The sequence below is a fragment of the Gossypium hirsutum genome, chromosome A03 (assembly GCF_007990345.1).
Source record: "Gossypium hirsutum isolate 1008001.06 chromosome A03, Gossypium_hirsutum_v2.1, whole genome shotgun sequence".
Classification (NCBI taxonomy): domain Eukaryota; kingdom Viridiplantae; phylum Streptophyta; class Magnoliopsida; order Malvales; family Malvaceae; genus Gossypium; species Gossypium hirsutum.
Genome location: NC_053426.1, coordinates 21,812,551 through 21,884,639, shown reverse-complemented (window position 1 = coordinate 21,884,639; position 72,089 = coordinate 21,812,551). Strand labels below are relative to the sequence as shown.

The 72,089-nt window shown below is 35.1% G+C and overlaps 2 protein-coding genes and 1 long non-coding RNA gene across 3 annotated transcripts; 2 read left to right on the top strand and 1 right to left on the bottom strand.

Annotated features, from left to right (window-relative positions):
- The first annotated feature begins 37,186 nt into the window (after positions 1-37,186).
- Positions 37,187-39,454, top strand: LOC121217873 (uncharacterized). Its single transcript, XM_041094393.1, has 3 exons — positions 37,187-37,682; positions 37,785-38,357; positions 38,469-39,454. Exons 1-3 carry the CDS (start codon positions 37,187-37,189, stop codon positions 39,452-39,454), a joined length of 2,055 nt encoding a protein of 684 aa, XP_040950327.1.
- A 6,621-nt stretch (positions 39,455-46,075) lies between these two features.
- On the bottom strand, positions 46,076-46,999 carry LOC107887065 (uncharacterized). The gene is made up of 2 exons (XR_001680987.2): positions 46,854-46,999; positions 46,076-46,426 (listed from the first exon to the last, which is right to left on the bottom strand). It is a non-coding gene; the product is annotated as an uncharacterized lncRNA (long non-coding RNA).
- Positions 47,000-65,863: 18,864 nt separating this feature from the next.
- Positions 65,864-68,750, top strand: LOC107887066 (cilia- and flagella-associated protein 20). Its single transcript, XM_016811196.2, has 5 exons — positions 65,864-66,140; positions 66,248-66,279; positions 66,399-66,640; positions 68,173-68,409; positions 68,510-68,750. The coding sequence occupies exons 1-5, from the start codon at positions 66,088-66,090 to the stop codon at positions 68,516-68,518; spliced, it is 573 nt and encodes a 190-aa protein (XP_016666685.2). The 5' UTR covers positions 65,864-66,087; the 3' UTR covers positions 68,519-68,750.
- The last annotated feature ends 3,339 nt before the right edge of the window (positions 68,751-72,089 follow it).

Sequence of the window (72,089 nt, the reverse complement as noted above, 5' to 3'; positions counted from 1 at the left end):
AAATCTGGTATTGATTGGCCAAACCTAAAATTCTAAAAATTTTATGGATGGAAGATATACGAGTCTATATTCGGGGAAAATTAACGGCAAGTGATTTGAAGTTTTGTAGCTCCAGTTATAAATAATTTAGTGACTACTGCTTAGGAAAACAGCTCGTAGTGAATATGTGATTTTGTTGTAAACATGGATAAAACTTGTTTTAGTTACTCATAAGCTATTGATTAAACCCATACGTGAATTCTAAATCGTGATATTGTAAAACGATACATGAGCGTTAGATGGATCTTTGATATTAAAATTTGTGAAATTGTAAGTTTATGAGTATTTGAATATGAAATGATAGTATGGCGTGAAATTGAATTATTCATTGGGAAATGATTAATGTAGATTCGGCCAAGACAAAGTGTATACATGATAGTATATGTGATATGTGAAGTATATTTGGATAATTGTGATGTGATGAATGTGAAAGTGTATATATGTGATAAGGCCTAATGGCCGATGTGATGAATGTGAAAGTGTATATATGTGATAAGGCCTAAAGGCCGATGTGATGAATGTGAAAGTGTATATATGTGATAAGGCCTAATAGCCGATGTGATGAATGTGAAAGTGTATATATGTGACAGGGCCGAGTGGCCAACGTGATGGATGTGAAAGTGTATAAATGTGATAAGTCCCGAAGGGCAATTGTGTCAGTACTATATCCGGGTTAAAACCCCGCAGGCTTTATGCGAGAGTATTATCCTGATTAATGTCCGTAGGCTTCGTGCTCGTGCTATATCCGAGCTTTAAAGACCCGACGGCTAAATGCTAGGATTCAAGTAAGACTTTGATATTGAGTATCTGCATTAAGTTACCATCAAATAAGTATTATGTATTCAATATGTTCAGGTACGTATTACTTACTCATCGGTGGAGTGATTTCGAGGTGAATTAGCAGTATCAAAGAGGTAGGTAAATGTGATTAATATTATAACTCCAAATGTGAGAATGTGCTTTGGAAATATTTGACCATCTAGGTCATTATTATTCGAAAGTATATATGTGGCAGCCAAGTGTTGTGTTTAATGATATTATAGATCGAGATGAAGCTCTAGATTAACTTCATCGAACAGTTGAAATGAATGACCAATAATAGTGATTGAGAACACTTTGTCTTGCTTAAAACTTACTAAGCATTAAATGCTTACTCCGTTCTTTGAATCTCTGTTTTATAAATTTTGGTTCGTCAGCTATCGGACTCGGGATTATTGAAGTCGAAGTCGCCCACACTATCAAAGCCCTTTTGGTACACTTTTGGTTGAACTCTGAAAATGGCATGTATAGGACTACCCTTTTGTAGTGGGTCATGGACCCTTTGGATTTGTATAATTTTGGATAGCCATGCGAAAATGGCTTATATATGTTTGAGCATAATGTTATAATCATTTGGTATGGATATGGTTATTGAGAGGTGTGGATATGCTTAACAAGGATTGGCCATGGGAATGGTTAATCACTATCATAATTTGTGCTATTTATGCTAAAAGGGCTAGTTGAATCATGGAAACTATGAAATAGGTAAAGTCTACCTTAAAGGTAGATGCTGACAGCAGCAGTGATGTATATTTGGAAAATCTCTAAAAATAGTAGGAATATAATTAAATAGTGAATAAATTATTTACATTAACATTGATGAATCCACTTTCATATGGAAGAAACAAAACGGTCATATGAGTGGTATGTTAAGAGATAATTAGGTTTTCGTGAGACAGGGCCAGAACGGTTTTTGGATTCCCTGTTCCGACTTTGGAAATTCATTATAAATTAACCAGAGATAATTAGGAGTCATGCCATATATTTATAGATTCCTCTCTGAGTCTAGTTTCTATATAAACAAACGGCATCAGTATTGAATCCCTGTACATGGAGATATCCGAATTGTAATGCATGAAGGTCAGTGTAGTCGCACCCTGTAACAGGGGAGACTTTAACTAATAAATGTACTAATTGTCCCGACCAAAAATTCTAGAAAAAAAATATGTAGATGGACATAGGAGTCTAGTTTCGGGGAAAAATCACGAAACTGATTTTCGAGTTGTGAAACTCAAGATATGATTTTTAAGGTAACAGCGACACAGTTAGCCAGCTGTCTGGAAAAATTTAAAATGGACTGCGATAGTAAGCGAATTTAGTCTGTGAACCCCTCGTGTCCGACTCCGGCAACGGTCTCGGGTACGGGGTGTTACATCTTACCTACCATGCAATAAGCATAAATCATACTTATGGATATACCATGGCCGAATACATCACAACACCATACCATTTCAATTTTGGTCATCGTTAAACAAAGAACTTAATGTCTCACTCAAAAATGCTAAAAAGAAAATCCAAGAGTCATCAATCCACCATCACATGTATCATTAACAAGCTTCATATTTAGCATGCAATGGCATTAACTCAAAATCTACCTAGGCCGAATATCATCCCCATGACATAGCAAAGATTTGAACCATGGGCTAATTAGAACTCAAGCTAGCAACTAAAAACATGCATGAATCTCATGGCACAACCTCAAACATACCTTAATCTAGATACAAGTATGGCCAAACCTCCTCCTAATCCTCTTCCAAACCAAACATGAAGCAAGAACTCCTTCCTCCTTCCTTAGAATTTTCGGCCAAAAGAAATGAAAAAGGATGAACAAATTTTTTTTCTTTTCTTCAACTCACGGCAATGGGGGGAACACTCACACACATTCTTTCTTTTTTTCCATTTCTTTATTACCCATACTCCTTATTTTATTTTTCCTAACATACCTCACTAACATAACATGTTTGTGACAAGTTTCCACTCATAGCATGGCCGGCCACTACTAATTAGGGGGGAATTTGACATGCAAGTCCTCCCTTTTTATTACATGCACTATTAGATCCTTATAGATTAGCCTATCACATTTCAAAAGTGTCACACAAATCCTACTAACTGAATTCACATGCAATCGACTAAATCGAAGCTTGAAATTTTCACACATTCATAATTACATATTCTAGACAATAAATATCACATTCAAACATTTCGGTGACTCGGTTTAGCGGTCCCAAAACCACTTCCCGACTAGGGTCAATTTTGGGCTGTCACAGATTTAATGTGTCATTTCTTCTTGTAGAAGTTACAAGTTTTACTTCTATTTGAAGACTTTGATCTACCCTTAGATTTACTGCGAGGATTCCTTTCCTATGTCCTTCCACGATCATCGTCAGTATTCCAATCTTGTCTCCCACGAACAATGAGACCCTCTCCCTGAGAGTCGTGTTTAACCACAAGATACTTCATCTTATCATACAAGGTCAAAGAATCATAAATCTCATCAACTGTGACAGACTCGCGGCTATATCAAATAATGTCTCTAAAGGTTGAATAAGACAGGGGCAACGAACAAAGTAGAATCAACCCTAGATCTTCCTTATCATACTGAACCTCCATAGCCTCCAAGTTTGAGAGAATTTCTTTAAACACTGTTCAGTGTTCGTATACAAACGCACCTTCCTCCAGACGATGAGCATAAAGACGCTGCTTCATATGCAGCTTGCTTGTTAGAGTTTTCGACATACATATTTGTTCTAGCCTCTTCCATAATGCAACGACGGTCTTCTCTTTCATCACATCTTGTAAAATTTCGTTGGACAAATGCAAATGTAATTGTGTTAATGCCTTTCGATCCTTAAGCTTCTTCTCTTCATCTGTTAATGTCGAAGGCATCTTATCTATCCCTAACAGGGCATCCTCCAGATCCATCTACGCAAGAACTGCTTGCATCTTAATCTGCCAAAACACAAATCTGGTGTTGCGATCCAATAGAGAAATTTCATACTTCAAAGACGCCATTACCGTAATCGAGATGAACAACCTAGAAGCTCTGATGCCACTTTGTGAAAATAAAATAAAATAAAATAAAAAACACAGATTTTTACGTGGAAACCCTTTCGGGAAAACACCACGGGCAGAAGAGAAGAAAATTCACTATGTTGAATTCGAATTCGAATAAATACAAGAGGAATAGACTATGTCTATTTATAGGCTTGTAAAGCCATATTCTCGTAAGACTTTAACACCTTATTCTAATTAATATAAAATAGATGGAGTTTAATAAGGTTTAAAAAACCTTATTCTAAAATAAAATAAAAGAAGTGTAGTTCTATATGGATTTTACTTTTATTTTATTTTACCACTGTATTTTATTTAAATAAGGATTCAGGTCATTTAATTTTAACAAAAGGACTAGCAACATATTTTTTATTTTACCAATTTGATAAATTTTGTATTACATTATAGTGATATCTTCTATATTCTAAAATTATTGGCTATTATTGTAATTTAATTTGAGAAGATTTTCACTCCCTTTACTCTATATAAAGCATCCATTTGTTGTTTGGGTAAGTAATACATAAGATTAAGAAAATGAAAATGAAAAAACCATTCAAATATCCACCTTTGATTTGCAAGCCATGATAAGGAAGAAGGTTAAGCATGCTTATATCACCAATGATTCATCAAGGAAAGCCACCTATAAGAAAAGAAAGAAGGAGTTGATGAAAAAGATAAGTGAGATGAATACCCTCTGTGGGACAACGCTTGTGCTATCATGTATAGTCCTTATGAATCCCAACCCAAGGTTTGGCCATGCCCCATATGAATCCAACAAGTGCTCTCCAAGTTCAAGATGATCCTTGGGATGGAACAAAGAAAGAATATAGTGAATTTTATGGAATTCAAAATTAAAAAATTACAAAATTTAAATAAATTTAAATGTACATTAATATGTGAATTTTAAGGAATTGTAAAGATGAATTTTTTATTTTAATATTTTGTACAAACCACTAGCATTGTGATAGATGTAAAACTAATTTACATTTACTTACAACATAAAAATAGTCTTATTTATCACAAATATAAAATTAAATTAAAATAAAGTAACATTTATATAATTAAATCAATATTAAACTTTGTTGTGTATAATTGAACTAAGTCGTTTTTAATAAACTAATTGAATAAATTAAGGGATTAAAGATTAAATACTTAATTTTTACTATATAATTCACTATGTGTTGAATTTGAATTGTAAAAGATGGTTTAGTATTTATCAAAAGTTTATTCTTGAATATAAATATTTTGTTTAATAAGTATAAATTTTAAATTTTAAAAATAAAAATAACTAAACAAGTTAAATTTTAATTAAAAAGTAGAAAAGTAAAATATATTTTTTATAATATTTTTTTATAATAAAGCAGCTAATTTAAATTATTATCATTTTATTTAAAAGATAATATATTGTCAAGAAAACAATAAATTAATTGTTCAGTAAATGTAGTCTTTATAAAGTGATATGTAACTTATATTTTTTTTGTTCATGCTTGCAATTAAATAAATTAGTTAAATGTTTTTCAACTTTTATTATTAAACCCATAAAAAATTAAATTATTTAAAACTTAGTTTTGAATTGAAATTTTTGGAATCAATTTTTTTTTACAATGCAAAAACAAGAAGGAAATATATAAATTAAAGGCAAACAAAAAGATATGTTATCTATAGATATTGTAGATACTCAATTTTGGTTACTAATGTTTTATCTTTTCTTTGAAAAAAATATTATATTTCAAGAATTTTGTGACCAAACATATCTCTTTCGGAGCAACAACTCTTGTTTAGAACAGTTGTTGCTTAGAACAATTGTTGCTCGGGGAATAACTATGTCCAGAATAGCTATGTTCAAAATAGGGATTTAGTTAGAACAATCATCATCCAGTGTTGTTGTTATTTGAGAACAATTACTGTTGAGAATAGCTCAAGTTCAGAACAACTATTATTTTGAATAATGGCATTTCAAGAATACCTATGTTTAGAACAACCATTGTTTGGAACAACTTTTATATAGAACAATTGTGTTTTTCTGGAAGAGATATTATTCAGAACAAATATTACCAAGAAAAGCATTACTACGGAACAACTCTTATTCGTAACAATCTCTATATTAAGAACAACTATGGTGAGAACAACTCAAGTTTAGAGCAAGGAAAAATAATCATTATTCAGAAACAACTCATCCAAGAACAACCATTGTTTTGTGTTTCAAGAGATGTTCCGCTAAAAATGTTTCACATGGTATCACTTCACCGAGTAAAAGAAGTGGGAATAACCCTGGAATATGGCAAGGTTATTGGATTGTCTTCACTCCTGGGATGTTCTGGGGAGCTTGGCTTGGTGGATCAGATATGGAGGTAGTTAAGAGTTCTCTTCTTAACATCTTCCTATAATACTAAGTTATTTTCCCTCATTTCAAAAACATAATGAATTCTTTCACTATCTCTTCTTAATTATTAATGCAATTGTATCTAAAAATTTATTACATTATTCGTATTAGTTACCAGCTTTGTAACTCTTATTCTTGAAACACAGTAAATAGGAGTCTTTCACAACAGGTGAAAGGACTTTTTTCAACACTTTTGGCTTTTTCAGCATTTTGAACTCTTAAAGGATTCTCTATGAAATTCTTTCAACCTACATCTTTGTTAAGCCTGATTGTCAATCATATTTCTTTTTCTCCACCTTATCGACCACCATTTTCCACTCTGCTTAGTGTTACTGGATCTGCTCTAATCTTCCTCTTAACTTTCTTCCAATACATCTCGTTCACTTGTTTGCAACGCTTCCTCTCTCCATCAAAAGTACCCTCTACAGATGCACAAGCTATACCCTCAACTCTTGGTCAATGCATTTCTCTACACAATATAAATGTGAGCAATCATATCTTAGGTGTCTTTGAAGGATGAAAATCAACTTGCCAAAGATTAGATTCTTCCATTCCTTTTCTTTATTGAGTACTCTGTATACAAAGAGTTCATGTTTCTTTACTTACTTTTAGGCGTTGTTAGAGTGTAATTTTACATATATTTTGAAAAGTTTCCCATGTGTTTTGATGACCTAATATGCTTGTAAACTCATCTTTTGGTTGATTTTGTATTTTGTGAGATAAAAAGAGAGTTGGAATCACTTGGAAGCCATATAGAGGTTTTTATGGATAAAATGAAATTTGAGTATTTTGTGGACTAAAAGATGTGCAAAAAAAGTCAAAGAATAAGGCATGCCCACAGCTTATGCTCGAAGAAAAAAAGCTACATGATTTTTTTATAGCTTTCAACAAACCTCTATCTTTTTGGAAGAATTCTTCAAAGCCCTATTTTCAGGGACTAGTTAGGATTTTATGAGATATTTTAAAATTTAAAATTTATTTTGAACTCTTATCTAGGAGATCCTAGAGGGCATTTAAAGAGACTTTGGGGCATGAAACAAGATGTACAAGACTTTCATATTTTCTTCTGTTATTATGTTTATCTTCATGGATTGTTAACTTCTTTATTCTAGTCAAAGGTTTTATCAAGGTTTTTGATTCATTAAATTGTGAGATTACCATTCTTCATGTTTTTTAGATTTTTTAATATTTTTACATCTTTTGTTCTTCATATTATTATTGATTTATGAATTGTATGGACTGGTCACTCTTCAATTTGTTAAATTAATATACAACCAATTAGGATCTTCTCATTCATAATTGTGGAAAGGTTTTAATCTATGTGGTGAATAACTCAGGTTATGAAGGTGTAGAATCTAGTTTAAATTATTTGCACTACTGTAAGATGGTTGGCTAGAATTTGGTCCTCTAAATCATAAGGCTGCTGGTAAGTTAAATCCTAAGAGCATCTCCATGGGACTATTTATCAACAAGAGAAGTAATCATTCGAGTGTCTCTTTGATTACCGAGAATCTAAGGAGTGATTAGACTATTAGAGCATCTCGAGTAGCTATAACCAATTTATTCAAGGAGTTTAGAAAACCATTTGCAAAATCAATGATCAATCATGAATTAAAAAAACTGTGCTTTGCCTTAGCTGGATATTTATCAAACCTTGAGCTTGCCTAAATCTTACTATTTTGACTACATTATTTTCTATTAGTTTTTATTCTAGTTTGAACTTTAACCCCCCTCAACTTTATTTTCACATTTATTTTCTAGGAATTAGTCTAATCCCATTTCCTATGGATTCGTCTTTGCTCACCACTCCACAAAAGTTTGTTTTTGTTTCTTTTTTAGCAAGATTTATTTTTGGAGGTCTCAACAGCCTACCAAATTTTGGCGTCCTTGTCGAGGAATGGTTTAATTAGATTAATTTCTATTTACATTGTTACTTTTTTGCCTCGTTCTTTATGTACAAGTGAACTTGAATTTGATCCTGAAATTGATAAAACTGCAAGACGATTAAGAAAATAGGCTAAGTATCACAAACGAGTTTCTTCGTCGTCAATTCCTCTCTCGGAAACTGTAAAAGAAGAAGAATCAATTCATTTAACTTGTAATTTTGTAGTAGATGAAGAAGTCATGGCTGAGCAAACTTTGCGAAAATTGAATGCACCGAATGTCATGCAGTAACTATTGTACATTGATTATCGTGATTCAGAGGTGTCGTTTGCACTAAAATCTGGGCTTATCGATTTTCTCCTAACTTCCGTGGACTTGAGAATGAAAATCCTCACAAAAAATTGAATGAGTTCCACATCATTTGTTCAAGCATGAGACCGCAAGGCATAACCCAAGATCAAATCAAACTACATGCCTTTCCATTTTCATTAGCCGACCACGCAAAAGATTGATTGTTATACTTGTCTCCTAGAACAATTAACACATGGGTGGACATGGCAAGTATTTTCCTTGACAAATATTTTTCCGCCTCACAAGCCACTAATATACGGTGAGAGATTTGTGGCATCAAACAAAGACACATTGAGACACTCCATGGTTATTAGGAAAGATTTAAACAGTTGTGTGTGAGTTACCCTCAACATGGGATCTCTGAACAACTTTTCATTCAATACTTTTATGAAGGGTTTTTACCCATGGAAAGGAAGATGATGGTTGCAGCAAGTGGTGGAGCAATTGTTAACATAACTCTTAGAGATACTAGGGAGTTTATCAACATTATGGCCGCAAATTCACAGCAATTTGGCTTGCAACAAGACACCACATTTAAACGGGTCTTTGATTGTACATTTAGGAATCGGATTTGTTTTTATTTTTGTTTGCCTCTAATATGCTTCATGTTCTTTCTCTGTTGACCTCAAGTTTTGCAAACAAAAGGTTTACTTTGGTTTTTGCTTAGTTGATGATATTTATCCTTTAAGTCACGTAGAGAAAAATAATAGGATTTGAGTTTAGGAATGATCGAGTTTTTGCTACTAACCAATGAATAACTTATTTGTTGATTAATTGAATTAGAAGTGACGTAAGATTTGACAAAAATTTTAACCCTTTCTATGAGTTACTTGAGCCAATAAGCATGCATCATTATATGCTTCATTTCTTTTTAAATTGAGTGATTGTCAAACATAATTAGATGTTTTCTAGAACTTGCATTGTTATTCATATTGAGACTGTATCTTGGATTTTGGAACGTATTAAAATGAAAAGGGCATAAAGGAATAACCACTTTGAGCCTAAAAAGCCAACCTTGGTGTTGATCAATAGAAGACAATTTGAACTTTAGCCTTTCTTTAAAAATTAGTAGCATTATAAGCCAATTTGACCATTTTTTGTTGATTTCCTATGTTTATACCCAGATCAAAGGATTTACATTGATCTCCTAACTTGAAATGCATTGCACTCAAGCTAGCTTTATCAAAATAAAAATACAAAGACAAGAAGACAAGAAAAAAAGAATGAGAGAATGAATAGTAATTGCTACAAATATCCTGAGATCCTTCTCTACTTTCTCACACAAAAAAAAGAAAAATATATATATATCTAATAACTCTTGAAAAGAGTTGTATTTTATACCTTTGGACCTAGTTAATTGTCTGTACTTAAGTAAATCTAGTTGCATTTTAGGACGTTTCATTAGTATTTTTAGAATTGCATTAGAACTTGGGCTGCTTTTCAATATTAGGTGATTTTAATTGCTCATGGAAGGGTTGTGTTTTGTGGTATTGGCAAGTGCAAGATAAAGAACAAGAAAAAAAGGAGTAAAGTTTTTCTAGGGCAAAAAGGTGGTTAGATTGCCAGCTCGTATGCGGTGGCAATGCTGGGAAGGTGTCCAGTGAGCATTCAGCGCATATTAGTTTTAGCCCAACTCTACTTGTACTAGATAAATCTACCTAGAAAATAGGAGAAGATAAATCTTGGGTTGTGGGATACCTTGAAAAAGAAAAAAAAATTTAAAAAGAAGCAAATGAGGAACCCTAGAGGGCGGAACAGAGATCCTTTTGCGAAATAGAAGGTAGCAGCTTACTAGAGATAGGAAGAGGAAAAATAAAAGCAACCCCTCTTAGCCATCTCAGGACACTGCGCAACTGGAGTGAGGATTGGACAAGAGAACGTTGTCTTCCCGATGTTCTTCCATTATTTCCAATTTGTTCCTTTGAGAATTACAGTGATGAAAATGATGTTTAAGTTGAATTTTACTTGCCAACCTATGAGTTAAATCTCATAAGGTTGGGGTTACTTTGATTACACATTAACTATCTTTAATGGTTGTAGTTTAAATTTGAATTATTTTATTGTTTCATTCAATTATACTATTCTTTACAATGTATGTGAGCAATCTGTAGACATAGTCAACTGTGCAGCATATCCTTAAATTAATCTAAATTCTAAAAATGTTAGATTAGTTAAACCATGGTTGAATGATATGAGCAAGTACTTGAGAGATACTTGTAGTTAACTCTAGACATAGAGTAACGTTCATACAGAAGGGAACAGTGTAGGGTACCATATTAAAGGCCTAACACATAGGCAAGGTAACTTGAGGTTTCTGATTTCGTAAGAAGCAGGCCATTTTAGAACTCTTCTAAGCATTAGGTTAAGTATGATTTTGTTAAGGCATTGCTGACAGGAAAAGTAGATTCTTAGTAATCCCGACCTTCCCACTCAACATTGTGTAACCCTTATCTTCTGCCATAGTATCTTTGTCATAGCATTCTTAGTCGTTTATTTATTTGTTGCATATTATTCACATAATTATTCTCATAATTTCCATTTTATTCTTACTTTTGCGTTGCCTTAGCATTTTCCAATATAAGTTAGTATACAATTCACACTCATTCTTATTAATTTATTTTTTCACTGCATACTTAACTCTGTTTTGCCATAACATAACATTACTTGCACTTTATTATAATAACTTGACCAATTCTATACCTAATTCGGTCCTTATGGAGACAAACTCCCTCATCACTTTTTTACTTAATCTGATGTGTATACTTGCACAAATCGCATATTATATTCACATGTGATAAGTTTTTGGCGCCGTTGGTGGGGATTGGTAATTTGGTGTAATTTGGTTTGATTATTTCACTTAATTTCAATAGTTTAGTTAACTTCGTTGAATTTATTTCTCTTTTCTTTTACAGGTTTTCCAGTAGTGTATGAGAAGAAGTATTCTTGCTAACAAAGGGTATTTTTTTTACCCAGAGTGTAACGCCCCGAACCCGAGACCGTCGCCAGAGTCGAGCACGAGGTGTTAACGAACTTAATTCATTAATTAAACAGCTCAAATAATTTATTTTAGAACTTCTAGACAAGCTAGCTAACTGCGTCATAGTCTCCTAAATATTCATATCTCAAGTTACGAAACTTGAAATCCAATTCTGTAAATTTTTCCTGAAACTAGACTCATATATTTATCAACTAAATTTTTTCTAGAATTTTTTTTTAGGCCAACTAGTACATTTTATTAGTTAAAGTCCCCTCTATTTCAGGGTTCAACTACTCTGACCCCTGTGTATTACGAATTAAATATCTCCCTATACAAAGTTTTATGTTTTTGTTACTCATAAAACTAGACTCAATAAGGAATCTGTACATGTAAATCATGACTTCTAATTATCTTTGTACAATTTTTGGTGAATTTCCAAAGTCAGAACAGGGGATCCAGAAATCACTCTGGCCCTGTTTCAGAAAATTTTAAATATCTCATAAAATATAACTCATATACCTATTTTGTTCCATCCATATTAAAGTAGACTCATCAAGCTTTAATTATATATCTCATTCACTATCTAAATCCATTTCTACTATTTTTAGTGATTTTCCAAATTCACGTCATTATTGTTGTCCGATACTGTTTTAAAGCTAATTTCACCTTTTTCATGATTTCCATGGAATAACTAGCATTTAGGCATACATAACACCAAACATGTCCTTGATTAGCCATTCCAACAGCTAATCATTATCAAGCATTTACATACCATTCATCAGCCATATCGTAAGATCATACACACAAAATGGCTACGATGCTATACATGCCATACTCAAAATAAAACGTCTATGTAACACCCCGAATTTGGGCCTTGAGTGTGGGTCCGTAAGGAGGTTGTATATAGGTATTTAATTCTGCAATGAAATGACACAATTAAATGTCTGCTTTGGTGGTTAATGACCCTGAGAAGTGTTAGAGAAATCTTGGGTTCAAACTTGGGCTTTAGCAAAAATTTTGGTATTAAGAGAAAAAAAACCTGGATGCTTGGATGAGGGCTTTGAAATTATTGTGTTAAATAAATGACATAAGGACACTTGTAGTCTAGTGGTTGTGGCGTCATTAAGGTTGTATGGGAGCCTGGGTTCAAGCCTTGGCTCTTGCAATTTATTTTGGTTTTTTTAAGGGAACCTGGACTTTGGCCTTTAGACCTTATAATTAATTGGGGATAAAATATGATACAAAAAGCCTAGTGGCTTAGTGGCAAGTAGCGTGTGGAGCATCTGAGGAGAGGCATGGTTTCGAATCCCATGGCAAGCAAGGAGTATTTATTTTGCTAACAGGGGGCGGTAAGAGTTGGTGTTGAATTTAAACTCTAATGTTGAAGGGATTCCACATCGGGAAGCTAACATAAGAGTGGATGCGAAGCTGGCTTTAAATAGAGGGAACCACGAGGAGAGTAAAGGTACCTTTCTTGGCTGATCCCTTTCGCTGTATGGCGTGCTCGTTTTGGTTGGGCATCGGCTAAGAGTGCTCGGAGCGTGGATTAACTCCAGTCTCCTATCAGGTGTGTATTTCTCACTACTCTAGCTATAGGATGGCTACTTCGGGCCGCGATGGGTCGAAAGGGGTCATGTGGGCTCAGTGGGCCTACGGGCCCAATTGGATAAGTTGTTTGACTGCGTAGTAAATATTGGACTAGGCTAGGTGAATCTCATATCTGTGGCTAGATTTGGGCTAAAAGGGTCACGCGAGCGTGTGGGCCCATTTGGGCCGAGAATGGGCTTTAGGGCCATTAGTATTGTTATCCATGTTTAGAATACTTTAGTTTACCAAATTATTGAAATATCCTCGACTTGTAAAATTACCAAAGTACCCTCGATTTATAGAATTATCGTTTTACGCTCGATTTACAACATTACCATTTTACCCTCAGTTTACAAAATTACCTTTTACCTTCGATTGTGAAATTACTGAAATACCCCTATAGGATAGAATTACCAAAATACTACTGGTTTGAGAAATTACCGAAATACCCTCAATTTGTAAAATTACCAAAATACCCCTGATTTACAAGATTACAGAAATACCCTTGACTTTTTTAAAAATTATAGGAATACCATTGGTTTACAAAATTACTGAAATACCCTTGGTTTGTAGATTTACCAAAACACCCTTGTAGGATGAAATGACTAAAATACCCCTAATAGGTAAAAAGTTCGTAAAGCCCCTGTAGGGTAAAGTGACCGTAATACCCTTGTATGGTAAAATGATGAATACGCCCTTATGTTCCGTATGACTGATGTGCTTAGGATTTACATATATTGATATTGGAATAATTAAGTTTGAGTGACATGTGGTGGTTATCGTAGGTGATTGATTATGGAAACGTTTCAACTTCAACCCGTAACAGGTGTGTACTAACCCTCGTAATAGCTTAGATTAATATTTTCTGAGAAGCCGAAATGCTAAAATACCGGTATTTCGGGAACTTGTAATGTTGCGTTTGGGTATAGATGCGATAAATATGATAAGATCAGTGTTTGGATCGATGGAATAGGTAAGAACTCAATTTTGTGCACAATGGTAAGTTGGTCCTCAATGGGCTTTTGGGCCCATTTGGGTAAAATTGATAAAAAATGGAATTTGGAAAAGTTGCACGTTAACACGGTTAGTATTGTTGTAAAATTTGGGTTAAGTAGGCTAAATCAGCATTCGTAGGGCCCATTAGGGGTTTTGGGCCCAAAAGCCTGAATTTGATAAAGTGGGTTAAAGATCATTGTTTAAACACTCGGAAATATTGACAATTGTAATGAACATGGAAAACCCTGATATTTGGTAAAATTATGAAAATACCCTTATAATATGAAAAATGACTATTTTGCCCTTGTGGGCAAGTGACTGACTTGGACTGTGTGGTTGACGGATTTGATTGTGAATATATGTTGGTGATATGAGTGACTTGACTGTGATTGTTTGATTTAAATATGGGCATGACATTCTGCATACATGACATATTGCATGGGATATAGGTTATATTGATGGAGGAAGTGCTAAAAGGGCTCTGCCCCAGTTTACCGAAAAGGGCTCTGCCCCAGTTTATCAGAAAGGGCTTTGCCCCAGTTATTAAAAGAGGCTAGGCCTCCAGTTATATGATAAAGTAGCTATGCTGCCAGTGGAGAGTTTGGTTGGGAGGGTTGAGTTATTCCCCACATGGAGAGCTTGGTTGGTACGGGTGGAGAGTAGCGGATGGTGGGTCGAGTAGTCTCCCCAAATGGGCTTGCATACATTCATTGGTATTTCATGTGATATTGAAATGGGCTTGCATACATCCATTGACATTACATGTGATATTGAAATGGGCCTAAGGGCCATACCGTTTACAGTAAAGGCTTCGGCCCAGTGATATGATTTATGAAAAGGCTTCGGCCCAGTGATATGATTTATGAAAAGGCTTCGGTCCAGTAACCGTTAAACGAAAGGCTTCGGCCCAATAACCGTTAAACGAAAGGCTTTGGCCCAGTATATGTCAAGACTAAATAGGGCTTTGGCCCAGATTGTACTGATACTGTGTTTTCACTGTTTGTTTATTATTGGGATTACACACTGAGTTTTCGTAAACTCACCCTGTTTCTATGTGACACCCCTAAAGTGACCCTAGTCAGAAAGTGGTTTTGGGACCACGAAACCGAGTCTTATAAATAATAAAAGGTTATATTCTGTGTTTATGATGTGAGTAAATGCTTGTGTGATAGTTCCATACTTCAATTTGGTCAGTGTATGTGAAAATTATTAGTAGGGACTTATGTGAGACAATTTAGAAATATGCTAGGCAAGTGCTAAAGCGGCCTATTAGTATATGTGGGAAAGTGCTTGTCCTTGCATGTCAAATTAGCCAAACTATAGGTAGTGGCCGGCCATGCTACAAATTGTATAATCAAGTGTGAATTTTATATTAACTTTAATTAACTAGGTGCCATATTAGTATGGAGGATGTAATAAAATAAAGAATTGATAACTAAAGGAAGGGATGGGTGAAAGAAAAAAAAAAGAGATCATCATACATGTTTCTTCCTAGCCGAATCTAAAGAAAAAAAAAGGGGAACAAGAGCATTTGGTGATGAAAACAAGTTGTGTTCTTTGGTTCTTCTTGGCCGAATTGAAAGGAGGAAGAAGAGAGTGAAGCCATCGGTCATCTTAGGTCAATATTAAGGTAAGGTGTTCATATTAGTTCTTGAAATTTTAGTTGATCTTGAGTGAGATATCAAGTTATTTTTTTTGTAACCCATGATGAAATTTTGATTTTTGGATTGAGTAAGGTTTTCGACTATGGTAGCTAATAATGGTGAGTTTTGTTGTTTCATGTTAAAGTTAGGTGAATGAGGATAGATGAGTGTTTGAACCATAAAAAGAATTCGGCTACCTTGTTATGAACTAGGGCCGATTGTGAGTTGGTTGTGGTTGAATATTACATGCTTGGTAGAATGGTGGATGAAAGTGCCGAATGTGGTCTTTGGTTTGGCATGAGGTGATAAATAAAGGTTTAAAGGTAGCCTAAGTTAATTGATACTCACTAATGATTTCGAATGGAAGCTTTGTTAAGTGTGAAATGAGTGGCCGAGAGAGAGAACTATAGACTATTGCCGAATGTATGTTGGGTTGATAGAGTCTCCAAATTGATTTTATGTGAGTATGCATGACCGAATATAATCGGCCACATGAGTAAAGAAATGGGTTATTTGATATGTGGTAAAAGTTAAGTGTTAAACGAAATGGAAATGATATCATATTGGAATATGTATACTCGACCACATGAATGAACACATAGATTGGTGTTGCATGTATTCGGTTATAAGTAAGCATATTGGTGGCTTAATCTTGGCTTAGACAATCGGCTAAAAGAGAGTGTGGGTTAATATGTTGAGTTGATTCATGATTTTATATGTATGTGACTTTAATGTCTAATGTATATATATATGGGTTAAGTACCTTGATTTTCTCTTTTCGATGTTCAAATGATTAAATCAATTTATTTGTTAAATTAAGCTCAAGAGCAAAGGGGAACTAAATCCGATAAAGGGAAGGAAAAAAGTGATCGAATAGCCGCCGAAATCGTTCGACCACATCCGAGGTAAGTTTTAAGTGATTAAACGTTGAGTAAATTCAGTCATAATAGGACACAATGAGTTGATTTAATAAGATATGATGTGACCATGATATGTCTTAAACTCAAACGGTAAGTTCATAAGTGTTTGGACTTGGAAATTTAAGAGCAAATTGTAATAATTTGCTTTGGACAGCAGCAGTAACGTGATTTTAGAAAATCACTATAAATTGTTGGTGTGGAATTATAGGCTGAATAAAATATGTAATCAAATCTTATTTAGTCTAGTTTCTTATAAAAGAGACCGTGGAAGCAAAGAAATTTCCTATAAAGAGATATTTAAAGTTGTGTGAGACAGTGTCAGAATGACTCCGAAATCCCCTGTTCTGTTTTTAGAAAATTATTATAAATTGTACAAAAAAGGTTATAAGATAAAATTTATATGCTTAGACTCCTCAATGAGTCTAGTTTCAAATGAAATCAAATACAACACATTTTGAATTCTGTAAAATGAGAAATTTGATTCGTAGTGAAGAGTGGTCAGATTAGTCAAACAGTGAAACAGGGGAAACTTTAAGAAAAATCTGGTATTGATTGGCCAAACCTAAAATTTTGAAAATTTTATGGATGGAAGATATACGAGTCTATATTCAGGGAAAATTAACGGCAAGTGATTTGGAGTTTTGTATCTCCAGTTATAAATAATTTAGTGACTACTGCTCAGGAAAACAGCTCGTAGTGAATATGTGATTTTGTTGTAAACATGGATAAAACTTGTTTTAGTTACTCATAAGCTATTGATTAAACCCATACGTGAATTCTAAATCGTGATATTGTAAAACGATACATGAGCGTTAGATGGATCTTTGATATTAAAATTTGTGAAATTGTAAGTTTATGAGTATTCGAATATGAAATGATAGTATGGCGTGAAATTGAATTATTCATTGGGAAATGATTAATGTAGATTCGGCAAAGACAAAGTGCATACATGATAGTATATGTGATATGTGAAGTATATTTGGATAATTGTGATGTGAAAGTGTATATATGTGATAAGGCCTAATGGCCGATGTGATGAATGTGAAAGTGTATATATGTGATAAGGCCGAATGGCCAATGTGATGAATGTGAAAGTGTATATATATGTGATAAGGCCTAATGGCCGATGTGATGAATGTGAAAGTGTATATGTATGTGATAAGGCCTAATGGCCGATGTGATGAATGTGAAAGTGTATATATGTGATAAGGCCTAATGGCCGATGTGATGAATGTGAAAGTGTATATATGTGATAAGGCCGAATGGCCAATGTGATGAATGTGAAAGTGTATATATGTGTGATAAGGCCTAATGGCCGATGTGATGAATGTAAAACTGTATATATGTGATGAGGCCTAATAGCCGATGTGATGAATGTGAAAGTGTATATATGTGATGAGGCCTAATGGCCGATGTGATGAATGTGAAAGTGTATATATGTGACAGGGCCGAGTGGCCAACGTGATGGATGTGAAAGTGTATAAATGTGATAAGTCCCGAAGGGCAATTGTGTCAGTACTATATCCGGGTTAAAACCCCGCAGGCTTTATGCGAGAGTATTATCCTGATTAATGTCCGTAGGCTTCGTGCTCGTACTATATCCGAGCTTTAAAGACCCAACGGCTAAATGCTAGGATTCAAGTAAGACTTTGATATTGAGTATCTGCATTAAGTTACCATCAAATAAGTATTATGTATTCAATATGTTCAGGTACGTATTACTTACTCATCGGTGGAGTGATTTCGAGGTGAATTATCAGTATCAAAGAGGTAGGTAAATGTGATTAATATTATAACTCCAAATGTGAGAATGTGCTTTGGAAATATTTGACCATCTAGGTCATTATTATTCGAAAGTATATATGTGGCAGCCAAGTGTTGCGTTTAATGATATTATAGATCGAGATGAAGCTCTAGATTAACTTCATCGAACAGTTGAAATGAATGACCAATAATAGTGATTGAGAACACTTTGTCTTGCTTAAAACTTACTAAGCATTAAATGCTTACTCCGTTTCTCTGTTTCTCTATTTTATAGATTTTGGCTCGTCAGCTATCGGACTCGGGATTTTGAAGTCGAAGTCGCCCACACTATCAAAGCCCCCTTTTGGTACAATTTTGGTTGAACTTCGAAATGGCATGTATAGGACTACCCTTTTGTTGTGGGTCATGGACCCTTTGGATTTGTATAATTTTGGATAGCCATGCGAAAATGGCTTATATATGTTTGAGCATAATGTTATACTCATTTGGTATGGATATGCTTAACAAGGATTGGCCATGGGAATGGTTAATCACTATCATTATTTGTGCTATTTATGCTAAAAGGGCTAGTTGAATAATGGAAACCATGAAATAGGTAAAGTCTACCTTAAAGGCAGATGCTGACAGCAGCAGTGATGTAGATTTGGAAAATCACTAAAAATAGTAGGAATGGAATTAAATAGTGAATAAATTATGCAAACAAACCTTGATGAATCTATTTTCATAGGAAAGTAACGAAATGTTCATATGAACAGTATATTATGAGATGCTAAAGTTTTCGTGAGACAGGGCCAGAACGGTTTCTGGATTCCCTGTTCTGACTTTGGAAATTCATTATAAATTAACCAGAGATAATTAGGAGTCATGCCATATATGTATAGATTCCTCTATAAGTCTAGTTTCTATAGAAACAAACGGAATCAGTATTGAAGCTCTGTGCAGGGAGATATCCGAATCGTAATGCATGAAGGTTAGTGTAGTCGCACCCTGTAACAGGGGAGAATTTAACTAATAAAATGTACTAATTGGCCAGACCAAAAATTCTAGAAAAAAGTATGTAGATAGGCATATGAGTATAGTTTCAGGGAAAAGTTGCGAACCTGATTTTCGAGTTGTGAAACTGAAGATATGATTTTTAAGGTGACAGTGACGCAGTTAGCCAACTGCCTGGAAATTTTTAAAATGGACTGCGATAGTAAGCGAATTTAGTCTGTGAACCCCTCGTGTCCGACTCCGGCAACGGTCTCGGGTACGGGATGTTACATTCTAACTGTGCAGGTAATCCCTAAGCTTAGATGGTTTGGAGCTGTGAGGGACTCGGAGATGGCCACACTACTGTTTCTGTTTCTTTTAATTGCAATAAGTAGCCGATTTATTTCTCTATAAGTTTTATCTTATTAATATTATTATTTGGTTTTGGGTTGTAATAAGGCCGTTTTAATTATTTTTCTGGGATTATTTTATTTTATACCCTATATTTTTCTGATAACAATATGAGTTAGACCTAGTGCGCGTTTCCAAAATGATAATTGTTTTCAAAATAACACAATGATACAATTAATCGGTTTATCAAAAATATCTACTTAAATGAATTCCAACTCGTTTTTCTCAAAACCTAACCTAGCACCAAAGTGTGGCAATGGTTGTGGGCATGTCTAGGATTGGATCCAATCAAGAGCTTGGTACTTAAGCAGCCTTCATGGCTCACCTACTCTGTTTCAGATACCTACCTGGTGCACAGCTTCCATTCACTTTATTAACTTAGCAAATACTATCTTTTAAAACACTAAGAAGGACGTTGAAAGAGGCATGGGTTTTCTTAAAAACTTCAATGTGACACATCGGATCCGGCCATAACGTCTGGGCCGGGTTTGGGGTGTTACATTTAGTGGTATCAGAGTCAAGTTGCAAAACTCGGCTGTAGTATGGGTAGCAGAAAATTATTGTTGTTTTTCTTTTTTTGAAATAGGGTTTTGAAAAGGGTTTTTCTAAAATTTTGTTTTGAAATCTCTCAATGAAACTTGACTTGTTTCTAAAAAGATGTTACTGGAGGTGTGGCACACCGAGTCTCCAGCACCAAATTTGTAAGTTCTCTAACTCTATTTACTATTATAGATTGAAATGCAATATTGAGAAACTACTATAGATAGTAGCAAAAAACTGGAACTCTCTAGTTAGAGTAAACTGTAACGCTTGAATTTAGATTTAGTATTTATTTGGTGTGCGTTCTGGAAATGTACTTATGACTCACCAATGCCATGCCTTGGCATGGTCTTACATGGGACCTTTGCCTTATAGTAACTTATCAATGCCATGTCTTGACATGGCCTTACATGATTTCCTTGCCTTAGAAACCTTACCAATTGCCATGCCTTGGCATGGTCTTACATGGTATCCTTAAACCCTAATGTCATGACATTTGTATCCTATACATTCCTAAGGTTCAACCGGGACTTTCTAAAATTACTTCTCTGTCAATTCATGCTTGAGTCTTCTTTTAATAATTTCATAAAATAAATATACGCATGCTGGAAATTAACAAAATTAACATAAAATAATAGAATATTGCATTTATTTACCGCAAACTTACCTCGAAACAAAATACGATCAACTATATCGATTTAGTCCACTATATTTTTCTTTCCCCGATCTAACTCTGGATTTTGTTCTTCTTGATCTATAATAAAAAAATTTAGCTTATTTAATACTCACATTTATTAAAACAGTCCTTGACCCAAACTTTGGCAAAATTATATTTTTGCCCCTAAACTTTTACATATTTACACTTTTCCCCCAAGGCTCGGAATTTAAACTTCATCCTATTTTCTTATGTTTTATGACATGCTAATAATTTTTCCCTTCTATGACAACATCAAATTCTCACTCTAACATGTACTTATGACTATTAGGTATTTTTACCGATTAAGCCTTTTTACTCGTTTTCACTTAAAACCAAGTAGCACAAGTTGTCTAACATAATTTAAGACCTCATATTCTATCATAAAACACCAAAATACACAAATTTCACCTATGGGTATTTTTCCAAATATGAACCCTAGGTTGAATTATTGCTAGAATAAGCTTAATCACGTTACTGGGACTCCAAAAACGTAAAGAACATTAAAAACGGGGCTTGGAATCACTTACTACGGAGCTTGGAAGCTTAGAACAAACCCTAGCTATGGAGAAACCTTGAAATTTTGGCCTAATGAAGAAGATGGACAAAAATTGGCTTTTAATTTTGTTTTTAATTCATTTTAATAACTAAATGACCAAAATGCCCTTAATTAAAAACTATGGTGTTTTATTTTCCTTTAGGTATTTTTGTCCAAACTAGTATAATGGTCTAATTTCCAAGGACCTCCAATTTAAAAACCCATTACTCACAAGTACTTAATACCTTTGTGAACTAGAACACACATTTTACAACTTTTGCAATATAGTCCTAAATATCAAATTGGACCCTCTATCGATAAAATTTCTAAACGAAATTTTCACACAATCATTCAATCATAGAATAGACCTTAAAATGATAATAAAATAAATTTTTCTACCTCGAATTTGTGGTTTCACAACTACTATTCCGTTTAGGCCCTATTTCGGGATGTTACATTTCTCCCCCCTTTAGGGATTTTTGTCCCCAAAAATCTTACCTGTGAAGAGATTTGGGTACTATTTTTGCATAGCCTCTTCGGGATCCCATGTAGCCTCATCTACCCCATGTCTATTCCATAGTACTTTCACAAGTGCAATACTTTTGTTCCTTAATTGCTTTACCTCTCGAGCTAGAATCTTTACCGGTTCTTCACCGTAAGTCATGTCTGGCAGAATCTCAACCTCTGTCTGAGAAATCACATGTGACGGATTTGAATGATAACGACGTACCATAGACACATGAAATACATTATGAATCTTCTCTAACTTAATCGACAAAGCTAACCGATATGCTAATGGTCCGACTCTCTCAATCACTTCAAACGGTCCAATGAAACGTGGACTTAATTTGCCTTTCTTGCCAAATCTGAGAACTTTCTTCCACGGGGATACTTTCAAAAACACTTTGTCACCAACTTGATACTCAATCTCTTTTCTCTTCAAATCTGCATATGACTTTTATCTGTCTGAAGCTGCTTTCAAGCAATCTCTGATGACTTTTACTTTCTCTTCTGTTTCCTTAACTAGATCAACCCCGTAAATCTGATTTTCCTTAAGCTCTTTCCAATACAATGGTGTGCGACATTTACGCCCATACAAAGCTTCATAAGGTGTCATCTTCAAACTCGACTGATAACTATTATTGTAAGAAAACTCTACTAATGGTAAATATTTTTCCCAACTGCCTTGAAATTCCAGTACACAGCATCTAAGCATATCTTCAAGTACCTGAATAACTCTCTCTGACTGACCATCGGTTTGAGGATAGAAAGCTGTACTAAAACTCAACTTTGTGCCCAAAGCCTCCTGTAATTTCTTCCAAAACCGTGAAGTAAATCTTGGATCTCTGTCTGAAATGATCGATAATGGTACCCCGTGTAGTCTGACTATCTCTGAAATATACAACTTGGCCAACTTGTCAAGTGAATAATCCATACGAACTGGGATAAAATGAGCCGACTTCGTTAACTTATCAATCACAACCCATACTGCATCTTTCTTTCTCGTTCTCAACGGCAATCCTGTCACAAAATCCATAGTAACTCGATTCCATTTCCACTCAGGGACTAGCACAGGCTGCAATAAACCTGAAGGTACCTGATGCTCAGCCTTTACCTGCTGACAGATCAAGCATCTAGAAACAAACTCTAAAATTTCCCTTTTCATTCCTACCCACCAGTACATTTTCTTCAAATCATTATACATCTTTGTACTACCTGGATGAATAGACAAAGAACTACTATGTGCTTCCTGTAAGATCTTTCGAATAAAAATTCATCATTCTTCGGTACGCATACTCTGTCTCTGAACATCAAACAACCGTCAAAACTAATCTGAAACTCTGACTCTATATCCAACTCACACTGATCTCTTTTGGCTAATAACTCACTGTCATTTTTCTGAGCTTCACAAATTTCTTCAAGAAACATCGGTTTAGCTCTCAACTCAGATAAGATAAAACCATCATCTGATAAGGCTAGACTAATGTTCAAAGCTCTTAATGCAAACAAAGATTTCCTAGTCAAAGCATCAGCAACAACGTTTGCCTTACCTGGGTAATAATCGATCACTAGCTCATAATCTTTAATTAACTCTAACCATCTTCTTTGCCTTAAATTCAAATCTTTTTGAGTCATCAAATATTTCAAACTTTTGTGATTAGTGAATATGTGGCACTTCTCACCGTACAAATGATATCTCCAAATCTTCCGTGCAAAAACAATGGCAGCTAGCTCTAAATCATGTGTCGGATAGTTCTTCTCATGTGGCTTTAGCTGTCTAGAGGCATAAGCAATTACCTTCCCTTCCTGCATAAGTACACAACAAGTCCATTCATGGACGCATCACTGTAAATCACAAACTCCTTACCTGGTTCTGGTTGTACTAAAACAGGAGCTTTAGTCAACAATGCTTTTAACTTGTCAAAACTCTGTTGACACTTCTCAGTCCATTCAAACTTGACATCCTTTCGCAGTAATCTTGTCAGCGGGGTAGCTATCATGGAAAATCCCTCTAAAAATCATCTATAATATCCGGCAAGACCAAGAAAACTTCTAACTTCTGATACATTTCTAGGAGGCTTCCAATCAAAAATGGCTAAAATCTTGCTCGGATCAACCTTGATACCTTCACCTGAGACAATATGTCAAAGAAAACGAACTTCTCGTAACCAGAACTCACTTTTGCTGAACTTGGCATACAACTGATTATCTCTCAGAATCTGTAAAACTGTTCTCAAATGCTCTGCATGCTCTATCTCATCATGAGAATAAATCAAGATATCATCAATGAAGACAACTACAAACTTATCCAAGTACGGTCTGAAAATTCGGTTCATTAAGTCCATGAAAATGGCAGGAGCATTAGTTAAGCCAAATGGCATCACAAGGAACTCATAATGGCCATACCTAGTCCGGAAAGCAGTCTTCAAGACATCTGACTCTTTAACTTGTAACTGATAGTATCCAGATCTCAAATCTATCTTGGAGAACACAGTGGCTCCCTTCAATTGATCAAACAGATCATCAATTCTAGGCAATGAATACTTGTTCTTTACTGTTACCTTGTTAAGTTGCCGATAATCTATGCACAATCTCATCGATCCATCTTTCTTTTTCACAAATAGCACTGGTGCACCCCATGGTGAACTACTGGGTCTTACAAAGCCTTTATCTGTTAATTCCTGCAACTGAGCTTTCAATTCTTTCAATTCCAACGGAGCCATTCTATAAGGAGCAATAAAAATGGACGTGGTACCTGGAATCAACTCAATACCAAACTCAACTTCTCTAACAAGAGGCAAACTTGGTAGTTCTTCTGGAAACACATCGGGAAACTTACATACCACAGGCACTGATTCAATTTTCAATTCTGGATCTTTAGTGTTCAACACAAAAGCAAGATAAGTTTCATACCCTTTTCTCAAACATTTCTGAGCAGACATAACAGAAATTATGGCGAATGAACTATCTGACTCTTCTGAATTAACCCAAAGAATTTCACCATTTTCACACTTCAACTCAATGAATTTCTTTCCACAATTCACTATCACATCATGTGTAGTCAACCAATCCATACCAAGAATCACATCAAACTCATCAAATGGAAATAGCATGAGATCGGCCGGAAAACAGTAGCCTCTAATCATCAAAGGGCAATTTCTACATACTTTATCTACTAATACATGCTTGCCTAATGGATTCGATACTTTAATCACAAATTCTGTAGATTCTATAAGCATACTCATACTAGGTATCAATTTCATGTAAACATATGAATGGGTTGAACCCGGATCAATCAAAGAATAACTCTAGTATCATGGAGAGAAAATGTACCCGTAATCACATTGGGGGAGGATGCCTCTTCGCAAGCACGGATAGCATAAGTCCTCGCAGGTGCTCTAACATCTAGCCTCACTGCTAAATCTCTAGATGCACTTCTATTATTTGCCCCAGTTCCTAGATTTCTCAGTGGTCTGCCTCTGACAGGAGCTTTTCCTGATCTTACACTCGGTAATGCTTCCCTTTTAATCATCTCGGGACACTCCCGAATAAAATTGTCTGGTGCACCACATCGGAAACAACCTGTCTCAATTGCTCGACACTGACCTGGGTGACGTCGACCACATCAGGGACACTCTGGTCTATCAGGTTGTACACTGCCAACACTTGCAATCGAAGTGGTCTGAGCTTTCGGACTCATAAATCTTCTGCCTCTGTTTCGGCTAGAATATCCAGCTAAAAAATTAGATCTAATGGAGAACTCTCTAGGCCTCTTGGATGTAGACTGAAATGACTTGCTCATTAGTCTTTTCTTCATGTCTTGCATCTCAATTTCAACTTTGCCCTTTCTTTTTAACAGCTCCTCTACCTTACAGGCTCTCTCAACTAGGATAACAAACTCTTTTATTTCTAGGACACCAACAGACAATCAGATATCATCATTAAGCCCATCCTCAAATCTTTTGCACATAATAGCCTCTGTAGACACACACTCTCGAGCATAATTGCTGAATCTAACAAACTCGCGCTCATATTCAGTCACTGTCATATTGCCCTATTTCAACTCTAGAAACTCTTTTCTTTTCTGGTCAACAAACCTCTGACTGATGTACTTTTTATGGAATTCCTCCTGAAAGAAGTCCCAAGTGACTCTCTCTTTCGGTACAACTGATACAAGTGTCTTCCACCAATGGTAGGTCGAATCTCTAAGGAGTGATACAACACATTTCATACATTCCTCAGGTATGCAGGATAACTCATCAAAGACTCTGATAGTATTCTCGAGCCAAAATTCTGCCTTTTCTGCATCATCATCTTTTGTAGCTCAAAACTCTTCGGCTCCTTATTTTCTAATTTTATCAACTGGTGGTTTTTCTCTTATAACCGTACCTATGACTGGGGGATCTACATGGCTGGTCTGATGATCATGAGGGGGTGGAGGTCCAACAGCCGGATTCGTTCGAACGAACTTGGCAAACCATTCATTCATAGCTTGGAAGAAGGCTTCTCGAGCCCCTCCTCCCTGACTAACTGTAACGGGCCTTTCACTACTATTTGGTGGCACCGTCCCTTCTGCGGGAGCGGGCACGTTACTCTCTACATCATCTACACTAGCTTGTTCGGGATCCATAACTATAAAAGAAAACATTTTAAAATTATCAGGAGTCGTCATACTATCAACACATAAGTATGGCATGTATAGCTAGACTTTTACTCGTACTAAAAATTCTAAGAACCGACTAAACCTTTGCTCTGATACCAATAAATGTAATGCCCCAAACCCGAGACCGTCGCCAGAGTCGAGCACAAGGTGTTAACGGACTTAATTCATTAATTAAACAGCTCAAACAATTTATTTTAGAACTTCCAGACAAGCTGGCTAACTGCGTCATAGTCGCTTAAAAATTCATATCTCGAGTTACGAAACTCCAAATCCAATTTTGTAAATGTTTCCTGAAACTAGACTCATATATCTATCAAATAATTTTTTTCTAGAATATTTTGTCAGGCCAACTAGTACAGTTTATTAGTTAAAGTCCCCCCTGTTTCAGGGTTCGACTACTCTGACCCCTGTGTATTACGAATTAAATATCTCCCTGTACAAAGTTTCAATTATTATGCGTTTGTTTCTTATAAAACTAGACTCAATAAGGAATTTGTACATGTAAAGCATGACTTCTAACTATCTTTGTACAATTTTTGGTGAATTTTCAAATTCAGAATAGGGGATTTTGCATTGTTATTCATATTGAGACTGTATCTTGGATTTTGGAATGTATTGAAATGAAAAGGGCATAAAGGAATAACCACTTTGAGCCTAAAAAGCCAACCTTGGTGTTGATCAATAGAAGACAATTTGAATCAATAGAAGACAATTTGAACTTTAGCCTTTTTTTAAAAATTAGTAGCATTATAAGCCAATTTGACCATTTTTTGTTGATTTCCTATGTTTGTACCCAGATCAAAGGATTTACATTGATCTCCTAACTTGAAATGCATTGCACTCAAGCTAGCTTTATCAAAATAAAAATACAAAGACAAGAAGACAAGAAAAAAAGAATGAGAGAATGAATAGTAATTGCTACAAATATCCTGAGATCCTTCTCTACTTTCTCACACAAAAAAAAGAAAAATATATATATCTAATAACTCTTGAAAAGAGTTATATTTTATACCTTTGGACCTAGTTAATTGTCTATACTTAAGTAAATCTAGTTGCATTTTAGGACGTTTCATTAGTATTTTTAGAATTGCATTAGAACTTGGGCTGCTTTTCAATATTAGGTGCTTTTAATTGCACATGGAAGGGTTGTGTTTTGTGGTATTGGCAAGTGCAAGATAAAGAACAAGAAAAAAAAGGAGTAAAGTTTTTCTAGGGCAAAAAAGTGGTCAGATTGCCAGCTCGTATGCGGTGGCAATGCTGGGAAGGTGTCCAGTGAGCATTCAGCGCATATTAGTTTTAGCCCAACTCTACTTGTACTAGATAAATCTACCTAGAAAATAGGAGAAGATAAATCTTGGGTTGTGGGATACCTTGAAAAAGAAAAAAAATTAAAAAGAAGCAAAGGAGGAACCCTAGAGGGCAGAACAGAGATCCTTTTGCGAAATAGAAGGTAGCAGCTTACTAGAGATAGGAAGAGGAAAAATAAAAGCAGCCCCTCTTAGCCATCTCAGGACACTGCGCAACTGGAGTGAGGATTGGACAAGAGAACGTTGTCTTCCCGATGTTCTTCCATTATTTCCAATTTGTTCCTTTGAGAATTACAGTGATAAAAATGATGTTTAAGTTGAATTTTACTTGCCAACCTATGAGTTAAATCTCATAAGGTTGGGGTTACTTTGATTACACATTAACTATCTTTAATGGTTGTAGTTTAAATTTGAATTATTTTATTGTTTCATTCAATTATACTATTCTTTACAATGTATGTGAGCAATCTGTAGACATAGTCAACTGTGCAGCATATCCTTAAATTAATCTAAATTCTAAAAATGTTAGATTAGTTAAACCATGGTTGAATGATATGAGCAAGTACTTGAGAGATACTTGTAGTTAACTCTAGACATAGAGTAACGTTCATATAGAAGGGAACAGTGTAGGGTACCATATTAAAGGCCTAACACATAGGCAAGGTAACTTGAGGTTTCTGCTTTCGTAAGAAGCAGGCCATTTTAGAACTCTTCTAAGCATTAGGTTAAGTATGATTTTGTTAAGGCATTGCTGACAGGAAAAGTAGATTCTTAGTAATCCCGACCTTCCCACTCAACATTGTGTAACCCTTATCTTCTACCATAGTATCTTTGTCATAGCATTCTTAGTCGTTTATTTATTTGTTGCATATTATTCACATAATTATTCTCATAATTTCCATTGTATTCTTACTTTTGCGTTGCCTTAGCATTTTCCAATATAAGTTAGTATACAATTCACACTCATTCTTATTAATTTATTTTTTCACTGCATACTTAACTCTGTTTTGCCATAACATAACATTACTTGCACTTTATTATAATAACTTGACCAATTCTATACCTAATCCGGTCCTTATGGAGACAAACTCCCTCATCACTTTTTTACTTAATCTGATGTGTATACTTGCACAAATCGCATATTATATTCACATGTGATAAGTTTTTGGCGCCGTTGGTGGGGATTGGTAATTTGGTGTAATTTGGTTTGGTTATTTCACTTAATTTCAATAGTTTAGTTAACTTCGTTGAATTTATTTCTCTTTTCTTTTACAGGTTTGCCAGTAGTGTATGAGAAGAAGTATTCTTGCTAACAAAGGGTATTTTTTTTACCCGGAGTGTAACGCCCCGAACCCGAGACCGTCGCCAGAGTCGAGCACGAGGTGTTAACGGACTTAATTCATTAATTAAACAGCTCAAATAATTTATTTTAGAACTTCCAGACAAGCTAGCTAACTGCGTCATAGTCTCTTAAAAACTCATATCTCAAGTTACGAAACTTGAAATCCAATTCTGTAATTTTTTCCTGAAACTAGACTCATATATTTATCAACTAAATTTTTTCTAGAATTTTTTGTTAGGCCAACTAGTACATTTTATTAGTTAAAGTCCCCTCTGTTTCAGGGTTCAACTACTCTGACCCCTGTGTATTACAAATTAAATATCTCAATATACAGAGTTTTATGTTTTTGTTACTCATAAAACTAGACTCAATAAGGAATCTGTACATGTAAATCATGACTTCTAATTATCTTTGTACAATTTTTGGTGAATTTCCAAAGTCAGAACAGGGGATCCAGAAATCACTCTGGCCCTGTTTCAGAAAAATTTAAATATCTCATAAAATATAACTCATATACCTATTTTGTTCCATCCATATTAAAGTAGACTCATCAAGCTTTAATTGTATATCTCATTCACTATCTAAATCCATTTCTACTATTTTTAGTGATTTTCCAAATTCACGTCATTATTGCTGTCCGATACTGTTTTAAAGCTAATTTCACCTTTTTCATGATTTCCATGGAATAACTAGCATTTAGGCATACATAACACCAAACATGTCCTTGATTAGCCATTCCAACAGCTAATCATTATCAAGCATTTACATACCATTCATCAGCCATATCGTAAGATCATACACACAAAATGACTACGATGCTATACATGCCATACTCAAAATAAAACGTCTATGTAACACCCCGAATTTGGGCCTTGAGTGTGGGTCCGTAAGGAGGTTGTATATAGGTATTTAATTCTGCAATGAAATGACACAATTAAATGTCTGCTTTGGTGGTTAATGGCCCTGAGAAGTGTTAGAGAAATCTTGGGTTCAAACTTGGGCTTTAGCAAAAATTTTGGTATTAAGAGAAAAAAAACCTGGATGCTTGGATGAGGGCTTTGAAATTATTGTGTTAAATAAATGACACAAGGAAACTTGTACTCTAGTGGTTGTGGCGTCATTAAGGTTGTATGGGAGCCTGGGTTCAAGCCTTGGCTCTTGCAATTTATTTTGGTTTTTTTAAAGGAACCTGGACTTTGGCCTTTAGACCTTATAATTAATTGGGGATAAAATATGATACAAAAAGCCTAGTGGCTTAGTGGCAAGTAGCGTGTGGAGCATCTGAGGGGAGGCATGGTTTCGAATCCCATGGCAAGCAAGAAGTATTTATTTTGCTAACAGGGGGCGGTAAGAGTTGGTGTTGAATTTAAACTCTAATGTTGAAGGGATTCCACATCGGGAAGCTAACATAAGAGTGGATGCGAAGCTGGCTTTAAATAGAGGCAACCATGAGGAGAGTAAAGGTACCTTTTGTAACACCCCGAACCCGAGACCGTCGCCGGAGTCGAACACGAGGTGTTAACAGACTTCAAACCACTTATTTGACATTTCCCAGACAAGCTGCCAATCTGCGTACTAGTCGCTTTAAAAATCATATCTTGAGTTCTGAAACTCGAAATCCAGTTCCGTAAATTTTCCCTGGAACTAGACTCATATACCTATATGGTATAATTTTTTTAGAATTTTTAGTCAGGCCAATTAGTACAGTTTATTAGTCAAAGTCTCCCATGTTACAGGGATCGACTACACTGACCTTTGCGCATTACGACTTGGATATCTCCCTGCACAGAGCTTCAATACCGATGCCGTTTGTTTCTATAGAAACTAGACTCAGAGAGGAATCTGTAAATATATGGCATGACTTATAATTATCTCTGGTTAATTTATAATGAATTTCCAAAGTCGGAACAGGGAATCCAGAAACTGTTCTGGCCCTGTCTCACGAGAACCTGAATATCTCTTAACATACTGTCCATATGATCATTTCGTTACTTCTATATGAAAATAGACTCATCAAGCTTCGATTACATAATTTATTCATTAATTAATTCCACTCCTACTATTTTTAGTGATTTTTCAATCTCACGTCACTGCTGCTGCCAGCATCTGTTACGAAAGCAACTATGCCTATTTCGTGATTTCTCCTTGATCTAACTAGTAATTCATCATACATATCACCAATTATGATCATGACTAGCCATGCCAAAGGCTAATCATTGTCAAACATCTCCCTACTACACTATTGCCATATCATGAATTTTAACACCAAAAATAATCAACCATGACATATGGCATAAAAAAAGTCGAATTATCAAGACTTACGACCTAACGTTATGAAACCAAACCCAACCGAACATTTATGCCATTTTTGCATGGCTAAAAGTTTACATACCAAAGTTCAAACACAACATAATAGCCTATACATGCCGAAATGTTCTCCTAAGCCGACTAAGAAGAAAGTACCAAAACTTGCTAGCCGGTGTGATGACTCCAATGACGGCCCGATCACGCAAAAAGAGACGAGTCCAAGAAACCTAAAATAGGTGACAAGGAAACACCGAGTGAGTATATAACTCAGTAAGTCATAAGCAATGCACTACCATCCATTAATAACATTATCACAAGAGGAAGCAAAATGGAACGAGGCTAGTTACTTCATCCATACCGAACCATACCATAGTTCCTCAAACCTATCGGTTCAATCTCATACCAAGTCATGCATTCACATTCCATATACTAATCAATAGGATATTCGAGGCATTTTCATACATCATTTTATTTTCGTTACAATCATACAACTAAACGACCTTTCACCTATTCCACGATAAATCTTATGTACGTGACTTCATTTATAATTGTCACATAGGTTCAAACTTACCAAGCTCAACTTCAAATATAAACATAACGCCTATTAGTCACGAACTCAAGGTACTTACCCGATCCGCTGTCCGTGATCGACTCAATAATGTCGCACACTTAGTGTTCATAATGATTCAAAAGTATATATTAAGTCCGCACACTCAGTGCTATATAATCAACTCGCACACTTAGTGCTATATAATCAAACTCTCACACTTAGTGCTACATAATCAAGCTCGCACACTTAGTGCTACATAATCAAACTCGCACACTTAGTGCTGTACAATTTAAACCCGCACACTTAGCGCCAATCTCATGATCATAAATGTTTATACCCGCACTCTTAGTGCCGAGATCAACAACTCAATACATCTCACCTCTTTTCTCTTCATCCAACACTTTCATCACCACATACATACATGTATATATATATATTTATCATTCCATTCAGCATCATTACATAGACGTTATGATCATTTAAATTAATACAAACTATATGCTTAATGACTTACTTTGTGTTGGGTAGGACGGTTCCAACTCGGCTACTCGATGATCTTTTCTTTGCCTTTGCTTGATTCTCCTCCTTTAACTCCTTCAGCTTAATCAATAAATCAACTAGTTTAACCATCTTGCTAAACATTCATAATTCAATTACACATGCATATGTATGTTTGTATATTCGACAACCATCCTCACTAATTACCCATTTAGTCGATTATACACATAATTAAAGGTAACATCACGAATGGGTATACTTATGTATATATACATATATATGTATATATATATACTTCGGAATGGGCATCACAATTAGATTTAACACCACCTTCATACTCAATTAGATGGCCGAATGCATGTATATATGCACAATGTCAACTATAACATCATTTAAACACCTAATTTCATCTCATGAACACTCGACCCATTTTTACCCCATATGGCCGAATGTGTAAGATTACATTCAACACCACCGATGTACTTAGTTAGGTGGCCAAATATACCAAGTTAGACTTGACATTATACGTCACAAGTACTCTAATTTAATTTGTTAATTGCTTGGCCAAGAACTCACAAGTGCCTTATCTACAACCTATTCGGCCTTACTACTTAAACTTAGCCTTTCATACACTTATCTCTATTGTTTTAGAAGGCCGAATCCTTATGTGTTCCAACATCTAGCTTACTCAATTCAACACATCAAAACGACATTTAGGCCGATTTTGCTAGCACACAAGCCTTTGACCGAATGTCCTTGACCTCTAGTCACCTAAATTTTTATTCTTTAAAACTCATCCAACTCATATTTTTCATTGACAACCTCCTTAACTTCAATTTATTCACATCTTTAATCATGCTACATTCGACCATTATTTAACAATAATTCATGTATCCTTTTTATTAAACACTCAAAATCAACCATCTTCATACCTCATCACCAAAGACATCAAAATACCAACCAAGAATGTAACATTCATGGCCGAATATCATCTCCATCAATTAACAAAATTTGAACCATGGCTAGGTAGATTTCAAACTTACAACTTAAAATATACATGAATCTCAAAGAATAATATCAACATACCTCAATCTAGTTACATGCATGGCCAAACTTCTTAGAAACTTTTCCCCTAGGCACCGAATATTCAAGAGCTTCTTAATCAACTTGAAGATGACCAAATGCCTTAACTTCACTTTCTTCTTTTTCTTTCTTTAGGTACGGCAATTGTGATAAGGAAAAGGATGAACACTCCTTCTTCCTCCCTTATTTTATTCATCCTTTTTTTCTTTTTAATTCCCTTCTTTTATTTATTCTAATTTACTTACCAATATTAAATAATAAACAACATAAACTTGGAGGAATGGAACCATGCTTGGCCGGCCACTTATCAAGAATTGGGCACTTTGACATGCAAACCCAAACTTTCCTATTTTAATACTATTTGGTCCTTACTTATTTACCTATCATAATTTTCTAAGTCTCTCAACTAGATCCTTTCAAGCAAAATTCACATTCCTAATACAAAATTAAAACATCAAATTTTATACAAGTACTATCACACATATAAGATATGCAAATAAAATTTTAACTAAATTTTATGACTCGGTTTTGTGGTCCCGAAACCACTTCCCGACTAGGGTCAATTTTGGGCTGTCACACCTTTCTTGGCTGATCCCTTTTGCTAACACCAGTGCTGCAATCACGGCTTTCACGAGCAATTCTCTCCGTACGGTCGGTGCTCCATATCTGTAAAAGAATATACGAGAAGAAGCAGCAACAGAATGTACAGCCAAATGACAGAGGGAAAATGTATTTTTATTTTTTTTATTTCTGTAAATTTGGCTATAAAAAGCCATTATTTGTACCTTAATTTTTTACGCATACATAATATACACGCTCAATATACGCATGCACATTAGATATTCAAAAATCTAGCCCAAAATTTGAAAGGTGAATCCCAGATTTATTCTTTATTTTCTTTGATTGATTCACAAATTTAGCACGAATATATGAGGATGAACTCGGATCGACACCGATGAAAGCCAAACATCTCAAATATGCATAGATGTAGGCGAGGGTCGAGTGGTGTTAAGGTTTTTTTTGGATTTCATTTTCAAAAAGAAAAACATAAGATTTTTGTTTTTTTGAATAAGAAAAAGAGGAAAGGAAGCAGGCTTACCAGATTCCCAAAAGTCTTGGCACCTATGGGTAAGATCCGTCCATTGTCTGTGCTATTAGCCACCAAATTAATGGAGGTTAGTGGCTGCGCAATGGGATAAAGTCTAGCAAAGCAAGGGTTTTGTTTTTCTTACCTGCGTTTTGGAGAAAATAATTGGAAATTGGTATTTTAACATCCAAATCAAAAACGGTGTCGTATGGAGGGGGAGGTCCGCGCCTCAACCCGTTTGGGGACCTGGGTCTGTGTTAAAGCGCCTAAAATGGCATATTTATGTAGCAAGCCCTTCCCAATCACGTTGCATTGCAATTAACTCCTTTTTGCATCTAATTGGTTTTTTTTTTCTTAAAAATCTTCCCTAAAGTTTTGCTTGATGTTGCATTTTAGCCCATGTTTCCATGCAGGTTTCAGGATCGGGGATAATTTCAATCTTAATCCCTGTGAATTCACGCATGTTAAACATGGATCCTTTTATTATTCGAAGCATATTTTAGTTGTAAATTATTCTTTTTACTTTACTTTGATTTTTCATTAAGTAATTTATTAGATTTATGTTATAGTTTTAAATTTGAATTTATTTACTCATATATTCACTCTAAATCAATTTGTTTCCTGTAAAATTAAATATTATTTATTTCCAAATTCTCTTTATAAACATAATTTTATAAATACATATCACTAAATTTATGTGTAAATATAGTTTTACATTTTGTATATAACCTTGTTTTTTTTTAGAAACTTTTGTTACCTATATAACTTATATATTTACTTTGTTTCTTTCTTACATTTTTTACAAATAATTATACCCAATTTTTACTTGTATATACATGTTCCATAAATTTATTCTGTACATTATTTCATCTCCTTGATCTTACTTGAGAGATCTCTGTGTTTATACCGGAATCGTAATTCTGTGATAGAGTTGAAAGCAAGCTTAAGTAAGATCGAGGAGATGAAAGGGAAAATAGAAGAGTTAGAGACGGCCTTGTAGAGTTGTGAAATGAGGATTGAGTTCTTGGAGGCAAATGAGGAGCAATGGAAGAATCAACTTTATTACTCTCAGGACCAAGTTAGAAGCAGGGATTACATCATGGGAGAAGGTGTAACGCAAATTCGAGAAGTAGCTGACTACTTGCAGTCCTTGGTAGTACAGGCAAACGTATTAAGTGTGAAGTACGAGTTGGTGTCAGATAGGGGACAAGAACTAGCTTCATTGCTTAGGAAAATTAAGGCCCTGAGTGTTAGGGTGAAGTCGTATTTGTAACTCAGTTTTATGTAAAGAGTTTTATTTTCTAGTGAAATTTTCTAAAAGGAATTGAATCAGAATTGATGCCTTCTTTGCATTCATGCATTTGCATTACATTACATCATATGTATTAAAGATCATAATAAGATTCTAATTAATTAAAAATTATTTTAGTAATCTAGAAACCAACCAAAACACACCAAATACGCATCCCTACGGTATGAGGAAAAAGACTAAGTCAATGGACAAAAGACTGGAAAAGTTAGAACAAATGCAAAAGGATATGCAAGAGCATATGCAGTCACAGATGCAAGAACAGCTTGTTAAGATGCAGCAAGAGATGAAAGAACAGATGATGGAGACCCAAAAAGAGATGATGAGTCAGTTGTCCCAATTGCTGATGGGAAGAATGGACAAAGGAAAAGGTCCAATGGATAATATGGGAGAAAGTAATGAAAACCCTCAATATCCTCCTGGCTTCACTCCTGTACATATGCAGACGCAACCAGAGATTAATTTGCAGAAGCCATCTGTTACAATCAGGCCTCAGCAGTTTCAAGCCGGGGTTTTGGTTCCAATGAATTTTCAAGCTGGTTCAGGTTATAATCCTGGTAATAACTCACATAATCCAATGGTCCCTGATTTGGATGAAGTTGCAAAAGAAGAAAGAGCAAAGGCAGAATCACAAAGGCAGTTAGAAGAACGGTGCAAATGGCTGGAGGAAAAGGTCAGAGCAATAGAGGGTGGTGATAGACATCCTAGGATTGATGCAAAGGATTTAAGTTTGGTCCCAGACTTAGTACTACCATACAAGTTCAGGATGCCAGAATTTGAGAAATACAATGGAACAAGCTATCCTGAAGCTCATATCATTATGTTTTGCAGAAGGATGACAGGGTATGTTCATAATGATCAATTACTGATTCATTGCTTCCAAGATAGCCTGGTTGGAGTAACTGCTAAATGGTACAATCAGTTGAATCGAAATAGAATTAGTTCATAGAGAGATTTAGCACAGGCGTTCATGAAGCAATACAGTCATGTGACAGATATAATTCCCGATAGAATTACTCTGCAGAATATGGAGAAGAAACCAAACGAAAGTTTTAAGCAGTATGCGCAGAGATGGAGGGAAATGGCCATTCAAGTTCAGCCACCGCTCCTAGAGAAAGAAACTACGATGCTCTTTATTAACACCTTAAAGGCCTCGTTTATAACTCATATGCTAGGAAGTGCCATGAAGAGCTTTGCGGATGTGGTCATGACGGGAGAAATGATTGAGAATGCCATAAGAAATGGAAGGATAGATGCTGGATTAAGTGCTAAAAGGTCTGTGCCATGGAAGAAAGAGAATGAGGTGAATAATGCGAACGTGGGATATTCAAAGTCTATTACTGTGAGTCAACCAAAAGCAACAACTGCTAGTCAGGGTTCATCACGGCAAGAGTCAGGGACCAGGCAGAATAATGAGAAGATTCAATTTACACCAATTCCTATGACATACAAAGAATTATATCAAAGTTTGTTCGATGTATATGTGGTGGCACCTTTTTACTTAAAGCCAATACAGCCTCCGTTCCCTAAATGGTACGATGCTAATGCCTAATGTGAGTATCACACAGGAATTGTGGGTCATTCGATAGAAAATTGCACCACTTTTAAGAAGGTGGTTGAGAGATTTATCCAGATAGGTATCGTGAAATTTGATAATGCGCCCAGTGCTGAAAATCCACTGCCTAATCATACTGATGGCGGGGTAAATGCAATAGATGAAGGTATTGGAAAAAAGACCAAGAGGGATGTTTCAGAAGTAAAGACTCCTTTGAAACGAGTTTGGAAAGAGATGGCAAGAAGGGGATTAGTTACTTCAAGCACAGAAGGAAATGATAATGGGATGGAGAATTATTGTGATTACCATCACAAAGAGGGATACAGAATTCAGGAATGTGACGAATTCAGAGCTGTTATTCAGGGCCTGATAGACAACAAGGAAATGGAGTTTTATGAGGAGGTCAATGAGGAAGAGTATATATGTGCGTCAGAGTCCACATCAAGACCAAAAACCAATTATCTTGTGGTTATTATCTCATGTCCTAAGAATGAAGCAGGAGTTCAAATGGCGCCAAAGATTATAATTCAGAAGCCAGCAGTTTTTTCTTACAAGGATAATAAACATGTCCTATGGAACTATGACTGTAATGTGACAATCTCGGGAAAGGAGAATTTAGCTAGCCTGTTAAAGGAGGATCAAAATGTAGGGTCTCATACACGCAGTGGAAGGCGATATGATACCTGAACAGAACCAGTGAAAGAAAGAGAGGTGTTGGTTGAGCAAAAGAAAGGAAAAGCAGTTGAACTTGATGTACCTGTTAATGAACCAGTGAAAGAAGAGGAAGCTAAGGAATTCTTGAAATTTCTAAAACATAGCGAGTACAGTGTAGTGGAACAGTTGCGTAAACAGCTAGCCCGTATTTCTATATTGACCCTACTTCTGAGTTCAGAGGTGCATCGGAGTGCATTGATGAAGGTGCTAAATGAAACCTATATAACCAACGATATCTCCGTTAATAAGTTGGATCGGTTGGTTAACAACATAAGTGCAAACAACTTTATCTTTTTCAATGATGATAAGATTCCGCCAGGAGGGATGGGATCTACTAAAGCTTTGCATATAACTACCAGATGTAAAGGATACACATTGCCAGGGGTATTGGTAGATAACGGTTCAGCATTGAATGTGCTGCCTCTGTCCACACTAAACAAGTTACCTATGGATAGCTCTCATATGAAGGGATGTCAGAACATAGTTCGAGCATTTGATGGCACGGAGAGGAGAGTCATGGGGAGAATAGAAGTACCCTTATTGATTGGACCAACCACGTATGAGGTAGATTTTCTAGTAATGGATATTAAGCCCTCTTACAATTGCCTGTTGGGAAGGCCTTGGATACACTCGGCAGGGGCAGTACCTTCATCGTTACATCAAAAGCTGAAGCTGGTGTCAGAAGGGCGATTGGTAACGATAAATGCTGAAGAAGATATTATCGCGACCGTGAGTAGTGATGCACTGTATGTAGAAACAAATGAGGAAGCCATTGAGTGCTCTTTTCGGTCTTTGGAGTTTGTGAATGCAACATTCATTACTGAGGGAAGTAGAATTCTGGAGCTAAAAATATCTAAAACCACGATGATGGGTTCACAATTGATGATAGGCCGGGGAGCTGTACTAGGAAAGGGACTTGGAAGATGCCTTCAAGGAAGAATTGCAATTCCAATGCTGAAAGACAAATAGGATCGCTTTGGTTTGGGGTTCAGGCCAGATGCAAGACAAAAGAAAAAGGAACTAGAAATAAGACAAGAAAGAAGAAGAGCACGAGTGAGTGGTGGGGAAATCAAGTGGGAGCCCATGATAATTCCTCATATCTCCAAGACTTTTGTATCAGGGGGCATTATTTATCCTGAACAGGGTATGTTGGGGAAAGAAAGCATGGAAGAAGCATTGGAAAACATGTACATTAATGCTATTTTTGAAGAGATAATTGAAGAGGGGATTTCGTCAAATATTCGTCCATATGAGCCTGGAAGTGTTCTAGACAATTGGACTGCGGAGGATCTCCCTATAGTTTTTAGAGCTCATTCAGAGTAATGTTCAAAACAAACTTATTTTTTTAGGCCTAGAAACAATAAAGATTTCTTTATGGAATAGGCTCATGTTTAAACATCATTATTTCAATGAAGTACATTTTTTGCTATCATTTTGAGTAAATATTATTCTTTTTACAAGCAATTGTGTTATTCTTTTTGTCTAAATAATTATCTTGATTCTTTCTTCAATCATTCTTTTATTCATAAACATATCATACAAAGCAATAATTACCAAATTCATTCATTCTTTGTATATTCTTGTACTTATAATAGGTCCCTGGATATTAATATCATGAGTGACGCTGTTACTAACTCAGAATCACTATTTGAGCAAGACATGTGTTTAGAGGGATCAGGAATTTAAAGATGTTTTTGCATGGTCATACCGGGGTATGCCCGGTTTAAGTCATGATATTGCAGTACATTGCCTTCCTATAAGAGAAGATTGCAAGCCAGTACAGCAGAAGCTTCGACGAATGAGGCTAGATATTGTCTTAAAGATCAAGGAAGAAGTTAAAAAGCAGTTTGATGCGGGATTCCTTCAGGTGATCAAATACTCAGAATGGGTAGCTAATGTGGTGCCAGTTCCCAAGAAAGACGGCAAGGTCCGAATGTGTGTGGATTATAGAGATCTAAATAAAGTGAGCCCAAAGGACAACTTCCCTTTACCTCACATTGATACACTAGAGGATAATACGGCTGGTTACTTATTGTTTTCCTTCATGGATGGTTTCTCGTGGTATAATCAGATCAAGATGCATCCTGAGGACATGGGAAAGACTACTTTTATAACCTTGTGGGGTACGTTTTGTTACAAGGTGATGCGATTTGGATTGAAGAATACTGGAGCGACATATCAGAGAGCTATGGTAACTTTATTCCATGATATGATGCACAAAGAAATTGAAGTGTATGTTGACGATATGATAGCCAAATCTCGAACTGAAAGGGAACATATTGAAGTTTTAAGAAAGTTGTTCATGAGATTGAGAAAGTTTCAGTTAAAGCTTAATCCCACTAAGTGTACTTTTGGGGCAAGATCCGGAAAGCTATTGGGCTTTGTGGTCAGTGAGAAGGGAATTGAGATTGATTCGGATAAGGTTCGGGCTATACTGGAGTTGTCTCCACTACGTACCCAAAAAGAACTTCGGGGTTTCCTTGAAAGATTAAATTACATCGCGCGGTTTATTTCTCAATTAACGGAGAAGTGTGACCCTATATTCTGTCTTCTTTAAAAGTATAACCCAGGTGAATGGCATGGTGAATGTCAAAAGGCTTTTGATAAAGTTAAAAAGTATTTGTCAAGTCCTCCAGTGTTATCACCCCCAAGTTCAGACAGGCCATTGATATTGTATTTGACCGTGTTTGGTAATTCAATGGGATGTGTGCTTGGTCAACATGACGAATCGGGAAGAAATGAAAAGGCGATATATTACCTCAGTAAGAAATTCACTGAGTGTGAGTTGAGATATTCGCCAATTGAAAATTTGTGTTGCGCTTTGGTTTGGACAGCACGAAGATTGAAGCAATATATGTTGTATCATACAACCTGGCTAATCTCAAAGTTGGATCCTTTAAAGTATATGATGGAATCAAATGCCTTGAACAGAAGGATGGCTAGGTGGAAAATTTTACTTTCTGAATTTGACATAATTTACATGAGTCAAAAAGCTGTAAAGGGGAGTGCAATAGCAGATTTTCTGGCCAGCCGAGCTTTAGAAGATTATGAGCTCTTGAATTTTGACTTCCCCAATGAAGAGATAGTGTATGTAGCAGCTGCTGAAGAAGACAATACAAAAGGTCACTGTTGGAAATTGAATTTTGATGGAGCATCAAATGCTGTGGGTAATAGAGTTGGGGCAGTTCTAGTATCCCCAGATGGAGATCATTATCCATTCACATGTAAATTGGATTTTGATTGTACGAATAATATGGCAGAATATGAAACATGTATCATGGGGCTCAGAGCAGCAATAGAATGCAAGATCAAATCATTGGAAGTATATGGTGATTCTGCATTGGTGATTTATCAACTTTGAGGTGAATGGGAAACAAGAAATGCCAAGCTAATCAATTATAGAAGGCTGGTGTTGGGGGTTAGTTGAAGATTTTGATGATATTACTTTCAGTTATCTCCCGCGTGATGAAAACCAAATGGAAAATGCTTTGGCTACTTTGGCTTCCATGATCAAAGTAAGCAGACAAGAGGATGTGAAGCCCATTTGGATGAGTATTTATGAGGCCCCGTCTTATTGTTATAATATAGAGGAAGAAGAAAGAGATGATCATCCTTGGTATCAGGATATATTACGGTATGTGAGAAATCGTGAGTATCCGGATCAAGCCACGATAATGACAAAAGAACGTTGAGAAGGCTCGCTTGCGATTATGTTTTAGATGGAAAGATCTTGTACAAAAGAAGGAAAGATCAGGTACTTTTGAGATGCGTGGATGCCGTGGAGTCCAAGAAAATCTTGGAAGAAGTGCACGAAGGTGTATGTGGAACGCATGCCAATAGGTTCACAATGGCCAAACAAATTATGCGGTTTGGTTATTATTGGTCAACCATGGAAGGAGACTGCATCAATTATGCTAAGAAATGTCACAAATTTCAAATTTATGGTGATAAGATTCATGTACCTCCTTCGCCATTGCATGTTATGACTTCTCCATGGCCATTTTTCATGTGGGGCATGGATGTCATAGGGCCAATTTCACCTAAGGCTTCAAATGGGCATCGTTTCATTTTTGTAGTCATTGATTATTTTACCAAGTGGGTGGAAGCTGCTTCGTACGCCAACGTAACTAAATCGGCAGTTAGTAGATTCTTAAAGAAGGAAATTATATGTCGATATGGAATGCCTGAGAAGATCATATCTGATAATGCGCTGAATTTGAACAATAGTACAATAGCAGAGGTCTGCAGTCAGTTTAAAATCAGACATCATAACTCGTCACCATATCGTTCGAAGATGAATGGGGCAGTGGAAGCAGCTAACAAAAATATCAAGAAGATTGTGGGGAAAATGACTGAAACTTACAACGATTGGCATGAAAAGTTGCCATTTGCTCTTTATGCTTATCAAACATCTGTCAGAACTTCTACTGGGGCAACACCGTTCTCATTGGTCTATGGAATGAAAGCAGTTTTGCCCATTGAAGTGGAAATACCTTCTCTTCGAGCTTTGTCAGAATTAAAGTTAGATGAAGCAGAATGGATACAGTCTCGTTATGATCAGTTGAACTTGATTGAGGAAAAGAGGCTAAAGGCTATTCAGCATGGAAAGATGTATCAAAAAAGAATGATGCGGGCTTATGAAAAAAGGTTCGCCCAAGAGAGTTTCATGAGGGAGATTTAGTTTTGAAGAAGATTCTTCCCATACAAAAAGATTTCAGAGGTAAATGGATGCCGAATTGGGAGGGGCCCTATGTGGTGAAGAAAGCTTTCTCTGGTGGTGCATTAATACTGGCCGAAATGGATGGAAAAAATTTATCTAATCTAGTGAAATCGGATGCAGTCAAAAAGTACTACACTTGACAAGGGAGGGAAGCCAAAGTGAAAACCCGCAAAGGGCGCTTTGAGACTTTAAAAAAAAGGTCAAAGTGAAAATCCGCAAAGGGCACTTTGATACTCAAATAAAAATGGAAAGGGCCAAAGTGAAAACTTGCAAAGGGCGCTTTGAGACCCAATAATAAAAAAGAAAGAAAAAGAGAAAAATGAGAGGCCAAGGTGAAAACCCGCAAAAGGCGCCTTGTGACCAAAGGGGATTTGAGTTGAAAACCCGAAAAGGGTGGCTCAAATATGGATCCAAAGTGAGGAGGCTGTGATCTTGATATACTTGAATTAACCATGAAGGGAATATGTTGCATCTTGGGGCATTGACAAAGTGCTTCTGATCTCCTAAACACATGTTGAGTTTGAATTGGTTTTCAAGAAGTTTGTACGGAGAAGCTCAGGTTGCGATAACAAGGGTACCTAGTCTTCATTTTCAGTAAATTGGTTATCTTTATCCTTTCTTTTTCAAGATATACATTCCTAAATTAATGGCCATTGTTGTTCTTTTGATAATTTAATTTAAATTCAAGGCTAATTTCCATTCTTGTTCATTATCACGATTTGATTGCAAGCATGTTGCATTGACATAATGATGAATGAACTAGTGATGTTTTTACAATAGAAGTTTTGCATATTATTCTAGGAGTTTCTAGATAATGCAAGAAGCTGAAGTGAGATAATTGTTTAGAATACGCTCAAGTTCAAGGATATATTTGGATAAATCGCCTTTTTTAGATCTCTGTCCAAATGATAATGGAGCAAACAGGCAGGATATAGTATTGATGATGCAATTTTATTCTCGAGAAAAAGGAAATGACGTTCATAGAAAGAGCAGAAATGCACATTTGGCTATAGCACCTGAGAAGTGAGGTAGCAGATTAAACAAAGGAAAATTCAACTATGAGTTACAATGTTTTGTCTCAAAAGGAGTAGTAGAGAGGACGTTGGCATTATAGCGGGGCAAGCTCGCCAGACGAGATAGGTTGTTTCTTTGGGATACTCCTTCAAGATGATAGTTGAGCAAATGCGTCAGTAACAACATATTAATGAGCAACGAGTGACGATACCTTAATTTGTTAAAATGGAATCATCCTTATTTTTGCATATATTATTCATAACACATTTAGGAGCATTGGGTCATTTCGATCATAGCATCCTAATTACTTGGCATAAGCATGTGCATATAAAATGGAGTCTACAGGATAGGTCCCCCAGAGGGCAATGTAGCAACATTGGTCAAGATTGAAGATCTTATCTCCCTGAAGTTGCAGTGGAATAGATCTTTACAGATGGTGAATCTTATCTCCATGTATCAGCAATGGAGCAGATTTTACCACCAAGCCTTATCTCTCTGAGGTAGCAAGAGAGCAAGTTGAAGAATGAGTCTTATCTTTCTGAGGTAGCAAGGAAGTAAACTGAGAATTGAAGATTTTATCTCCTTGAAGTTGCAGCAGAGCAGATCTTCGCAGATGGTAAATCTTATCTCCATGAATCAGTAATGGAGAAGATTTTACCACCAAGCCTTATCTCTCTGAAGTAGCAAGAGAGTAGGTTGAAGAATGAGTCTTATCTTCCTGAGGTAGTAAGGAAACAGACTGAGAATTGAAGATTTTATCTCCCTGAAGTTGCAGCGGAGCAAATCTTCACAGATGGTGAATCTTATCTTCATGAATTAGTAATGGAGCAGATTTTACCACCAAGCCTTATCTCTTTGAGGTAGCAAGAGAGCAGGTTGAAGAATGAGTCTTATCTTCCTGAGGTAGCAAGGAAGCAGACTGAGAATTGAAGATTTTATCTCCTTGAAGTTACAGCAGAGCAGATCTTCGTAGATGGTGAATCTTATCTCCATGAATCAGTAATGGAGCAGATTTTACCACCAAGCCTTATCTCTCTGAGGTACCAAGAGAGCAGGTTTATGAATGAGTCTTATCTTCCTGAGGTAGTAAGGAAGCAGACTAAAAATTAAAGATCTTATCTCCCTGAGATTGCAGTAGAGCAGATCTTCGCAGATGGTGAATCTTATTTCCATGTATCAGGCAATAGAGTAGATTTTACCACCAAGCCTTATCTCTCTGAGGTAGCAAGAGAGCATGTTTATGAATGAGTCTTATCTTCCTAAGGTAGCAAGGAAGCAGACTGAGAATTAAAGATCTTATCTCCCTAAGATTACAGCGGAGCAGATCTTCACAGATGGCTAATCTTATCTCCATGTATTGGCTAGGAAGTAGATTTAAGCCTTAAGCCTCATCTCTCTGAAGTAACAAGAGAGTAGGTTGAAGGAGTCTGATCTTCCTGAGGTAGCAAGGAAGCAAATTGAGAATTGAAGTTTTATCTCCCTGAAGTCGCAGCGGAGTAGATCTTCACAGGTGGTGAATCTTAAATCCATGTATTGGCAATGGAGCAGATTTTACGTCCAGCCTCATCTCTCTGAGGTAACAAGGGAGCAGGTTGAAGAATGAGTCTTCCTGAGGTAGCAAGAAAGCAGACTGAGGGTTGAGGATCTTATCTCCCCAAAGTGGCAGTGGAACAGATTGAAAATGGTGAATTTTATCTCCATGTATCGACAATAGAGCAGATTTAATTTAATCTTCCTAAAAGTGTTTGGAAAAGAGAAGCGCCAAAAAGCTAAAATTCAACAAGACCAAGCAAAATCGGTTCTTTTAAAGTCTTTGCTCTATTCCCGTTACACGTCAATAAGCAAAGAGGGGCTGCTGTAGTCAACCAATTTTTCCCGGGCCTTTATTTTATTTACACACTCTCAATAAATAAATAGCCAGTCAAATAAACCTAAATAAAGTCCAAATTGTCCATTTACAACCTTTAATAAACACTAACCCAAAATAATAATAAAAAAACAAATCTGGTCTAATGCCCGAATAGCCCAAACATATACAGATGCCCAAAGACCAAATCCTTAAGCCCGATTTGCAAAAAGGGCCCAAACTCGAAAGAACCAAAAAGGGGAATCTTAGCAGCCGAAAGCACTAGGGGTTTCTAGAACACACCAGTGCTGCAATCACGGCTTTCACGAGCAATTCTCTCCGTACGGGCGTTGCTCCATATCTGCAAAAGAATATACGAGAAGAAGCAGCAACAGAATGTACAGCCAAATGACAGAGGGAAAATGTATTTTTTTTTATTTCTATAAATTTGGCTATAAAAAGCTATTATTTGTACCTTGATTTTTTACGCATACAGAATATACACGCTCAATATACGCATACACATTAGATATTCAAAAATCTAACCCAAAATTTGAAAGGTGAATCCCAGATTTATTCTTTATTTTTTTGATTGATTCGTAAATTTAGCACGAATATATGAGGATGAACTCGGATCGACACCGATGAAAGCCAAACATCTCAAATATGCATAGATGTAGGCGAGGGTCGAGTGGTGTTAAGGTTTTTTTTGGATTTCATTTTCAAAAAGAAAAACATAAGATTTTTGTTTTTTTGAAAAAGAAAAAGAGGAAAGGAAGCAGGCTTACCAGATTCCCAAAAGTCTTGGCATCCATGGGTAAGATCCGTCCATTGTCTGTGCTATTAGCCACCAAATTAATGGAGGTTAGTGGCTGCGCAATGGGATAAAGTCTAGCAAAGCAAGGGTTTTGTTTTTCTTACCTGCGTTTTGGAGAAAATAATTGGAATTTAACATCCAAATAAAAAACGGTGCCGTATGAGAGGCGGAGGGTCTTCGCCTCAACCCGTTTGGGGACCCGGGTCTGTGCTGAAGCGCCTAAAATGGCATATTTATGTAGCAAGCCCTTCCCAATCACGCTGCATTGCGATTAACTCCTTTTTGCATCTAATTGGTTTTGTTTTCTTAAAAATCTTCCCTAAAGTTTTGCTTGATGTTGCATTTTAGCCCATGTTTCCATGCAGGTTTCAGGATCGGGGATACTTTCAATCTTAATCCTTGTGAATTCACGCATGTTAAACATGGATTCTTTTATTATTCGAAGCATATTTTAGTTGTAAATTATTCTTTTTACTTTACTTTGATTTTTCATTAAGTAATTTATTAGATTTATGTTATAGTTTTAAATTTGAATTTATTTACTCATATATTTTGAGTTGCTTTATTAATATGTAAATATTTATTTTTTTGTTTTTTTTGTTTTTTTTTCATTTATATTATTTGCAATGTTAATATTAATTGTATCATTTGTATTGTTGGTTACTTATTTCTTGTAATTTGGATAATTGAAGTTCCACATGTTGCATACTATTCTATGTAGTGTTTTATGCGTTATTATACATGTATATACCTCATAATAATCGGTTTTATTCCATGAACATTATTAACATTAAATTATTATATACTTTTAACTATTTTTTATTTATTCACCTATTAATGTTATATATGTATTTGTTTTTTTTTTTAAAATGAAATCGCATGTTGTATACATTAGTTAAATTTTAACTATACATATACAAAAATTATTGGTATATATGATTTACATACATTTTTAAATATTAGTATTTTTATACATATAATTTCTTTTAGATTTATTCACATATCTTTCTTATTCAAAAAGAAAATCCCACATATTTTGTGTATTATTTAAGTTATTATTGAACATATATTTAGAACTTATATTTAATTTGCATTCATTATTAAAGCCAAGATATTCTTATACATATATATTTTTTAAATAAACTTGTATAATTGTGTTTCTAAAATTATTACGTATATAAGTTATGGTTAATCTTATAATTCATATTTTAATTAAATAACATTTTGACATACACTTATTTCTAACATTTCTTCATATGTATATAGCCCATATTAAATTATTTTTACTATAGTACATGTTAATATTTTCGCATAACTTTATGTAAACATTTCGCTATGCATATATCCTATTTCAAAGTTATTTATGTGTATAATATACTACTTTAAAGAACCATGTTTTAAATCATATTTATTGTATACACTCTCATATTTCATTATCCTTATACGTATTATATATATGTTCCGTCACTCTAAATCAATTTGTTCCTGTAAAATTAAATATTATTTATTTCCAAATTCTCTTTATAAACATAATTTTATAAATACATATCACTAAATTTATGTGTAAATATAGTTTTACATTTTGTATATAACCTTGTTTTTTTTAGAAACTTTTGTTACCTATATAACTTATATATTTACTTTGTTTCTTTCTTACATTTTTTACAAATAATTATACCCAATTTTTACTTGTATATACATGTTTCATAAATTTATTATGTACATTATTTTATATCATGTATGGTCATTCCTTCATATTAATACATTATTTAAGTTATCATGCGAATTATCAATTTCCGAATGAATTTGTGTTTTAAATATTTCATATATAATTTGATTTGAACTTTGTATTTTTATCATAATTATTTTCAATAAACATGTTTTTAAGTAAATTTCTAAATTTCAGTTATTCAAAAAATTCTGAAATAAGGCAATATCTAATATTTAGGGAATTCGGAAAATCGTGCTCAATCGTACTGGGCATGACTTTTCCGAAGAACCAAATATTTGGATAACCCTTTTACAATTTCAATGTATGGTTTTTTTTTCAAAAGTCGAAAATCGATCGCATCTTAAAGGTATAAGGGATCGTATCCAATCGTACTAGGTATGAAACCACATATCTTTGGAACAAGAGATTTTTTACCACTAATTTGAGCTATTCAAACATTTTTTATACTTCGGAAAATCTTTTCTTTTAAAACTTTTGATATAAGGACAGCATCACATCAATTTGGTACCAGTTTTTGGGCATAATGAGGGTGCTAACCCTTCATCATGTGTAACCGACTCCCGAACCCGCTTCTTTTTATTTTTACCTAAACCAAATTTATTTTTCATTTAATAAAGCGTTTTAATAGGTGGTCCAATCACACCTAAATCAAGAGATTGGTGGCGACTCCACATTTTCGTTTTCAAAAGTCGATTCCCATTATTTTCAAAATAAAAAAGGGTTTCGACAAGTTTTAGCCCAACTCTACTTGTACCAGATAAATCTACCTAGAAAATAGGAAAAGATAAATCTTGGGTTCTGCAATACCTTGAAAAAGAAAAAAAACAATTTAAAAAGAAGCAAAGGAGGAAACCTTAGAGGGCGAAACAGCGAGTGGAGATCCTTTGGCGAAATAGAAGGTAGCAGCTTACTAGAGATAGGAAGAGGAAAAATAAAAGCAACCCCTCTTAGCCACCTCAGGACATTGTGCAACTGGAGTGAGGATTGGACAAGAGAACGTTGTCTTCTCGATGTTCTTCCATTATTTCCAATTTGTTCCTTTGAGAATTATAGTGATGAAAATGATGTTTAAGTTGAATTTTACTTGCCAACCTATGAGTTAAATCTCATAAGTTTGGGGTTACTTTGATTACACATTAACTATCTTTAATGGTTGTAGTTTAAATTTGAATTATTTTATTGTTTCATTCAATTATACTATTCTTTACAATGTATGTGAGCAATTTGTAGACATAGTCAACTGTGCAGCATATCCTAAATTTAATCTAAATTCTAAAAATGTTAAATTAGTTAAACCATGGTTGAATGATATGAACAAGTACTTGAGAGATACTTGTAGTTAACTCTAGACATAGAGCAACGTTCATACAGAAGGGAACAGTGTAGGGTACCATATTAAAGGCCTAACACATAGGCAAGGTAACTTGAGGTTTCTGCTTTCGTAAGAAGCAGGCCATTTTAGAACTCTTCTAAGCATTAGGTTAAGTATGATTTTGTTAAGGCATTGCTGACAGGAAAAGTAGATTCTTAGTAATCCCGACCTTCCCACTCAACATTGCGTAACCCTTATCTTTTGCCATAGTATCTTTGTCATAGCATTCTTAGTCGTTTATTTATTTGTTGCATATTATTCACATAATTATTCTCATAATTTCCATTGTATTCTTACTTTTGCGTTGCCTTAGCACTTTCCAATATAAGTTAGTATACAGTTCACACTCATTCTTATTAATTTATTTTATCACTGCATACTTAACTCTGTTTTGCCATAACATTACTTGCACTTTATTATAATAACTTGACCAATTCTATACCTAATCCGGTCCTTATGGAGACAAACTCAACCATCACTTTTTTACTTAATCTGATGTGTATACTTGCACAAATCGCATATTATATTCACATGTGATAAGTTTTTGGCGCCGTTGTTGGGGATCGGTAATTTGGTGTGATTTGGTTTGGTTATTTCACTTAATTTCAATAGTTTAGTTAACTTCGTTGAATTTATTTCTCTTTTCTTTTACAGGTTTGCCAGTAGTGTATGAGAAGAGGTATTCTTGCTAACAAAGGGTATTTTTTTTACCCAGAGTGTAATGCCCCGAACCCGAGACCGTCGCCAGAGTCGAGCACGAGGTGTTAACGGACTTAATTCATTAATTAAACAGCTTAAATAATTTATTTTAGAACTTCCAGACAAGCTGGCTAACTACGTCATAGTCGCTTAAAAATTCATATCTTGAGTTACGAAACTCGAAATCCAATTCCGTGAATTTTTCCTGAAACTAGACTCATATATCTATCAACTAAATTTTTTCTAGAATTTTTTTTCAGGCCAACTAGTACAGTTTATTAGTTAAATTCCCCCCTGTTTTAGGGTTCAACTACTCTAAACCCTGTGTATTACGAATTAAACATCTCTCTGTACAGAGTTTCAATTATTATGTGTTTGTTTCTCATAAAACTAGACTCAATAAGGAATTTGTACATGTAAAGAATGACTTCTAATTATCTTTGTACAATTTTTGGTGAATTTCCAAAGTCAGAACAGGGGATCTAGAAATCACTCTGGCCCTGTTTTACAAAAATTTAAATATCTCATAAAATATAACTCATATACCTGTTTTGTTCCATCCATATGAAAGTAGGCTCATCAAGCTTTAATTCTATATCTCATTCACTATCTAAATCCATTTCTACTATTTTAGTGATTTTCCAAATTCACATCATTATTGCTGTCCGATGCTGTTTTAAAGCTAATTTCAACTTTTTCATGATTTCCATGGAATAACTAGCATTTAGGCATACATAACACCAAACATGTCCTTGATTAGCCATTTCAACAGCTAATCATTATCAAGCATTTACATACCATTCATCAGCCATATCATAAGATCATACACACAAAATGGCTACAATGCTATACATGCCATACTCAAAATAAAACGTCTAGCTATACTAAAATAATCCTCGTGATAATGTGCTCGGACCTCCAACGTACTTTATGATCCCCGAGTTAGCTTGACAAAACTATAAAAAGAAGGAAAATAAAGGGGGTAAGCATTAAGCTTAGTAAGTTTGTATGCAAATAAATAACAACATTCATAAGAATTATCTTACTACTTGGCATGATACTACTTAATGCAACTTCATTAATTGTCATAGACATATTTTAAACTTCTTCACTTACTCACTTACTTAAATACTTACTTACTTAATCAAATTTATTAATACATTTTACTTACCTTTTTCCTTATCAAGCATACATGAACATTATGTACTTACCTTTGCTCTTCTAGCATGAACTTGTCTTACCTTTTTAGTATAACTCGTCTTACCTTACCTTACCTTGATATTCTCTTTAAATTTTCCCATTGAACCACTTGGAATACTAAGGATACACGGGTACCTTACCATTGCCATGACTTTTCATGGTCTTACGTGGTATCCTTTTGAAACTTACCATTGCCATGTCTTGACATGGTCTTATATGGTATCCTTGCCTTATGAACTCACCAATGCCATGCCTTGGCATGGTCTTACATGGGACATTTGCCTTATAGTAACTTATCAATGCCATGTCTTGACATGGTCTTACATGATTTCCTTGCCTTAGAAACCTTACCAATTGCCATGCCTTGGCATGGTCTTACATGGTATCCTTAAACCCTAATGTCATGACATTTGTATCCTACACATTCCTAAGGTTCAACCGGGACTTTCGGAAATTACTTCTCCGTCAATTCATGCTTGAGTCTTCTTTGAATAATTTCATAAAATAAATATACACATGCTGGAAATTAACAAAATTAACATAAAATAATAGAATATTGCATTTATTTACCGAAAACTTACCTCGAAACAAAATACGATCAACTATATCGATTTAGTCCACTATCTTTTTCTTTCCCCGGTCTAACTCCAGATTTTGTTCTTCTTGATCTATAATAAAAAAAATTTAGCTTATTTAATGTTCACATTTATTAAAACAGTCCTTGACCCAAATTTTGGCAAAATTACATTTTTGCCTCTAAACTTTTACATATTTACACTTTTTCCCCAAGGCTCGGAATTTAAACTTCATCCTATTTTCTTATGTTTTATGACATGCTGATCATTTTTCCCTTCTATGACAACATCAAATTCTCACTCTAACATGTACTTATGACTATTAAGTATTTTTACCGATTAAGCCCTTTTACTCGTTTTCACTTAAAACCAAGCAGCACAAGTTGTCTAACATAATTTAAGACCTCATATTCTATCATAAAACACCAAAATACAAAAATTTCACCTATGGGTATTTTTCCAAATATGAACTCTAGGTTGAATTATTGTTAGAATAAGCTTAATCAAGTTACCGGGACTCCAAAAACGTAAAGAACATTAAAACGGGGCTTGGAATCACTTACTATGGAGCTTGGAAGCTTGGAACAAACCCTAGCTATGGAGAAACCTCAAAATTTTGGCCTAATGAAGAAGATGGACAAAAATTGGCTTTTAATTTTGTTTTTAATTCATTTTAATAACTAAATGACCAAAACGCCCTTAATTAAAAACTATGGTGTTTTATTTTCCTTTAGGTATTTTTGTCCAAACTAGTATAATGGTCTAATTACTATCCAAGGACCTCCACTTTAAAAACCCATTACTCACAAGTATTTAATACCTTTGTGAACTAGAACACACATTTTACAACTTTTGCAATATAGTCCTAAATATCAAATTGGACCCTCTATCGATAAAATTTCTAAATGAAATTTTCACACAATCATGAAATCATGCCATAGACCTTAAAATGATAATAAAATAAATTTTTCTACCTCGAATTTGTGGTTTCGCAACCACTGTTCCGTTTAGGCCCTATTTTGGGATGTTACATTTCTCCCCCTCTTTAGGGATTTTCGTCCCCGAAAATCTTACCTATGAAGAGATTTGGGTACTGTTTTTGCATAGCCTCTTTGGGCTCCCATGTAGCCTCGTCTACCCCATGTCTATTCCATAGTACTTTCACAAGTGTAATACTTTTGTTCCTTAATTGCTTTACCTCTCGAGCTAGAATCTTTACCGGTTCTTCACCATAAGTCATGTCTGGCTGAATCTCAACCTCTGTCTGAGAAATCACATGTGACGGATTTGAATGATAACGACGTAGCATAGACACATGAAATACATTATGGATGCAATACATGTAATTTAGTTCGGGGCAATGGTCTTATGTGTCCTACTAGTGGCTAAGTAATCCTTGAGTTGGTTGGATACCTGATAGCTTATGTGAGCAGCCCGTGTAGCTACACCTTGACCGATAGCTTTTATGAGCACACCCGTGAGTAGCTCCATTATGAGCGTTACACGTTATGAGGTAGCTTTGGCTACATATGTATATGTGGCACTTATGTGCAAGTTTTTTGCGTATCCAATAGCATTCTGAGGGTTCAACGGGTAATGCAATAGATATGATGGAAGTCCCAAGGAGGTCATGTTAAAGAGGTATGGTTATATGATATATAACGATGAGTACATGTATGTACAGCAAACTTATGGTTATTGAGACTTTGAAATGTTAAGACATCAGTGAGCTAAAATGTATGATTTATGATTATAAATTTTGTTGCAATATCATGTTAACTTATATTGTGCATTTGAACATGAAATTCATTAAATGGTGAGTCCATTATTAGTCAAAAGTGAACTTATGATAGTTATCATTATATTGCACCAAAATAGTGTTGGACAGCAGCAGTTGTATGACTTTGAAAATCAGCCAAAAATTGTGGAAATTGAGTTAGAGGCTAAATAAAATATTAAATTAAAGCTTAATGAGTCTAGTTTTACATAGAAGAAATTTTGTAAGCAAAAGAGTTTCATATTATGAAATATTTAAATTATTGTGAGACAGAGCTAGAATGATTTCAAAGTCCCCTGTTATGATTTGAGAAAATCATTGAAAATTGTAAAAAATTATTTATGGGTTATAATTCATATGCTTAGAATTTTCCATTTTCAATAAAAATAGATGGGAACATCATACGAGTCTCGTATTATGAGATAGATAATTTTTAGTGAAGAGGGGTCGGAACTATCAGACGGCAAAAAAAAGGTAACTTTAAGGAATAAACTGTACTAATTGGATAAACCAAAAATTCTGAAAATTTTATGGTAAGAATATATGTGAGTTTACTTTCTGAGAAAATTAGCAGAGCTTAATTTGGAGTTCCGTAACTCCAGATATAACTAATTTAGTGACTGTGACTTGAGAATATAGCTTAACCTGAACATAGGTAAAAACGCAAATGATGATAGTATTACTTTGAGAGCATGTTGCAAGAATTGGTGGAAGCATGTTGATAAGTTGCTTATTATTTTCATATTGACTTACTAAGCATGAAGCTTACTCCCTCCTTTCCATTTCTTTTAGCTTTGTCAGGTTAGCTCAGGGTTGGAGATTGTTGGAGGCAGCGTCACACTATCAAGTCACGACAATTGGGATAATGAAGCATATATTAGAAATTTCAAGTGAGTGGCACGTATAGGGATCTAGTTTATTTACATGTATTATTATGTTTTGGCTGAATGTATTGGCTTATATTGAGTTTTATGTATATGGCCATGAGATGTGGCTCATATTGATTATGGCTTGAAAATCTAGCTATCCATGTCATGTCTAATGTTTATGATGTGATTATGTTTGTTTGCCATGCATGGTTGGTAATATGACATGTCTGTTAGATGTATGCTCGATAACCAATTAAGGTGGTCATAGCCATATTGTAATTGCATGTTATAAAAACAATGTGATAATGGTTGGACATGAGTGCTTGATGGATAAGTTTGTAACCATAGTATAATGGTAAAAGTAATCATCAAAATGACAAGTCTTATGAATGTGAATTAATGAAGCAAGACTTGGTATTGTATGAGTAGATGCATTGCTTGTAAGAGGCCATATTTATGTTATGAATATGTCTTAATAAAGAGTGTTTAATCACTAAAATGATGCCATGAATTGTGGTTTTAATATGTATAAGGTTGTAAGGGTTTATGGGTAACATGAAGGCTTGGAAAATAGCCTACGTGTTGACTACACGGGCCAAGACACAGTCGTGTATCTCAACCGTGTGAGGGACACAGTCTGGAGACACGAGTGTGTGGCCTAGCCATGTGGTATGCTGACGTCATAAACAGAGAGTTACACGGCCTGAGGACACGGACATGTCAAAGGCACACGGGCATATCCCTATGTCTACACGAGCGTGTGACCCTATTTCATGGAAAGAAATTTTCTAAGTTTTCCTAAAACTTCGTAAGGTTCTCAGTTTAGTCCCTAACTACTTTCAATGCATGATTAGGGCTTTGTAGGCTCGTGTACGAGACATTATGCATGTGTGTGAAAAGTTTTGAATTAAAAGAAATTTTGTAGCCCAGTTTTTGCATGTTGTGAACGATTAAGTCCAGTAATGCCTCGTACCCTATTCCAGCATCGGACACGGGTAAAAGGTGTTACATACTAACTATCGACCCATTAGCTTATGTAGGTTTATTTACAAGATTGTCTCAAAGGTCCTGGCGTATTGGCTTAAAGTTGCCCTCTTGGGATGCATCAGTCAAAATCAAAGCGGTTTCGTTCCAGGAAGAATGATACAGGATAATATCTTAATTGCGTAAACTCCTACACTACCTTCAAAGCTTTTTAAATAGCCTAAATAAAGGGTTAGCAATCAAGATCAATATGAGTAAAGCATATGACCATGTGGAATGGGACTTTATCGAGAAGGTAATAAAGAAAATAGGGTTTGCTGAAAAGTGGACCAACAAAATTATGAGCTGTATTCGGTCGATAAGATACTTAGTTAAATGTAATAATATCTTATCAGACATTATTATTCCTGAGAGGGGTCTCCGTCAAGGGGACCCTCTATCCCCTTATTTGTTTCTATTCTATGTGGAAGCCTTGTCAAGGATGCTGATTCAAGCTTAGAATAAAAAGTCCTTAAAAGCAATCAGGGCTAGTATTAATGGCTTAATCACTTATTTTTTATCGACGATGCCCTATTGTTCGTTAAAAATAAGAAAAGTGATATTAACTGTCTTATTCATATACTGAAGGTTTTTGCTAATGTTTCAGGGCAAGAAATTAATTATGAAAAATCTATGGTTCTTTTTTGTCCTAAAACTTCCAGGGAACAGAGACATAATTTCGATGAAATTCTTGGCATGAAGGTGGTTGAGAAGCTGGACAACTATCTCAGCCTTCCACTTCCTATAGGAAAAAAAGAAAAGAGTGGCTTTCTAGGAGATTATTAACAAGTTGTCATGCATATTAAACAGTTGGACCAATAGGCTCATTTCCTTTGGCGGTAAGAAAGTCTTCATCAAAGCAATCTTTCAGTCCATCCCAACATATGCGTTGTAGATCTTTAAGGCTCCTAGAGGTGTGTTTGACGATATTCAATCAAAGCTTAGTAGAGCATGGTAGACAAGCAAAGAAAAGGGTAGATTTTGGGCGATGCTTCCATGAAAAACTTTGTGTCACCTGAAAAGTATGGGAGGCATAGGCATAAGAGACTCAATTTGGCTCTATTGAGGCAGCAAGTCTGGAGGATCATTAATAACAAAGATACATTGTGTTTTATGCTCATTAATAACAAAGATACACTGTGTTTTAAAGTTTTATCGTCTAAGTATTTCTCCGATGGCAATATCTTTCATTCCAAGAAGATTGAAAAAGCCTCCTTTACATGGACTAGTATTGCGGTTGCAGCGAAATCCTCAAAGATGGATTCGGGTGGCAGGTAGAAAATGGAAATAAGATAAACATAAGGGAAGACAATTGGAGGATGGAAGGCTTAAATGGTGGAACTCTCAATATGGATATGATCGATCCAAATGATAGTAGTGAGTTAGACCTATGGATTAAGGAACAGAGAAGCTGGAATAAGGATAAAATCTATAATATGTACGCGCAGGATTAGGGGGATAAAATTTGCAACCTTCCCACTGGGAGTAAAGACCATGATGATAGAATAATATGATTCCACAATCTGCATGGCTGTTATACTTCTAAGTCTGCATACTCTTGGTTATTATTGAAGGATATGGGGTACGGTCCTCATAGGTTTTTTTGGAAAGCAATCTGGAAACTTGATACTTTTCCCAAGGTAAGGATGTTTACTTGGCGAGTGGGACACGAGATTCTTCCTACAAATGTTACAATTGCTTGGATCAGGCAAGGCTTTGAACAGAAGTATCCAAGATGTAGGGTTGAGGATGAGACCCTAATCCATGCGACAAAGGACTGTCCAACATCCAGGGCTATTCTTTCCATTGGTGGGTAGAATAAAAATACAATCTCAAAGAAATATAGTCGATGCATAGGCTGGTTGGAAGATATGATAAGGGTCCTTGATAAAAAAGCCATGGCCGACCTCATGACAACATTATGGAATTCATGGAATAATAGAAATAACTTCTTATTCAGGGGGAAAGAAGAGGAAGCTCAGGCTATTTGGGAGAGAGCAAGTAAACTGAGTAAAGAGTTTTGTATTTGCAACTTGCTTAATGAACCATTTCTCTCATCTAATAAAGCTGTTAAGAAATGGGAGAAACCTCTAAAGGGGTTTGTTAAAATTAACTTTGATGCTACTTTAGGGGATAACTGAATGGGTTATGGGGCGATTGTTAGGGACAACGATGGTTTTGTTTTGGGAGGTGGGGGGTTTCACTGATGGAAAGGTGTTGATGCATGAAGCTGAGTGCATGGCTTCTGAAAATGATATCCAGCTGGCGTGTCAGCTGAAAATTAAAGGAGATGTTATATTTGAAATAGATCTAGTCAACAAATTTAGAAATAGTGGGATAAACCTCACCATTATTGGCGCATCCATTAAGGAGTGGACTGCAGCTTTCAACAACTTTAAATCTGCTATTTTAATTTGGACCGAACGGTAATGTATTAATGTTGCTGATTTAATTTGTAAAAAAATGTATAATGAGGCAAAAACTTCTTTTTTTTATGGATTACCCGGTGGAAATCCATAATGCTGTAATTAGTGATGTTACTTAATAAAATGAGTTAACCCTTGTGGTCATTTTTTGTTCAAAAAAAATATATGCGGAATGTCATTAAGGTATTATTAAAGTTTCGTTAAAAAATTTTAACGTTTTGATAGTCAATTAATTAAAAAGGACTAAATTGAAAAAGGTGCAAACCTTGCTAAAGTAATTAAATAGCATAAATGGTAAATAAGGGAGGACTAAAAGGATAAATATGCCAAGTGGAATGGCTGAGGCGGCATAAGTGTGAAAAAAATAATAAAATCATGTGATTTAAGGGCAAAATTGGAAATAAAATAAAAATAAAAATAAATAGCCAAAATTTGATTTTAAGGATTTCTAGACATTTCTTCTCCAAAATTTCAGCCAAAACAGCCATAGGAAAGCTCCTTAAGCTGGTTTTTCATATTTTTACTTCAAGTGAGTTTAATTCTTGCCCTTTTCTTGTAATTTTTATGTTTTTAAAACTTTTACAATTAGGTCCAACTAGTTATTTCATTAGCTTTTTATTTTATTGGAAATTTTGAAAGTTACCATTGATGGATATTGGATTTTTTTGTGAAATAACATGGATTTAGAGCTTTAATTTTTTTGTATGATGATTTTAACAAGTGATTTTGTCAGATATTGATTTTAGGATTAAATTGTGAAGAATTAAAAAATTAGGGTTTTGTATCAAATTTCTATGTATGAAGGGATGTAAGATAGACTAGAATATTTAGATAAATTATCAATTGAGAAAAATTAGTTCATTTGATATACTAATTAGTAAGGGGACGAAATTGCAAAAGTTGCAAAAATTAGGGTAATTATGTAATTTTGAAAATTGAGGGGTATTAATTGTGAAGTGAATTGAAACTGAAATATATGCTAATGAATGAATAATTTTATATTCTAGATCAGGAGCCCGTAGACAATCGTGAAAAAGGGAAATTAGCAAAATAGTCCCTGAACTACTACAAATCTTACAATTTAACCTAGGTAAGTTCGTATGGTTAAACTTTAATGTTTATATATTAAATTGATGAATGATATTATGTATGTATTCATATCTATTGTTGAAAGAAAAATATTGTGGAAATTACGAAATTGAATTGAGTGTTCAAAACAAATAGAATGCGGGATTGAGTACAATCGTTCTATGGCAAAAGAAAACAAAGGAAGAATTGACGAATAAATTAGCCAAGTAAATCGAGGTTTAGCATTTTTTGCGAACTTTCGTGTTTACTTTCCGTTTAGCTCTCATGAGCTTCTGTTTAACTCATATGAGTTTTAGTTCAACCTTAATGGGTTTCCGTACAATTCTATTGAGCTTCTGTATAACCCTTATGGGTTTCCGTTTAGCTTTTATGAGCTTCCGTTCAACCCTTATGGGTTTCTGTTTAGCACTTATGTGCTTCTGTTTAGTCTTCGGGCTTCTGAAAATAATGTACTCATATTTGTAAGCCGTTCTCCAATTTGGTAATATTTGGTAAGTGACCTACATATTTAAAATTGGAAGTTGGGTTATTTATTGTTGGAATTGACTCGAAATGAATGTATTCATCAACTGAAGTTGTGATTGGTAGGTAATGTACATTGAATGATTTATTTAATTGATTTATTATAGTAGGTTTGGTAAGATTTATGTTTAACCTATCGGACTTACTAAGTTTCATTAAGCTTACTTGTGTCATTTAACGTTCTTGTAGATTAACGTGAGGTTGGGAGATCGGATCAACACATCAAGTTACACTATCCAACTTATCCCGGTAGTCTTTGAAACATATACTATGGTTTATATGGCATGTATAGGGTTGGTATGGATTTGATTAGAGCCTGGTTTGTATAAATGCTAGGAGTGAAGTTTAATTTAAATAATCAACTTATATATATACATGATGGTTTGGAAATGAAGTAAATTAAAATATAGATGTGAATGATATATGCTTGTATGTATGTAATGTTATGCTATGCTGAAGATATGATTTTGATTTTTTTATTGCTTGTTTGGGATGTATTGATGTATCAAATGTTGTGTATAGGTTGATATTAAAATGGGTGAGAAATGTGGCCCTAAAATGGCCTATTTTCATTCACACGGGCAAAGACATGGGCATGTGTCTCAGTCGTGTATGACATAAGGCCTAGCACATGGGCGTATCGTCTGGCCGTGTAATTGAGAAATAGAATGCCCACGTATTTTTACACGCCCTAGCAAACGGGCGTGTGGCTTGGTTGTGTGACCCCTGTACCTTAATTTTGTAACACACAGCCTAGCACAGGCGTGTGAATTGGCCATGTGACCCAAGTCAAAGAGTTACACAGGCATGGACATGGGTTGGGACATGGCCATGTGCCTCACATCGAATGCCCACATGACCCAAGAGACAGGCGTGTCTCCTGGCCGTGGGAACCATACAGCCTAGCCACACAGGTGTGTGACCTCTACACCTAGGGAAAATTTTTTAAAATTTTGGGAAAAATTCTCTGAGTTTCCAGTTTAGTCCCGATCTACTTTTAACGCGTATTTTGGGCTTTGAAGGTTCATACAAGGGACATTCTGAATAGTTTATGTTATGTATGTTAAGTGATATGAGGTATTTGTATTTGATTTGAAAAGTTCGGTAATACTCCGTAACCCTATTTTGGCAACAGATAAGGGTTAGGGGTGTTACATTCCCCAAGAAAGGAGGTGTCACAGGGTTAGCGATGACAATAATGAGCTTATACCAACTCACACGGTCATGGAATGGAGAGTGTGCATGGATTATCAAAAGCTTAACAAGGAAAATGGGAAGGACCATTTTCCCTTGTTATTTATTGATCAGATGTTGGGCAGGTTAGCTGAGAAAGCTTTCTACTATTTTTGGACAGTTATTAAAGGTATAATTAGATTGCCATAACTCCCAATGACCAAGAAAAGACAACTTTCACGTGTCTATATGGTACTTTTGCGTTTAAACGGATGTCGTTCGGATTATATAATGTCTTAGCAACTTTTCAACGTTGTATGATAGCCAGATTCTCAGATATGGTGGAAAAATTCCACGAAGTTTTCATGGATGATTTCTCTGTGTTTGGCAACAATTTTGAAGTTTGTTTGAAAAATCTGTAATTAGTTCTATGTCGCTGTGAAGAAACAAATCTTGTCTTGAACTGGGAAAAATGTCACTTCATGGTTCATGAAAGAATTGTCTTAGGCCATAGGATATCACAGCGAGGAATTGAAATAGATAAAGCAAAAATTGAAGTCATAGAAAAATTGCCACCTCCCACTGTGTCAAGGGTGTTAGAAGTTTTCTAAGTCATGTAGGATTTTATAGAAGATTCATTAAGAAATTTTTGAAGATATCTAAACCCTTGTGCACACTGCTGGAGCAAAAGAGACCCTTCAATTTTGATGAACACTGCCTGGTTGCTTTTGAGGAATTAAAGAAAAGATTGGTAGCAACACTAATTGTAGTAGCTCCAGAATGGACCTTGCCGTTCGAACTCATGTGCGATGCTAGCAACTATGTCGTAGGAGCAGTATTGGGGTAGAGAATAGACAGAATACTGCATGCAATATATTATGCTAACAAAACTCTGAAGGACACATAACTTAATTATACCACTACGGAAAAAAAGTTGTTAGTTGTGGTGTTCACGTTTGATAAGGTCCATCTTTATCTAGTAGGTACTAATGTCACAGTTTACATAGATCACTCGGCTATTAAGTACTTGGTGCATAAGAGAGATGCCAAACCGAGATTGATTAGGTGGGTATTGTTACTACAAGAGTTTGACTTGGAAACTGGGATAGAAAGGGAATTGAAAACCAAGTGGCTAATCATTTTTCAAGGTTAGAATCGCGTAATGAATATGGAAATGATAACTTTATTAAAGAAAATTTTCTTGATAAGCAATTGTTCTTTGCCAAAGCATTGCCTTGGTGCGCCGATATAGTGAATTTCTTAGTAAGTGGTATGATGCCGCCTAATTTAAACACCCACAAAAGGCAAAAATTTCTTTACGATGCTAAGCACTATTATTAGGATTAAACCTTCTTATTTAAACATTTTGCTGATCAAATCATTAGAAAGTGTGTCCCTGACGATGAAATACATAGTATTTTGCAGCATTATCATTCAGCTCCTTATGGAGGAATGAGAACTGCCGTTAAGGTAATTTAGTCGGGATTCTATTGGCCAAACTTGTTCAAGGATGCTCATGAATTTCGTTAATCGTGTGACCACTGTCAGAGAACGGGGAATCTATCTAGGAGACATGAAATGCCACTACAAAGTATACTGGAGGTTGAGTTATTTGATTTATGAGGAATAGATTTTATGGGTCCATTTCCACTATCAGTAGGCAAATTGTACGTACTTTTGGCGGTAGATTACGTTTCTAAATGGGTAGAAGCGATAGCCCTTGCTACTAATGATGCTAAGTCAGTACTGAAGTTCCAACATAAGGACATCTTTACAAGATTTGGTACACCTAGAGCCATTATCAGTGACGAAGGATCCCATTTTGATTATAAACTAGTGGCCAATGCCTTGCATAGGTATGGAGTGAATCGTAAGATTTCTATGGCGTATCATCCCCAAATGAATGGACAAGCTAAGATTTCTAATAGAGAAATTAAACAAATTTTGAAAAATATGGTGAATCCATTTTATAAGGACTGGTCACAAGACTAGATGAAGTTTTGTAAGCCTATCGGACTGCGTTTAAAACACCATTAGGGATGTCACATTTTAAAATTGTTTATGGGAAGCCATGTCACTTACTTGTTGAGCTTAAGCACAAAGCATTTTGGGCTATCAAGAAGCTAAACATGGACTAGACTGCTGCTGGCAATAAAAGGTTGTTAGAGTTGAATGAAATGGAAGAGTTCCATGCACAAGCATATGAAAATGCTAAACTATACAAGGAGAAGACCAAGCGATGGCATGATAATAAAATTATGCCAAGGCAATTTGAACTAGGATAGCAAGTATTACTATTTAACTCTAAACTCAAATTGTTTCCTGGTAAATTGAAATCTCGCTGGTTAGGTCCTTTTGAAGTAGTTTAAGTATTCTCACACGGAGCTGTTGATATCAAAGACATGAAAATGGGTGTTACATTCAAAGTTAATGGACATCATTTAAAGCACTATTGGGGCGCTCACGTGGAGTGTGACAAACAAAGCATCGACTTTCGAAATGCTTGAGTTAGAAATTTTTTATTTTAATCTATTTATTTGATTTATTTTAAATTCATTTTTTATTTTATTTTTTAATTATTTTTATTCGTTGGTTATGTACTAAATTTTTATTTCATGTTGTTTCATTTATGATTTTTATACATTAGTGCAACTTTTCAAAGGCAAGATAAAAGACCAATCTTGTTAGTGTGGACTAGGAGAACGATTACCATAGCATTAAGGGTTAACTAGGTAGAAGAGTCCAAAGGAGAGGATCCTTGAGCAGCTTAACCAAATTTTTTTTTTGGAGCCTTATGAAGTAAGCCTATATTGTAAGGCTACGTCATTTTATCTTGCCCTTCCAAGAATTTATTTATTTCTTTTCTTTTTACCATGTTATAAACTTCCCTAGCACGTTTCATCTTCCTTAAAACTGTTATCATTAACCCCCCTATTTCCCTCCCCCCAATTGTTCACATTTTACGTTTCTCATAAAGCTCTCTCACCTTTACGTTTCTTTATCTTCAACCTCTACTCCATTTTCTTTATTCTTTCTTAATGGCTCGAGTCAATAATGCTTTTAAAACTGCAGAATCATCATGCACTAACGTATCTCAACCAAAGACATTCATCAACTCTGCTGCGGCTACGAGGTACTCAAATAATATTTTAAAGCGTCCTTTTTGTTTTGAGTAAGGATTCATATTAAAGGACGAACCCTATATTGGGTATGACGAGTCTGTATCGTCGATAGTAGAGAAGCATGGGTGGAGCATTTTCTGTTTGCATCCAGATGATATTTTGGGTAGAGTAGTTAGGGAGTTCTATGCCCATGTGAACTCCCCTAATTCTCCTTTCATCTATGTGCAAGGCACTTCTGTACCATTTGACAAGGTCCATATAAATGCCTAGTTTGGCCTTAGAAAGGCACAAGATGAACATACCTACTTTGTGGATAACATCACAAATGATGGTTTGACATAAGTTTTGAAGGATTTATGTGTCGAGGGCACACAATGGATTGTCTCTAGTCAGGGATGCTACACTGTTGAAATGGCTTCACTGAAATCGATTGGGAAAATGTGGTATCATTTCTTGAAAAGTCAGCTTTTGCCATCCACGCACAATACCATTGTTTCCAATGAAAAGATATTATTGTTGCATTCTATTATTAAAGGAAGAACGATTAATGTGGGGAGGATTATTTTTCAAGAAGTCCATCGTTGTGTTGAGAAAAATGCTAGAAGTTTAAATTTTCCTTCCCTCATTACTGTATTATGCAAGACTGGTAATGTTCCTCTTACTAATGCTGAGGATATTACCCTTAATAAGAGTGGACTAACAAGGGCAATTTTTACCAAGCTCCGAGGTATTGATACTGCCTCAGCAACTCAACAAAGTCAGGCTTCTACTGTCATGCGCGTTCCCATAGCAACACCTTGGAACAATAGAAATGTGCAAGTGTACAGAATCACAATAAGTAATAAAGTGATAATGAATCCTCTTCTCTCAAACATTTTTGTTAGTGAAAAAAATCTTTTAAAAAAAAGAGACAAATAATTTAAATTTTATAAAATTACAAAAAAAAACTAATATATATAAATTCAAAAAATTGAAAAATTATTTAAAATCACAAAAAAACAAAGAAAAAATATAAAAACTAAAAAAATCATAAAAAGGGGAAATATTAATAGCTTAGAAGTTTCAAATTTGCAATATACATAATTTTAAAAAAATTATAAAAATTTCAATAATTATTAAAAAAATTTAAAACACAATAATTTTATAAACATTTTGATACTTTTTTTAAAAAAAATAATTTTTTGAATTATATATGTTTCGAAAAAAATTTTAAATCTTTAAATTTTCTAAATTTGTAAATATTTTTTCAATTTTTATGAAATTTTTTTATTATTTTTTAATATTTTTTGCTGTTGACATGATAGTTGATTAGCTAATGTCTATACCACGTGTAACAAGGTGATCTTATTTTAATGGTGTTACAAAATCAATCCTAAATATATGCGGTGGAAGCCAAATTCGGAAACAATTTGGATTAAAAAAAAATGTGAAGTACCATTTTGAAAATTGGAGTAAATTTCAGGTACAAATATTATAATTTCCCTTTCATTATTCTTTTACCCGATTAACCGGTTTCTAGAGGCTGATTCTAAAGGTGAGCCGAGGGGAAGCTCTCCGTAGAACCGTTCTGTCGAATTTTCCCAAGAGAAGCAATCCCTAGTTCTCTAATAACCCTTGATTTTGAACATGTTTAAAAATACCTTTCAATCTGGGTTTCTCTCAATCTTATACAGCTTAGGGTATTTTTTTATATTCTTTCACTTTCTTTTTACGATATACTCAATTTTCTCTTTTTGGATATTTTTATTTGTTCTTTTCTTTACATATTCTTTGGCTTTTTTTACAGGAGCAAACCTCTGCAAATCTGGGATAAAGAAGGTCAGTATAATCATATATATAAACGGAACCTTTTTTTTTGTCACCATTAAATTGCATGTTTTTTTAGATGATTTTTTTGGGTAATTTTACATATTCAACTTGTTGGGATTGATTTACAGTTGAAAATGGGCATGTTAAACGACCCCATGATGATGACATTCAATCGAATGTGCTGGAAATAATTGGATCAAATATTCAATCAACTTTTATCACTTGCCCAGCTGACCCTGCTGCAACGCTGGGTATTAAGCTTCCGTTCTTGGTTATGATTGTTAAAAACTTGAAGAAATATTTCTCTTTTGAGATCCAAGTTCTCGATGATAAGAACGTCCGGCGTCGTTTTCGTGCTTCTAACTTTCAAGTATGTAAGTCTGTTAATTTTTCTAATCCTACAAATATTTTTAGATTATATAATTTTGATTGTATTTAGATAGTTGAATTAGAAAATATGCTATATGTTGCAACACTATTAGTTGATGTGGTTATACTTTTGTGGTTTAAATCCATGAATTTTAAGACTCACCCATGGTTTAGTAGGTTTCATTATTGAGATTTATCTAATGATAGTTATATGCCACGATTTAGAGTGCAGTTTATTGAGTCTAATTTGATGGGGAAGAATAGATTATGTTGTCATTCTATCGATATTTGCCTGGTTTTATCGATTATAAGATATCAATATATGTTCTCTTATTGTTAGCTATGCATTAGGAAATCGATAAATGGTGGTCAATAGAGAGTTGGGTCCGAAGTGCTCTCTTTCTATTGAGATGCCTATGGATTGGAGAATTATCATGTTTAGGTCGTCACCACTGTTGTCACATTTTGTATGAATTATATGAGATTGAAATGTGGCCACTTTCCATCAATATGAATTTGGTCAGGACATATATGATAATGAACAAAGAGTCTGGTTGGAAGCCATCATAATGTGCCCTCTTTCTATCATTTGGACAGGTATAGAAGGTGTTGAGGTGAAAAAAGAGTCATGTTAATATACTGTCGATGTGTTATGTGCCCTTTTACTAGTTGTTGAGTTGGAAATTACATACCTTTTTGTCCATCTTGGGGGAATCTCCGATGGTACTGAAGGATGGATGGTTCATGGATGGACACTTACCAAAGCAAGGCTGTTTTTTTTTTCTTCCATAGAGTGTAGATTCCTAGATGACTAAATAGATCTTTGGTTGATGACGCCAGACAACAAAAGCACCTTAAGCCCTTTCTGGTGAGGCAGATTTGATTAGGCACACACTTTGTACACCTAGGCAGCTTTAAGGAAGAAAGTAGATTGTATCGAACTCTCTGCTTCTTAATAATTGAGTATTCAACAATAGACATGGGATCGTAAGGAAATTAGGCATATTTACCAACAAAAAATTGCATCTTGGGGGGAGGGGGGTTCGACTTCTTCCGAAGAAGTGTTCCAAGTGTCATCTCTCAGACAGTCAGCCGGTCCCCCAACAATTGAAGGTATTGTCCCTTGGGGTTTTTGTCTGCCGGACTCTGCTGAGAGCCAGCATGTCGTGAGCAGCTGCCCTAAGGGCTTGGTTCACAGAGCCAGTAGTGCCTTTACCGTATGTGGGCGTATAGTCACCCACCAAGGGGGCGTTAGCATCTCACCCTTGGTGGGGTTTGAACCCCTGAGTAGATGGTACCACTTGAGCTACTTTGTTGATAAAATGGACTATTGTTTAGAGTTTGCTGTTATAATTATATATTTTGAAGCTTATATTATACGTATATATACATACACAAACAAACATATGCCTGAAACCTGACATGCACACCCAATCCTTAGTTACGTGGTTTCTATGGATATGCACTGAAATACAAGTAGTATAGATTGTTATTGCTAATTACTTCGTGTCTCAATTTTATTTGAATTTCCAGGCTGTCACTCGAGTAAAGCCATATATATGCACCATGCCACTGAGATTGGATGAGGGTTGGAATCAAATTCAGTTGAATCTGGCTGATTATACTCGAAGGGCCTATGGCACGAACTATGTCGAGACACTACGTGTTCAGGTACATGCAAATTGCCGCCTACGGAGGATATATTTCTCTGATCGCTTGTACTCCGAAGAGGAACTCCCCCCAGAATTCAAACTATACCTTCCAATGCAGGTAAGAATAACATGTCATTTTGTCGACTTCAAAGTTTAGGCTCATTTACTTGTTATCGGAAACTTTAGTATTAATGACTATTCCTTTCTTGTATTTGCAGAAAGCATGAAAACATCATTCGGAACATCTGAAGCCGTAACTTCCAACTTGTCTGTGCTTCATGGTCTCAAAATGTGTTGCCATTCAGCAGTTTAATCATGTATGTACGGTTGCTATAATAATATTAGATTAGCCATTAGCTGAATTTATATTGAAGAACTGCTTGGCTTTGCACTTCATAATGGTGGTGGGATCTTTACTTTTAATTACCTGAGCCAGAGGGTCTAGTCACAGCTTGGAAATTTTTGAAGTCTTTGCCCAAATTCATTTCGGTTGACCTGGAAAGCCACTTTTTTGAAAAAAAATAATGCAAATTTTTAAAAAGTATTTTAATCTTAATATATTTTTATAATTAAATTTAAATTAAAATAGTAATTCAGGCTGATAACAATTTAGAAATTCATTTTGTTGACGACTCCGGGTTCATGCGTAAAATGTTGGTAGAAGTACTTTGGCATCTCAAACACTACTAAATATTAGTTTATTGTAACTCAAAATATAGTTTTTGTAGCCGACAAAACCAAATTGAATGAACACTAAGCGTTTCAACTCTTTTTTAAATCATGAAATGTACAGATGATCTTTCGGACAAACAACGAACTTAAACAAAGAGACAACAAAAACAACCAAAAGAAATATGACCCACCGTTACCATCAAGCGAAACAACCAGAGTATAATTAGGTAAGGACCTCCTAAACATGGTTTCTACGACCAAATGATATTGACCCATTGGTAGCATTCTAATAAATCCTTCATCCTTCTGATCCAAAGGTCAAGCGGTTTAACAAAATGGGTTCGGATTTTGTATTGTTCAGCTTAATTTTGGGTTGATGTTATCGTCTAGGCCCGTTTTATTCAAATCAAATTGAATGATATAAAAATTTATTTTGAAAGAAATAATCTCAATAAAATAATAGATTAATCATTTCAATATCTACATAGACTAATTCATTTAACCCTATTAGTTTTTAATGTAATCTACGTTGTAAGTGATTTTAGACGTTTAATATTTAATTAGTTTTTAAAATATTATTTTTTTATCTGCAATAATTAGGTAAAATAATGTTTTATTTGAATAATTAATATAATTAAAATATGTTAATTTATCTATTTAGAATTTCTAAATCATAATTAAAACATTTTTAACATATTCAACATACAATATAGTTATATTTTATGTATTTAATGCAAAGTAACATTGTTCAAAATATTAACTAATTAATATAATGAAATCTAATATTAATTAAGTGATAAACTCTATTTTAAATCATTCAAAATTACCATAATTTCTATTAAATTATAATTATTTTTAAATGTATAATTATCACAACTATTTTACTTCAAATTTTATTAACCAATATTTCTAAATTAAATATTATAATTATTTTTAAATATTTATTTAATACTATGATGAAAAATAAAAGATATTTTTCAAAAGTTTTTCCAAACTCATGCTTTTATATATTATTTATAAATTATAGGTAGATAGGCAGATAGATTATTATTATTATTATTATTATTATTTTTGATTGATTGATTGATATGGCCAATTACCTACTATGATGAAAATAGCAAAGCAACACCTCTTCACCATTACCTAGTGTCATGAACCACGGATCGAAGGTCTTGATGAATGCACGCAAAACGTCCCATTGAGGTTAATCTATTAAATGTGGCTCATTTAACCCTTTTAAACTGGCTCGATTCGTGAAATATATGGAGAAGTTTATCTACTTGAAGTCTAAGTGGCCCAATGAAACACTCCAAAGAACTAGAGTTACCGTGGTGAACATTTGTAATCCTAAAGGATAAGATTGTATAGTGTTTAAACCCCTTAGGACTCTCATCTTGTAGATAGGTTTTAATTTTCACCGTCAATGTAATTTAACTGTATCGCTGGGTTTGGGGGAGTTCAACAATAAATAGAGATCTTCCCCTCATTTGTAATCATTCCATTAAGAGTTATTGAATATATTTGAGAGCATTTACTCAAACATCTTGTATGCATTGCATTCTTATGGTTTTTTTATTCTTTTGTTGCGTCTTTGCTTTAAGTTTGCATTCACTTTATTCTAGTGCCTTAGAGAATTTCCTTTTTGAATTCTCATCTTTCGAGAGTTAGACTGACTTAGGTGGATTTGAAGCTAAGTTTTTGCCTAAGGCCATGCGGCTTGCAAAACTAAAGTTCTAGCATTGTGATAGTTGGCATTATAACTAAGGTTCAATGGCGCCAAGAAAGATGGTAAAAGAAGTAGATGGGCAGGTTGAGCCAAAGGAGACCTGTGGGAGAGGCAGGAAAGCAGTAAATTGAGGGATATGTTGTCGGCTTTGGAAGGTCGAGTGACCAATCTCAAGAAATCCATGGGTGGTATGAAAAAAATACTCAAGGTAGTTAAAGGATGTATCGTAGAGTTGAACTCGATAAAAGAGCAGCTTAAGGAATATGTGGTGAAGGCTCTCGATTCAACGTCGAAGCGATGTAAGGGTGCTCAATTCCAGTGTGAATAAGATGGCAGTGAGAGATAATCCTTTCAATGCCATGGTGACAACTTTGAAGGAACATATTGAGGAGCTCAATGGGGAGCTTGTTATCTACAAAGCTGCTTTAGGTAATAGGGTGTTGGTTGCGGTACCCAATCCTACGGTGGATGTCCTCAAACCGAATGAGTTTAAGGGGACGAGGTTTGCAAAGGATGTAGACAACTTCTTATGAAGAATAGAGCAATACTTCTATGCCAAAAGCATCATAGATGATGCTGTAACACCCCTTACCCAACTTAGTAGTTGGGTCTGAACTATAAGATGCCACATTCATTGTTGGAGCAATTGTAGTTAATTATACAGTAAATAATCATTCACAATTCAATTCAATTCAATGTCAATCACATTCAATTTATGCTTATACAATCATTTCTGAATCTTAAACGAGCTTACGAAAGCTCTTCTGTCAACCCAAGCACGAAATAGGACCAAATTACAAGGTTTTAAAAGTTCCAAGATCAACGTCATGATGCCATCACTTCTTGTAACACCCCTAATCCGTATCAATCGCCGAAATAAGGTTATAGAGCATTATCATACAAACCAAAAATTAGAACATTCATTTCATACATCATTACAAACATAATCTAATTACATTCAATAACATACATAATATGCCTTAATTGAGCCCTCGAGGCCTTAGAAATACCTTAGAAACAATCTGGGACTAAATTGGAAACATTAGGAAAGCTTAAGGAAAAGTTAGAAAATTTAGACTGTAGGGGTCACACGACTGTGTGGCCATGTTCTATGGCTCACATAGCTGAGACACACATCTGTGCCTTAGGCAATGTAAAAATCAAAATAGGGACACACGGCCAAGCCACACGCTCGCATGCCAGCCATGTAACACTTGAAATAACCACACATGCCCGTGTGCCAGGCCGTGTAACAACTTGACTTACATGCATTAAAACCTACAGGGGACACACAGCTGATAACACTAGAAAGAACATAGGTTTTTCCCCTTACTTATTGGTTAAATTGTCCCTATTTAGTTATCCTTAGCATATATTTTAGCATTTTCAGTTTAGTAAAT

What these genes read in the sequence shown, in the direction of transcription:
- LOC121217873 (XM_041094393.1), top strand. Translation starts at nt 37,187, where the DNA reads ATGAAGCAATACAGTCATGTGACAGATATAATTCCCGATAGAATTACT. An exon ending in ATACAAAGAATTATATCAAA is followed by an intron (nt 37,683 to 37,784) that starts GTTTGTTCGATG and finishes AGTATCACACAG; the next exon opens with GAATTGTGGGTCATTCGATA. An exon ending in TGTCCTATGGAACTATGACT is followed by an intron (nt 38,358 to 38,468) that starts GTAATGTGACAA and finishes GAACAGAACCAG; the next exon opens with TGAAAGAAAGAGAGGTGTTG.
- LOC107887066 (XM_016811196.2), top strand. Translation starts at nt 66,088, where the DNA reads ATGTTTAAAAATACCTTTCAATCTGGGTTTCTCTCAATCTTATACAGC. An exon ending in GCAAATCTGGGATAAAGAAG is followed by an intron (nt 66,280 to 66,398) that starts GTCAGTATAATC and finishes ATTGATTTACAG; the next exon opens with TTGAAAATGGGCATGTTAAA. An exon ending in TTCGTGCTTCTAACTTTCAA is followed by an intron (nt 66,641 to 68,172) that starts GTATGTAAGTCT and finishes TTGAATTTCCAG; the next exon opens with GCTGTCACTCGAGTAAAGCC.